Source organism: Harpegnathos saltator, unplaced genomic scaffold (assembly GCF_003227715.2).
Source record: "Harpegnathos saltator strain DR-91 unplaced genomic scaffold, Hsal_v8.6 scaffold25, whole genome shotgun sequence".
NCBI classification, from domain to species: Eukaryota; Metazoa; Arthropoda; class Insecta; order Hymenoptera; family Formicidae; genus Harpegnathos; species Harpegnathos saltator.
The window spans coordinates 2,716,223-2,778,302 of NW_020230039.1; the positions used below are offsets into that span (position 1 = coordinate 2,716,223).

Sequence of the window (62,080 nt, forward strand, 5' to 3'; positions counted from 1 at the left end):
ATATCTTGTTTAACGCTCACTATTATCTCACTATAATCTGACAACCGACAACCTGCCTGTTCGCTACACGCGAAGCCGTTGCCCACGGCTGAGGCTCTCGGCTACCTTCTAAGTTACTCTCCTGCTTATATTGGAGGAACAAGGCTTGCGCGTTCGATCTTTAGTTGTAATACGACGATAAGAATATATCAATAATAATAATAATAATAATAATAATAATAATATTAATAATAGTAATATATTTTCTTCTGAAATACTGATGCCTCTAGTCTCTCTCTCTCACAGGGCGGTTGCCTCCCTCGGATCGCGCGCGTCGCGAATCTCAAAAGCATTGGATATTTTTCGCATGCACTCACTCCTATTTACCTAAACAACTCTTTCCGCCCGCAAGACCTGAGGGAAGTTTGCAGCCCCCGGCTCTTCCTCTAATAGCGATAATTCACTTATATACTATAAATATATACATATACATATATATATACATATATATACATATACATATATATATATTTCTTCTCGTGTGGACGCAAAAACAACAGAAAGAAAGAAAGGAAGAAAGAATATACGTACAAACGAACGAAGACTGGCGCGAAAGTCGAAAGGAGAGAGCGCGACGCCGGCGACGACGCGAAAAGAGAAATGAGAATACGCGGGACAATTAACGCTGGGACGCGTACGCAGGATCGAGGACGAGTACGAGAAAACGAACAAGAAGAAACGAACACGACCGAGGAGGGGCGAGAGCTCCGGAGAGAAGATAAAGTAATAAAGGAGAACGAACAAAAAAAAGGAAATAGAGAGAGAACGAAAGAACAATTTCCTTCTCTGAGATCGAGTTTGTGGGCTGAGAGCTGAACGTGAGCCGCGCACCAGCGAGATCGGGATCGTCGTCCTTGCTACCGATCGTCCGGGAAGTCCGACAAAGACGACGATGACAATTCGCGGGATGATGCGCGAGACGATGCGCGCGTGTCACCCGTGTCCGCCTTGGAGCGATTAGCGCGGCGGTGCAGCGCAGCGCAGCGCAGCGCAGCGAAGCGAGCGGACGCGCGCGCCTTATATATTATCAACGGCCGTGGATCACGCACGGCCCGACAAACGCCTTCCCTTCGCGTTCTCTAAGGTAATTAAGTAAATACGCGGTGGAAGTAAGTAAGTAAGTAATAACGCGGTCACGCACGCCCGACAAGACGTGTTCTTTGTCTCTCTACCTCTTGTGTTGTCGCGCGACCATCTTCTTCTTATTGGCTCTCGCGCGCGCGACGCCGCGAGAGAGATGCGCACACAACGCGCGACGCAATTGCGGCAGCCAAAAACAAATCGCGACGACGCCCGTACGAGATAATACTAATACTAATAATAGTGATAATGATAATGATAATGATACCGGAATACCGCTCTCAATCATCCCTAGCGATAATACACAAGCTGCGCTAAGCGGCTCGAGCGCGCGCGGTCTTCAGTCGATAGTAGTGCGCGACGATGTTAGAGATACGTGTCGAGGATGCGTATGTATGTGTGTGTGTGTGTGTGTGTGTGTGTGTGTGTGTGTGTGTGTGTGTGTGTGTGTGTGTGTGTGTGTGTGTGTGAGATGTGTATTTATACATATATAATAATATTTAATAATATATGTATAATATATTAGATATTCTCAAACGTTCTCACTCATGTCCAATCACTAAATCATCCATCGTCGGCCGATAGCCCGCACAAGACGAAACGATAAAAACAAACAGGAGAAACGATCAAAGAGAAAACAAGACGATCGCGCTAATGGCGAACGGAAGGGCGCGAAGGACGCCGAGGGAAATTCGCGCATGAAACGAAAGGAATCTCATTTTTGAAAGATGGTCGTCCCGCAAAATTGTGTGTATATATTATATATATATATATATGCATATTATATATAAATATATATATATATATTCATATAGACACACACACATACGTATATATCTATAAAGCAATAATAATTATGACAATAAAATAAGAATAATGTTAATAATTGTGTTGATCAGATATACCTATTTAATAGAATATAATCATATAGTAAATAGAGTCAAATTAAGCAACAACGATTTATTCATTTTTCTTTACTCTGTCTCTATCTCTCCCTTTCTCTCCCTGTCTTACCCCCCCCCCTCTCTCTCTCTCTATCTATCTTTCTATGTATATATATATATATATATATATACATATATATCGCATCGATATATCCCTATACAGTTAAATTATCAATCTTTTTGTTTTTTAAATTCTTCGTTACGCTGCCTGTCTACTATGTCCTATAATCTTTTATTACGTAATCTTCCTATTTTTAGTTATTATACTTTAAGATATGTATCGTCGTGTATAAGTGTGTATATAAGTGTGCTCTAACTCTCTCTTCTCCTCCTCGTCCTCCTCCTCCTCCTCTTTCTCTCTCTCTCTCTCTCTCTCTCTCTCTCTCTCTCTCTCTCTCTCTCTCTCTCTCTTTCTCATTCTCTATCTATCTCTTTCTGTTTCATACCTTTAACAACACTCTGTCTCACTTCACTTCCATGTTCGTTCTAACATCGCGAGGGTGAATAAGGGTTGCTGCCGGCGCGGCGGATCGAAGCCGAGAGGAGTCGACGGACGATTTCTCGCGACGCGTTGCCGAGCATCTTCGCCTCCGCGAGATCGCGCGCGACTTCATTGCCCGTTGCTTTCCTCCCTCTTGTCACCTTCGCGGGCGGATCAAGCCAGGAAGTGACCCTTTCGTTTCCGCTCTCTCGTCGGATCGGTGGCCGATTCGCGCGCCGTCGAAATTTTCTCTCTAATCCTCGTGTGTGTTTGCCCGATATATCACTCGTCATCTCTACGTCACGAGGGTCATTTTCACGCGAGGATGCTCCGTGTCATACGCATCCGTTGTGTGTATTCGTCTGTGTATGCTGCGTATGCTGCGAAAGAGTGCTGTGTACGTGGGTATGTGTATGTATATATACGTGTCGTTCTTCATATTACGTACTTGTGTGTGAGTGTGTGTGTACGTGTGTGTGTGTGTGTGTGTGTGTGTATGTGCATATTAGTCGTGTTCGCGGCCCGCGTTTGCGGTGCCTCTTCGCTACTATGCTTTCGCATTTATTACTCTTCTTCCTTTTTTTTTATTTCTCGATTAAGAAAATGGCAGTTATCGGTCACAGCCAATGGCTATATAATATCCATTAAAAGTTTTTACGCTTTAATATTTTACAATTATTAAATCTTAGACACGACACCTTATCAGTTAAATTACTCGTTATAGAACGCCTCTAAAACTAGACGCGCCACGTCCCTTTCGTTTATTATAATACCGGTGTGCCTGTGGTTTCTTGAATAATGTACGTATATGTCGCGTGTATGCGTATGCACGTGTGTATGTGTGTGTGTTCGTGTGTGTGTGTGTGTGTGTGTGTATGTGTGTGATGCGTGTGCTCGCGGATGCATGTCTCGACAACGTCGTCCCACAATGCGCGAGGACGAATGCATCGAATGTACATCTCCGCGCGCAGGACGAGGGGAAGACGCCCGTCGTCGGAGAAGCGAGAGCGAAGTCGTCGGAGCAACTCGCGCGAGCGCGACAAGACACGGCGGCGGCTCTTCCTCTCGCTGTTGTCGTTTGATAGCCGCGTAATCCCCGTGCGATTTCCCCGACACTCTGCGACATCGTCGACGCGACGCTAAAATACGTACTTGGACGTACGCGCGCGCGCGCGCGCGCTCGACTTTGTTTCTCTTTTGATTTACTTATGGCACTATATGTTCGATTGCACGGCGAGGGCGCGCGTTAATCACGCGGACCGTATCCGCAGCATCCTCCATGTCTCTCCCTGCAGCGTCGAGCACGGTGTCGTTTCGCGAGCCGGCGGCGGAGGAAACGCGACGATCAAGATCGGACTAGCCGCCGATGAAAGAGGAAGGATATTAACGGAGGATCAGTTTTTCTCTCTCTCTCTCTCTCTCTCTCTCTCTCTCTCACCCCACCTCCCGCCCCTCTTCTTCCTCCACCTCCTTCAGACTCCCGATCGAAATCCGAGAATTTGTAGGCTCGCGCTCAATGACGTTCAATTTTCGCGCGAGTCCCGAATGCTGGTGGCACGAGGGTATATGGGGGGAGGGGGGGGGGGACGTGTACACACATGCGAGCGGAACGTACGCGGCTTATACGGCGGTGGAAAAAGCGAGGAGAATGACGATGAACCCGCGATGTCGGAACCTCGGCCAAAGTGAAGGCTGCCTCTAAAAGCGCTCGTATATATTCGTGTGATGTTTGTATGTGTGCATCGGCGTGTGTATGTGTGTGTAATGTCGCGCGTTGCCGGTTACGTGTTAGTTAATTCAGCAGAATTGTCCCAAAGTCTAGCGGAGGTTCTCGACGAGCTTCCTTCCCTCCCCCGCCCCCGCGAAAAACCACCCTGCGGGCCGTATCCTTGTTCTCGATAATCCGAGAGACCGACGGCTTCGAGATTGTCCCGAGCGTGTCGAAAAGCATGCGGAAGACTGAGTGAACGTCTCTCGAAGGAGCCGAAAACTCCCGTGCGCGGCGGGCAGCGGCACTCGCGAGGACGAAACGAGGAGCCTCGGCCGGCGATCGAATCGCGTTTGGGAAGCGCGCGCCCCAGGAGTATCCCTTCAGCTCACACGACTTCCCTGATATATCCCGATACTCGCCCTGCTCCACCATACCCTGAAACCATTCGACGTTACGATAACGCGCGATCACGTAGCAGGGTTGAGACAATTTCGCTCGATGCACCACCGCATCCTCGCATCCGCTGACCGAGCGATCATCCGTCGTCGATCATCTCGCGAGAGACTCGCGACGAGAAAACGTCGACAAAAAAAAAAAGGAAAGAGCACGATCCGTCTTCCGTGTCCCTCTCTCACTTCGCAGCTGCTCCCTCTCGCCGCCCACGCTGCGTTTTTCCCGCGTCGCGAGTCCCGAGTTTTGGCAACCACCCTAATACCTTTCTCCCTCCCTCTCTCTTCCCTCCTCTCTCTCTCTCTCTCTCTCTCTCTCTCTCTCTCTCTCTCTCTCTCTGCTGCCGCCCGTTGACTACGACGTTTTTTGCTCTAATTTCGCTCCTTCCGTTCTCAGGAGGGGGTTGTTCTCACGCTTCTTTCTCTCCCTTCTTTCGACGAACGATAAGTATGCGCGTTCGCGGATCGGTCTGTTATGCTATAATGCTCTCTTTGTCTCTCTCTCTCTCTCTCTCTCTCTCGCACGTGCGTGCGCGCAATTTTATATACTATATTATATAATTTAAATATATAATATATTATTGTATATATATGATTTCTCCCTCTCTCTCTTTCCCTCTCTCCCTCCCTCCCTCTCCCCCCCCCCTCTCTCTCTCTCTCTCTCTCGCTTTATCTGTCCTCTGACCCGGTCGAAATATACGAACGCACAACGCGCAAGTGAAAATCGATGAGAGAACTCCCCCCGCTCTCTAAAGACACCTGGCTAAAAAGGGACTACCCTCTTCCTCCTGCTCCGCGCGTCGCCCGTCACTCCCTACTTTGCCCTGTGTATCATCTTTTTTCTCTCATCGCCCTCTCCTCCTCACCCTTCGTCGTCACTCGAATCCCTCGCGCGCGCGCGCGCGCGCGCGAGATCCACGATGGATTCAGACTTATCATAGCGAAGTTAATGAGAGACCTGTGACCTAATCTGACATAATCTACATACATACGCACATGCGCGCCGGCCGCTCGCGCATTCATTTCCGCGCGCGCGGCACGGCGAGGGCGCGTCTTCGTAACTCGGAACGCAGACGCTAAAGAGAATACCTATAAATATATCTCATGTGTGTGTATATATATATATAATATAATATAATATAATATAATATATATCTGTTATATGCTTTACCACCGTACCACTTTTACACATCTTTTTCTTTCTCTTTATACTTAACATAGAAAAAATATAGAATTTACTTTACCTCGAACTTAAATATAATAAACATCTCTCTTTCTTCTTCATCGATATTATAATATATAAATATACACTTTTGTATATATATATATATACACATATACATATATATATATATATATATATACGCGTTCGTGTGTGATTGTGTTGTGCCTCGTGTGCTACGCGTGTATGAAATGAGGGAGAGGGGATGGCGGGGATGTGTGTGTTTACGTGTTACACGTGTGATTCCGTATTTCGGGTGCTGGTATAGATATATATAGTAACAAATAATAATATACAAATATATAATTCGCGCGTGTTTCTTTCGCGCACCCTCCGACGGGCTCGTCGCGTGCGCGAATCTATTTTTAGCATGCGTTCAATCGAGTGAGTGAAAGCGCGAATGCCTTCTCTCGCTCCTCGCTGTCTCACGGCCGCAAGCACGCGCGGAGACAAACTCGTGGAACGAAGGAGCGCGCGGTGTATCGTCACGGGGAAAAAATCACCGGGAGGAACTGGACTCTGGAGAAAATACGAAACGAAGCGTACGGCGAACGGAGACGTTATCCTCGCGACAAAAATCAAGAAAAAGAGTTGACAAATAATAATAATAATAATAATAATAATAATAATATTAATTAATTATAATATAAAAGACGACAAACAAAAAGGAGCGAGTCTTGTGTTCAGAAAGATCGAAAAAATATCCTCTCTCGTCTTCCGACGCCCACCGTCGCACGATGGGCGATTTAGATATAATATATATATTTATATATAATATATGTAATATGTATTATAATATACCTCGACTTGTGTTCGGAGCTGCGACTTGAGCATATCTTCGTTTAAAAAATGGCAACGATTGACAAGAACTCTCGACGATTAAAAAAATAGAAATGCAGACAACGACGAAGTGGGTAATGGAGTGGGTGGGGTGAGATCCGGGACGAAGGACAAGCGGAAGGGAGGAGGGATCGCGGGATTAATACAGACTCGATGTCGACAAGCGAGGGCGGGATGGGGTTGAACGGAAATACACACCAGCTAGGCGCGGAGGCGGCGGCGTCTGCTGTCACCCCCGCGCGTGCCGATTTCTTTTACACATTCGGTTCAATTCGCGTTCCGCTCTTCGGGATGAAGAATTCTGCAAAAGAAGCGGGAGTCGCGGAGGGGGGGGGGGAGAGAATTCGCCCGTTGTCTCTTCCGCTGCTGGTCGCGGCGCAGTAAAAAAAGCAAGGCCCCGCAGAGGCCCCGGTCGGTTTGATTAGCTTATCTTCCCCCTTTCTCGTCCTTCTTCAAAAACGAGATTACACGAAGAAACGGACCGTAAGAAGAAAAACGCGGGGATATATATAATAATATACATGCACGCACGCACATACAGGCGCGCCCCCTCTCCCGCGCGCAAAGGACAAACGCCCGCCGTACTCGCGGCCCTTTCAACCTCGCAGGGTACGCACCCTGCAGTAGAGGGAGGGGGGGGGGCGTTCGTTCGCTCCCGGGGACCCTTACGATCCGAGCGCGACGCTCGTCCGCAGCAACACGGAGGGAGGACGAAACTCTGTGTGTGTGTGTGTGTTTCTGAATATGAGAGAGAGAGAGAGAGAGAGAGAGAGGGGGGGAGATGTACATGTGGAGTGTGTGCGTGTGCACAGAAAGCTCTCGTCGTTCCTCCGGTCGTGCGCGGTCCCGGTCCCGGAGAGGAAGCGGGTACGGTGGCGTGTATGTAGAAGATAGACAGATAAACAGACAGACAGATAGATAGATAGATGGATAGATAAATCGAACGAAACGGATGTGTAACGAAGGCACGCGCAGCGGACACGCGCGGTGACGATCGTCGATACACATCCACGTGCGATTGCGTACACACATATGTATACATACGTATAGCTACATATTTCACGCGAACATGTATATACATATATATACATACACGTAAGAGGATATATAGAGAGAGATATTAAATATTAAATGCAGAGGGTTAATAGCGATAATGCGATTACGCGCCTCTCCAACGAAAGAAAGGACACACTACGTGTGTGTGTGTGTGTGTGTGTGTGTATGAATATGTACGTGTGTGAGAGAGAATGTGTATTTAAAAACGTCGATCCTTACGCGAAACGAGTATCGCTTCTCCTCCGTTGTACCTTTCTTCCCTCCTTTCCCGACGATCGGATTTAGCGATCGCTCGATTATTACTAGTCGAAGAATACACTTGCGAGAGCCGCCGGCGCATCGACCGACCTCGTTTCTAAAACGCCCGTTGTTCCTGCCTTGAGAGAGCGGACGCGTGGCCCCTCGACGCGTTATATGCTCTATTCTTTGTGTCTCTTTTATCCCTATTTGTTTTTCCTTTTTGCACCATGTTCTCTCTGTTTGCAATTTTCTGCATTCTCTAAACCGCGACGGATTCTTAAATATAATTTTCTGTCTCTCTCTCTCTCTCTCTCTCTCTCTCTTTCCTTCCTTCATGTTCCCGCTCGTTCTCTACTTCCTCTGAGAAATGACGTTACGGCCCAGCGGACCACCCGCCGTCCCATCGGCGAAACGCGCGAAAAATACAAAATCTAAATCTCGTTTCGATAAAATATCATTCGCTGCCTGTGTTCCCTCATTCACTCGTGCCTTTCTTTCTCACATTCTATCGTACACTCATGCTTCACAGATACCTCCCGACACACGATATACACATACATATATATAGCTACATATATATGTATACATATGTGTGTGTATGTGTGTGATTTATATATATATATATATATATATATGTATATATATCTATATAATTTTATAGTTATTATTTCAATTACTATATCGCTTATATAAAGATATTGTTTAAGTTAATACTCTCTAAGTGGCGAGGGAAGCCGGGTGGAACAAACGCGCCGTTCGCGCAATATCACTGCGTGATTTCGTGGCGAATCGAGGGGCCCGTGACCCTCTTCTCTTCTCCCTCTCTTTTTCACGTGTAGGATGTCTGGTCACATCTGTCGGTGTGTTCCTCTATATGTGTGTGTGTGTGTGTGTGTGGGTCTGTATGTGTGCATGTATGCACTTATATGCGTACATGCGTCGGAGCAAATGTGTCGCGATTCGTGTACGTGTTGGTAGTTCTCGGTAATCTTCACTGTCGCAGTCGCGACGAGCTCGCAGGTTCGTCGAGTCCGTAATTGTACACTTGACAACGGAAAACCTCCCCCCGCGGATCGATTATAAGAACTTAACACTTTCTACGCGCGCGTTCCAAACGAACGCTGAGATCAAGACGTACGAACGCTTTCGTTATTCCTCCGTGTGAGAAGAGTTTCGAATGAGGAGAAGAGGCCCGCGAGGGGAGGATATTCTTACGGTTGCCCAGTGCGCAATCTTTGTGAAATTATCGAGATGACTCACACTCACTCATTCACTCTCTCTCTCTCTCTCTCTCTCTCTCTCTCTCTCTCTCTCTCTCTCTCTCTCTCTGCCCAGCCCTTTTGGCACAAAATCAAACATTGCATTAAGATAAAAAGCGTCAGCTTCGTATCTTCCCCCGTCATTGGACTAAAGAAGAATCGATCGTGATTATGTACGTGTGTGTGTCTACTCTCGTCATCGGCTGGAAAATACGAGCGTAAGCATGCTTTGATATTCGAATAATAATATATATATGTATGTGTACATATATACGAAGCTTAGAGAAGCAATGAAGAAATCGAAAAGAGATACACATCTTTGGACACGATTTGAACGTGGTTCACTCAGTCGTAATTATCACTAAGAAAGACAGAAAGGAAGAAAGAAAGGAGGAAAGAAGAAGAAATGAGATTAACAAGTGAGAAGAAAAAAACATCTTTCGCGAAAGCTCTAAAAGGCTCATGCTGAACAAGCAGCAGCAGCAGCAGCAGCAGCGGCGGCGGCGGCCTCCGGTTCCCAGCAAACATTCGACCAAGAGAAATCTCAGGAACGAGCGGAGAGTTCTTTGCGTTTTCGTCCTTATTTTTCTCTCTTTATCTCAATGCGAAAGAACAACGCACCGTGTGTTGTCGAGTGTAAAAGTCAGGAAGGCGAGGCCGGTCGGTCCGCGACTCGATCGATATCCATGTGTTTCGGACCATTTAGCCTCCGGGGTTAGCGGAGAAAGAAAAGTAGCGTCTCGGTAATCATCAGTCTCGCTACTAAATACATATTTATATATCAGTCGAATCGTCGCAGCGTCGATCCTTTTGCGGGCGATAGAGAGGCTCTCTTATTTTCTGTGTTGCTTATGTTTTGTTTTTCTTCGCGTCAGTCCGGACGACAGTACGATCGAGTACCATTCGCGAGATGCACGATGGAGTACTCTTCGCGCCGTCTCTCATATATATTTTATATATATATATATATATATAAATATATAAATATATATGTATATATATGTATATACATATATATGTATATATGTGTGCCTCGAGAAAGCTTAGTACTCGACGAGCCGCGAGCCTAATCTACGCAAGCGTCGGGAAGGGGGGAGTGGGGAGGGGGGGGAGAGGGAAGAGGAGGAAGGAGGGTGTAGGATGAGCAGCGGGTGCGGAGGCGAGTGAGAGGGCGGGCCTAGGAGGGATGGGAGCATGGGGAAGGGGGAGGGAAGCGAGATGACGATGACGGTGGGGTGAGACAATGTGTTTTCATCTCTCTCTGTCCCTCTACCTAAATATATATCTCGTAGAACTTAAAAGCTGGCTTCGTTGTATCCGGTCAGCGGGAACGACGGACTCGAGCGACCGCACGGGCGTCGAGGCATTCCCGTCGCGTAAAAGAGATTATATTGGCAGCCGTGGAATTGAGACATTGTGCGCGTCCGATCCCCTGACGACGGCGGCATCGCACACTGTGGATAAACGACGACGACGACGACGACGACGACGACGACGACGACAACGTCGCTAACGCGATGGTGGTGATGATGATAATGATGATGATGACAACGACGACGACGACGATGATAATGAGGATGATGAAGCGCACGACGATTCGCGAGGATCGCGCCGCCTGCATCGCGTCGCCGTGGTTCCCCGACAACAACAACAACAACAACAACAGCGACAAAGTCGTCGCGCGATCGCGATCGCCGCCGTCGCCGTCGCCGTCGTCATCGTCGTCATCGTATCTGCCAGAGTTAGCCGCCGTTCGTATTCGAGGAACGGTAGAAGGTAAGTTGATGCAGCCGCTGCGTATACCGGGTGTCGCGGCGCGGTCAGCTGACGCGGCTCCGCGCGGGCCTTTAGGAGAAGATACGGAGTGCCTGCATCACCGGACTGGAGCATACCGGGCACATGGGATCGGTGCCCTCGCAGAGTCTTTTACCGCAGTCCATGCAGAAGTGATTGTGTCCGCAGGGCACCAACGCAGCTGTAACCTCCTTGTCGCCGCACACGAGGCACTCTCGCCGTCCGCCGCCGAGGAGCGAGTCCGTGGGCGACGCCGGGCTCGCCGATGCCGGTGGTGAGGGCCTCGACGGCAGCGTCACGCTCGGAAACGACCAGATCGAAGACGCCGAGGCCGGCTGCGACTCGAATGACGGCGACTCGCCGAGACCTTCGTCTCTCTCCAATCCCCCAGCGCCCCAGATCGCCACGATGTCGTTCATCCCCGCGGCGCCGGAGCTGCTGGACGAACTGCTGCAACTGCCGCTACTCGAGAACGCACCGCTCGAGCCGTTGGAGGCGTTCGATCCCGGGGGATCGAGGCAAGTCAAAATTGAGCTGAGCCCGCCGCGACAGAGCGCGCCTAGTAGATCCGCCTCGTCGCATACGCTCGCACTAGTGCCCGTGCGCAGGCTGATGTGAGCTTGAATCTCCCGCCTAGCCGCCTCGACGTTGTCCGGGAGGCCGGTCACCTCGAATACCGGCTCCTTGTCGCGACTAGGTGTAACAATGTAGGTGTGCGTCTGATGTTGAATGCGCTTGATGGTAGCGCCCTTAGGTCCCACGACCAGACCCACCACTCTGTAGGGTACGCGTACCTGAATCGTCACGTGGCCGGGGACCGACGCGGGTGGCCCGGGTGGCGCGCCGAGGAGTGCGCCCAGCGAACTCTTGCGCGACGCTCTGATCTGCGAGAAATGCTCCGCAGCCGACAGGATTTCACGCTTCGCGCGGGCGACGTCCTCCTTGCGACCTGTCACCACGAACACCGGCTCCTCGCCGCGCACGGGCGTCTTTATGTAGGTGTTGGTCTTGGCGCGGAGAGCCTTGATCTTGCAGCCTGCAATCAGAACAACAGAGGGACAACGTGAGGTTACGCTTGCTTGCTCGCTTTGCATGAAAATCCGCGTCTGATCGTCGGCGGCGGCTCTCGCGGCGAGCTTCACGACGCGACGTGACGCGACGCGACGCGACGCGACGAGAGTCGAGTGTCGTTCGCGCGCGAGCGCGAGCGCGGCTCTTGCCGTTGACCTTTGACTTTGGCGCAGCGAATAAACGATATAAAAGCGCTCTAAATTTCACAGAGCGAGGTGTCCTTCGCTCGAAAAACGTGAGTGAAAGTCCCACGCGCGTTTCACACGTTTCACACGTTTCAGTTTCCAGCCGAAGTAATGAGAGTGAGAGAAGAACCTGTACGTCCGTCGCGAGACGGGGAACGTCACTGAGGTTCTGCTCTGGAATTCCGATCGAAAAAATTGCGCTCGACCGACGCCGGTTCCGAATGAAAAACATTCACTCTGCGTCGGTGGAGAAATTACTTGAAGCGGCGACTTGGCGGCCACTCGTGTCACTCTGTTTCCCCGAGTGGAACCCCAGGCGAAAACAACCACACGTAGAGAGAGGATCGATCGTTTCTATGAATTAACGCGCATTCTCCTACTACAACATGCATTATCCTTTGTTGGTCGCATTTCGTCCGTGTTGGCCGCAAGGCCGCCCACACGCCTCAACTTTCCAAAATAGCTTTGTTTGCGCACACGCGCGCACGCGCATGATGCAATTGTTTGCATATCGCACCGCGAGAGACGCATCTCGCTCGCAACGCGATGGGGAAGAGGGAGAAAGTGAGAAAGAGAGACTCGCAGGAGTAGGAGACGCTACACGAAGCGAGAGAGCAAAACGGCACGGCGTGGAGAGAGAGCAGGGTGCAGGAAACTGGAAGGAAGGAGGTCCCGACCCGGTCTGGTCCTCGGTCTCGCAGACTCTTTGGCCTTGAGCCAGCGCAATGCTAGCAATGCAGGTGAACCACTCCTCTCTCTTTCCTTCTTTCGCTTCTTGCTCCTCTCCGTCGTTTCCTCCTCGCGTTCGTTCGTTCGTTCGTTCGTTCGTTCGTTCGTTCGTTCGTTCGCTCGCTCTCTCGTCTCCTTCTCGCACGTCCTGAGAACCTCTCGCCTTCTCTCTTTCTCCCTCCACCATCACCGCCTCTCTCTCTCTCTCTCTCTCTCTCTCTCTCTCTCTCTCGCTCTCTTTATCCTCCTCTCTCGCCCCGTCCTCCCTTTCATTCAGTTCACTCTCTCCTTCGTCGCGCTGGAAGAGAGAAGGCGACGCGCACGTTGCATCGCATACCAGCGGCTGCTTCGCGCTGCTTCTCCCTCTCTCGGCCAGCCTGCATTCTCTCTCTCTCTCTCTCTCTCTCTCTCTCTCTCTCTCCCGCTCGCTCGCTCGCTCGCGCGCACGTCGATCTCTCGTAATCAAATTTTGCGTTTTCCAGCGTGAGTCGCGGCGCGGGAGAGGGCGAAACACAGCGGCGACGGTGGCAGGATTCGAGACGAAGCAGCGTGTGAGGACGAGTGCAAGGTCGCGAGTGAATTCCGGAATACTTTGTTTGCGCGCGCAACGGCAAGAACGCTCAAGAACGAGCCTTCGCGGCTAAGCGAAGGATGCCTAGGACCTTCGCGCGCGCAACGGCGGCGACGACGACGGGCACCAATGTCACGGACGTCCCCCGCTTCTTCAGGGACATGCACCGCGCGCGCGGCGCGTACAGTCTTGACATCGATGCGGAACGAAAGGCGCTCGCGGCGTGCACGCGCATGCATGCATGTGCACACACACACACACACACACATACGCAGCGCGCGCGCGCGAACCATCGGCGATACGCGAGCGCGAAAGGAACCTAACCCTCGCCGGGGTACACATGGGAACCGTCGGGAGGTCGTCTCGAGGGCGTGAACGCTCTATCGGAGTCGTAATTTCGCTCGACTGTACGTTACGTCGCGCGTTCTCTCGCGGATCGTCGGAAGTCGAGTATTACGTCGCGTGCGTCATCTGTCTCTGCAAATTGAGCGTTTCGAAGCGTACGAGCGACGAGAGACGCATTTTCCGGCCGCGGGAAACGAGGAGGCCGTTTCTCTCTTTTTCTCTTTCTAATGTCATCCTCGTTGACGCGTCGATCGCTCGGGAACAGGACGAGTCGTCGCATCGGCCACCTCGACGGACCGCGAGAGGATCGCGTTGAATCATCGTGCGTCGGTAGAGACGCGAAGCGGTCCCAATGGCGACCGCTCGGAGCAACTCTGAACGCGCGCCGGGTCCCGCTCGAGTTTCCGTCCGTCCAAACTTCTCCAAAGTTCTTTCTCTCTTCCTCCCTTGTACCGGAAATTCGCCTAGAGCAATCCGGAGCGGCCCGGTTCGGTTCGGCTAAATAACTCGGCGCTGACTCTCCGCACGGCGATGGGTGGCAACGACGAGAGGCAGGTGGACGAGAATCTGAGGAATACGCGCACGAGACGAATTTGCACACAGGTAGGTAGGTAGGTATACGCGTGGCAGGAGAGCGAAGACTCGCCAAGAGGAGAGGAAGGTTGCCGCTCGTAGAGAGCTCAAGGAAGGTGGCGACGGTGGTCTTGTGGTGGTGTTGGTACTGCTGCTGCTGCTGCTGCTGCTGCTGCTGCTGCTGCTGCTGTTGCTGCTGGTGCCGGTATTGATGATGAAGAAGAAGGAGGAGGAGGAGGAGGAAGAGGAGAAGAAGAAGAAGAAGAAGAAGAAGGTGGTGGTGGTGGTGGCACAAACGGAGAAATAGGAGGCGGTGGGGCGTGGGTCGTAGACAGTTGAAGGGCCGCGGCCAAGGTGAGGCGAGATGGAGAGAAGGGAAAGGAGAGAGAAAGAGAGAGGAAAGAAAGAAGGTCCCGGTCCGTCGGAGAACGCCGCTCGGGGGTCCCTTCGCTTTGTTCGCCTGGTCTAAGGGACGGGAGAGAGGACGAAAAGAGAGGATCGAAAGGAACGAGGAGAGTCTCTCGGGGCCTTCTGCCTCTCGTCGGTCCGGCCTGCCGAGCCGTCCAGGTTCCGTTCGCAACGCGAAATCGTAGACCGTAGCCCGGACTCTCGACGATCCTGAAGATCGACGGCGCGACCATCCCCGCGCGACGAAGAGGACCCGCCGCCACGAGGAGGCGACTCCACACGACTTCTCATCTCGTCTCGTCTCACTTTCTCACTACTACCTATCGGGGGAAACGCGTCACTCGTATAAACGACAACTACTGCGTGCTGCTGCCGCACGTGGCACCATCTCCCTGAGTGAGCATAATGATGAGCGAAAGTCTGTCTCTCTCTCTCTCTCTCTCTCTCTGCATCTCTCTCTCTCTCTCTCTGCATCTCTCTCTCTCTCTCTCTCTCTCGGCGGAGTCGCGACTCTCCATTCCCACGATACGTCACGCGCGTCGAATGACGTTGCTAAAATCCGCAGCAGCGGCGGCGGCGACGGCGGCGGCGACGGCAACACGGCAGTCCCCAAAGGCCGCGGGATCAATAGTTACAGGCTTTCACGGTCCGCGGCTGCATTATAGACGCCAGTCGTGTAACTCGAGTGCACCACGGCCACGGGCCGCCGGATATAGGCTACGCGCCGAAACTTTGTCCTGCCTCCGCTGGGCCCTCGAGTTTCTTAAATGATCTTCATTGTCCGCTGATTCCGGGCACCGTTTGCGTGCATCGGAGGATCGATCGCAGAGAAATATATTTCGACGACGGACGGACAGATGCGCGAGAACTCCCTCGGAAAGGTCTCTCTTTCCGAGGAAAGCCCGGTTTCCTTCCCCGAGCGCGCGCGACCAGCGATTCTTATCCGTCGTTTTGTCAGTTTCCCGAAAGGAGAGGATCGAAGCGACGTGTACGAAGGATAAGAGACCCGAGAGAGGGACGCTCGCCGACCACCTGCGCGCGTCTTTTACTTTAATTACGGTCGCCGAACAGCCCGACAGAGACACGCTTCTTCCTCGACCAGAGGAAGACAAAAAAGGTCCATCGTCTGAAGGCATTTTGCATTGCCGGGAGATTCTCGAGAAATGAGAACTTAATCGACGCGAGTCCCGTCCAGTCGAGTCTCGCTGTGAATTTTGCATCAGCGTGCGACAAAAAGACCGCGCGAGAACGCGAGCGCGTCGCGAAACTCGTAAATTTCCGCGCTTGGGAGATTGTTCTTCCCGACGACGGAGGAAAAGCGCGTCGGAAAAGTGGACGCCACGGCGCGGCGCGGCGCGGCGTCGGGCCGTCTGCTGCGTCTCCGGAGGAGATTCGCGCGCATCACGGGAGGAGATTCGGATTTCCTCTGCCACACGAGAGGAGAGACCATATAGTTAAGTCTCGGCCACGCTTAAATTTCCCTCGCTCGATCGCGCCGCGCGCCGGCACGGCCAAGAGGTTTGTTTAGTGGCCGTGAGGCCCTTAAGTAGCGGTACCCTTTGGCGTCCTGGACGTCGTCCGTGGGTCCGCTCCACACGGAGCTGGCATCGCGAGTTTCTCAGGCAGGTCAGTGAAACTGCGCCGTCAAGTTGAAGGCCAACACCCCCACAATGCAACGGCCGAGCACCACCGCGTTCTCCCCACCATCGTATCGTTAGATCGTCTCCCGCCTCTCCCGCCCCGTGCGTGTCCCCTTATCCCCATCGCCCCTTCTTCTTCTCGTCCTCCTCCTTCTCTCCTTCTCCTTCTCCTTCTCCTCCTGCTGCTCCTCGTCGTCGTCGTCGTCGTCGTCCTGCAGCTAACGCTGCCCCTTCTAACGTAATCCCGGCTCGACACGCGCGGCGCGCGATACAAGCGAGGAAAGTCCAATAACGCCCCGATAACTGGCCTCCCCCCCCTCGCGACGCCCGCCTCTGTGCAAATACTCCCTCGCAAAGTAGATTTATCGCGCTCGGGGACGATCAATCGCGCGCTTCTCCAATTGGGTGTGCAACATGGCCGCGAAAATTTGCCGATTTCCCGAGGACCGGCGATCATGGTTCTCGCACATCGCCACGATATCGCCGAAGCTTGAGAGAGAGATCTAATTACCGACGAGATATTCTGGCCGACAGACAGCCCGTTTCGAGCGGAAGCCATGAGAGAAAGCTACCGACACTGCTCGATATCGCCGAACTTTATCGTCCCCGAAAAATCCCGCCCGGCGACGAAGGAGGACGAGAGCACCAGCGCCGAGAGCGGCGCGAGTGAATGGAGTTATGCTCCCTCATCATAGGGTATCGCGAGATAATTCATCTCGACACACCACGGCGGTGGCGCTCGCTCTTTCTCACTCTCCTCCTCGGCAGGTCGGCCGAACAGGACGTAGCAGCGCGCGCGGTCATTCGTGCGTTGACCATCGGCCAGTCCGCATCGGCGAATGCGCGCGCGCAGGTGTGCTAACGACCCGTCCGTCGTCGCGTCTTTTCTTTCTCCTCTCCTCTCCTCTCCTCCTCCCCCCCTCTCTCTCTCTCTCTCACTCTCTCTCTCTTTCGCTGCCCCTTTCTCTTTCTCTCCTTTCTCTCCCCCTACGCGAGAGATTTCTTCCCTCTCGCTCTCTACCTCCTTCTCTCTTCTACTGACCCCTCGCGAAGGCCAGAAATTCCAGCCTCCTCTCGAAATAGATCGATGACACTCTCTCGGCGACTAGCGTACGCGTGCACGCACGCACGCACGCACTCTCTCTCTCTCTCTCTCTCTCTCTCTCTTTCTCTCCCTTTCTCTCTCCGCCTCACTCTCTCGGGGCTGATGTCTCTGAAATAACCGAGGCGAGGCTCACTCATCGGACTGGGGAATAAGGTGCAACGCACGCATCCGTTCACCATACGCACTCTCTTTCTCTCGTTCCCGTTCTCTTTCTCACCATCTTCGGCCGGTCGTCTCCGTTCCACCGCGTCCTACTCCCCCTTGGACCCCCGTGCCGCGCTTCTTTCTCGCGTCCTTCTCCGTTCTTCTTCTTAATCACTCTCGCTCCGTCGCGTCTCTCGGTCGATCCCTGTTTCCCTTTCTCTCGCTCGCTCGCTCGCTCGTTGCAACTGCCGTCGCGTCCGACACTGTCTCGAATGGCAGTGGAGGTCATACTATATTAAGATTGAACTCCACTGACACTGCCGCCCAACGACGTTCATTCTCCTCCTACTCTTTCCCTCTTTCTCTATCTTTCCCTTCCTCCTCTTCCTCCTCCTCCATCGCCATCCCTCCCGTCTCTCTCTCTCTCTCTCTCTCTCTCTCTCTCTCTCTCTTCCCCCTCTTTCTCTTTCTTCTTTCCTCCTTCTGCTCTTTCGTTGCTCCTTCTGACCACACGCTACCGCCACTCTTTTCCATCGGACTCGAGCGGCAATCCTCACGATAATACGTGCGTTCTCGTAGCAGAAGATTCCCGGCTAGGGTCTCCGCCCGAGATCTCACGATGGAAAATGTAGATTATGCCAGACCGTTAATCTTCTATGGAAATGCAGCGAAACGATGGTCCTTGAAGAGAGAGAGAGAGTAAGGGCACCCTTGTGCCTCCGGCAACGAACGTCGGTGTCTCCGGAAGCGCATCGAAAGAGAAAGAGAAAGAGAGAGAGAGAGAGAGAGAGAGAGAGAGAGAGCACGCGCGCGCATGCGAGTCCATGTTGCATAGAGGCGACTTTTATTCCCGCTCACAAATAAGAACGTAGGAGATAAGGAGCGAGGTGCGTGCGCTTCGGGCTCTATGCCGAGTCCCGGTGCCGATACGAAGAGAAATGCAGAAGAAAAAGCAGAAGAAACTTGCGCGTGCAGCATGCGTGCGACGCGTCGACGCACGAGGCGAACGAGCGAGAGAGCGCGTTCACCCGCTCCCGTCGATGGGATGATTCATTGCCGGTCTCCGCGAGAACCCCGGCGTCGTTCGGGACTTATGCGGCCAACGGCACGGTTATAATTACGCGATATTGAATGTCGCGATATTAACAAGCCGCGGTGGAAATAATAGACCGTCGACGACGACGACGACGTTGTCTACACCGCGTGGAAGCACCACTCCGTCCAGAGAGAGAAAGAGAGATCGTTGGTCTCTCCTGTCCCTCTTCTTCGGTCGAGAGTCCGAGGGGGTGAGTCATTCGTCGCGATCGACCTACCTCAAACTCACTCACGGCCGAGGGAGCGTAGACAATGGGCGGTCGGTGGCGGCCCGAGGAAAAGCACCGGCGAGGAAAAGGCGCGGACCTGCCGATCGCGGGAGACGTTTGCCGGTTACGCAATTTTCCGCCAGATGCGGCCGAGCGTTCTCCGGTGAAATAAGGGATGATTTATCACACGACGTCGTGGACTTATCGCCACCTGCTATCGGACCAGGCTCGCGCGCTCGCGCACTCCATTTCAGCCGGATGAAGATAGTATGAAATTGCGCGTCGGAATCGAGAGATTCGACCGTCGAGAGTTTTCCACTGTGCGAGAAAGCTCTCTCCCTCTCTCGCTCGACGACGACGACGGCGACGTCATCATCGTCGTCGTCGAGCGTCTCTTTGTTCGATTCGCGTCGCGTCCCTGTCGCGACCTCCGTTGTCCGCCGCGCTCTTCGCTATTTCGCTATATCTCCCCCTCGTGTTTCTTACATCGTGCCTTTTCGCTCTTTCTCTCTCTCTCTCTCTCTCTTTCTCTCTCCACCTTGCCAACGCGCCGGCAGATTATTACAGTCGCCCATCCGCCTCCGGCGGCGAGTCGGCGCGCGAGTTGCCGACTCTCCGGGCGAGCTCGGTGCTTTTGCGCGCGCCACGATAACCCGCGTGCACGCGGCGGATTTATACCTCGGCATCGAGCGGAAACCGACCCCGGACTGAAGAAAGAAAGAAAGAAAGAAAGAAAGAAAGAACGAACGAACGAAGGCGTAGCTGCGCGCGCAAAATGTAGCGTAGCGAACTATCGCCGCCACGTCGTCGCGAAGAGGGACTACACCTTTCCTCGAGAAGAACCGAAGAGACGTGAGACGTCGTGCGCGCTAAGAAGCGAGTTTCACGCATTTCGCGCGCGCGCGCATGCCGGCTCCATAAATAATCGGCCCAAAAGAATAATTTAAACCCACGGGCGCCTCCGAGCGCGACTTCGACTTTCCACCTCCACGGGCCGACCGACTCTCTGCATCACGCGCGGGCGCGCGCGCGACTCCTAGCACTTCCTGTTTCGACCAGCGCCGATCAGTTGAAGCGAACGCGATTACTCGCCGGCCCCCCGCTAATTTATGTTCCTCTCGGTGCCGTTTTCATAAATCGAGGAGCGCGGCCATCTCGTTTGTGCTTTGCGGCACTTCTCCTCCTCCTCTCTCTCTCTCTCTCTCTCTCTCTCTCTCTCTCTCTCTCTCTCTCTCTCTCTCTCTCTCTCTCTCTCTCTCTCTCTCTCTCTGCCCGTCTGTCTGCCTGCGTCTGTCCGCACAGAGCTTTCAACCCAACAGCAACACGCGATCTCTCTCTCTCTCTCTCTCTCTCTCTCTCTCTCTCTCTCTGTCTCTCTCTCTCTCCTCCGTCTCGCATGACTTCCGCGACTTCGATTTTATTCAATTCCTCACGACACAACGTCCGTCATCGAACGTCTCCGGCAAATAATAATAGAGTACGGTCGACGTCAGAGTCAGCGCGTGTCTGCTTACTATTATAGACGTGACGAGGAGCCGTGACAAAAAGCCGGCGTGGACGCGCGCGTGGTCGCTAAGCGCGCTTACGCTCGCGGTTGCGAGTCGCGAAATCCAAGGCGCGTGAATAATGCGCGCGCGGCGCGAGAGCCGATTGCGAAAGACGCGCACTTCGGGAGCGATGTTATGCGACGAGCGGCGCGGTAGATTCGCCTACTTTACTGTTATCTGGAATAATACGAGTCGCAGCCGAGCGCGATCGGCCGTACGCGCGAGAGAAGATCGATCGAAAATATTCCAAGTGTGCGCGCGCGCGCGCGCGCTCGAAACGACACAGTCGCGCATAAAATGTGTGTTTCATCCTCCGGTCGCGAGGCGCACGGCCGAATGCGAAATTTCCTGCGACAGCCGCGTGCTCACCTCACCCCGAGGCGAGGGAACAGGGTCACGATACGCGAGATTACGCAACGCGCGCGACGGATAAGCGAGACCGCTCCACTTCTCTCCCTCGATTTCTCCGGCTCCTTTTGTTTCGCAGAGCGGCGCACCGCGGCGAGCGAGAGACACGTTCACGAGCGAAGGAGAGATCGATGATGGGCGACGGTGGCCGTCAAGTGACAAGGCCACTGGCGGGGGGAGGGAGGGAGGGAGGGGGGGGGAAGGAGGAGGCATGGACGAATTATTTCAACGTCCGCCCGGTATATGAAGGCGGCGAGGCGTTTCGACGCGACACGATAGCGATTATCGCGAGCCTCGACGACGGGGCGAAGGGAGACACCGACGATAGAAGAGAAGGCACGGGAGCGAGCGAGACGGCCGGCGATGCGCGCGGCGGGAAAGAGACGCGGAGTGAAGCGGCAGGGAGGTGCGGAGGAAAAAGGTGACGGCGAGAGGACGAAAGAAAGGAAGGCGCCCGGGCGAATTTACAATCGTAAAACGTAATGCACGGCCGAGTGCTTGCTGCTCCGGCACGTCGTCGGCCGGCGTTAAAACACCGCCGCCCGAGACGCTGCGCGCACCTCCACGTCGTTCATTCATTTTTATGCCGGCGCCTCGAGAGAAAACGAATCGCTGGTCTGAAAGAGCACACGTGTCGGAAAACACGACACCTCGCGAGGGCCAGAGGAGATCTCTCGACGAGCGGGAGAGCACGAGGCCTCGCGAGCACGCGAGAGCGCACTCAGGCGCCTCGTGAATTCGTCGATCGATCGATCGGAAAAACAAAGTTCAGTTCCTACGGTCTCTCTCTCTCTCTCTCTCTCTCTCTCTCTCGCTCTCTCTATCTCTCTCTCCTGTCGGAGGGAACGCTTCAACGACGAGCGACCCGGTTTATATATAGTCTTCCGCGAACGAAAGCCCTGCGCGCGCCTTGCCGCCGCACGATGCGACGATAAAAAAAATCATGTGTACCCTCAAATCCGTAGAAATGCGTGCATCTCGCCCCGATGCGATGCCTCCTCCGAAGCGACGAGCGATAAGAGTGTAAATCTATCTGGTTTCTTCATCCTTGCAACGCGAGGAGATGGCAAGAAGGACACACGCGCGCGCGGCCTCCAAGTCGGCGAGAGCGCGCTAGTCGCGCGCGATAAGAGTGTCGCGAATTGGGAAACGCGGCTGCGTTAGAAAGTCGCGCGTGGGTGTGAGTCAATTTAATGTCAAAACGCGCGCCGCCGCCGGGCCGCGGCCCACGTACCTCTCTTTATCTCCCTTCCTCCTGGCCGACGCGACGGTGCCACGCGCTCTTTCCGTCTCTCCCACTCGAGTCGCGCGAGCGTTACGCGCGTAAGGCTCGCGCGGATGCCTCCGCGAGCGAATAGTACGTCCATTCATCGAGCACCGGAGCGAGTAATAGCGCGAAAAAGAAGCTCCAAGCTCGACCGAGAGACCCTCTCCTCCCCCCCGCTCGAAACGCGCCGGGCATTCTCGGCAGGCGCTTTGCTGACGACGCGAGATTTGCCTGCATTGAGAAGAAATGGTATTAAAATTAAACAAATATATTTGTTCGGATACGACTGTGAATACGTTTATTTGAATTAAACAATTATTTTCTAAAATGCAAGAAAAGTTCGCATTCAGGGAGAACCTCTGCTTTTTCATTTTAGAAATTAGTCGCTTAATTCGAATCAATGTCGTATTCACAGTCGTCTATCCGAACGAATATTTGTTTAATTTTGATACAATTTTTGCTCGGTGTACTCTCGGCAATCGAGGCAAATGCCAGGATATCCCACTGTACGCCCCACTTTGGCACCTCCCGATGTGCCAAACTATCGACACTGGACTGATTCGCCGCCTCCAACCTTCCTTCCCTCCTCTTCTCGATATACGCCGAGCTAAGCTTTGCGTGTAATTAATACATCATTATTATTCTCATTGTTACTAGATCGAGCGACTGGCCGCGAGTAAACGAGAACAATCGCTACTCGGGCGTGAGCGCGTCTCTGTTTACTCCGCGCCGCGGCGCGGTCGCCCGCGTAAGAAGCGTCTTTTTTTTCATACTCGACCTTCCCGACCGCGAAAGAGATCGATATTGGGCAACGACTGGACTGCATTAATTAGCGTCTTTATATAACGAATCGCGCGGCATATTGTGGTCGGCAAAATATTAATAATGCGCGACCGACTGTCTGAGTTTTTACGTCACCGAGATTCGACCGAGCGGGCGGCGCGCGGCGGCTCGCAGCACGCCGTACGGAATGCGCTCGTCCCGGTGCGGCGCTTTATAGTCGATGGTACATTGGTGTATTCTTCGTGCGTGCGTAACACACGAAACATGTATAGTTTCATAGTGCTCCGCGCGTTCATCTCCTTTTTCCGGACGTTATCGTCGTGACTCACGCAAAAGGCGCAACGTTTTCGGAGTCGAACACGAAAGCCACACGATAATGGAAACACTGTTTCTCCCGCCACTTATCGCTACGCCACTTATCACGTATATGAAAATTTTGACCGCTCGAAACGTTTCTAAAACTAGACAGAGAGATGCGGCGGGTCAAATGTCAGCAGCAGCAGCAGCAGCAGCAGCCGCAAGAGGAGCGCACAGGGAAAGAGAGCGCCGGTCGATTTCTTCAATTTATCCAGAAATATAATTCGGGTCTTCTTGAAAAGAAACGGTAGAAATGGAAAATATAACGGATAAGAAAGGAGGAGAGAGAGACAGAGAGAGAGGAGAAAAGAAAAAAAGAACAGGGCCAAAATATTTTTATGTCGCGCGGAAAACGCGAGCGCGACTAGATAAGCCGTTCTTCGAGTTTGCGGTCTCTTCCTATAAATTATTTATCGTGCTAAGGATGCGATAATTCCGGCCGCGATAACGGTAATGCGCACATACGCAACTTAGCGGGAAAAAGAGTTGCACGTGCGTGATTATTTCCATCGGAGAACCGCGCCACGTTCGACGATCGCCAGAGAGGGGCTCACGTCGCGACGCTTTCGACGACGACGCGCGCACACACACACACACACACACACACACACACACACACACACACACGCGCGCCCTCGCGTAAATTCGATATTTTCCGATGCTTTAGCCGCCGGCTCTTCCTCTCTCTCTCTCTCTTTCTCTCTCTCTCTCCCCCTTTCGTCGTTTTCAACGTCCGAGACAATGCGGCCGAAAACGCATCGCTTTGAACGCCGATACCGCATGAAAATTGAATTAATTATTCGCGTCTACGCAACGGGGTTATCGCGCGTCGCCTAACCCTCGTTGTCGTATACCCTCCTAACCGACCAATGTCTCCCTCGACGATACAACGCACGCATACGCGGCGCATACACACACACACACACACACACACGCGCGCGCGCGGTACGCGCATGTACGCACGCGAGCTCGCTCGCTCCGAGACACGCGTGGCTTATCGATCACTCGCAGAAACAGCCCTCGGTGTAACAGGCCCGACCGGTGTTTCCAGCCTGAGATATTGACCTAACAGTGAATCATCCGCGACTGTACACCGCCATCGTCATTACGCAATACACGCACAACTATATATATATATATATATTTTTTTTTAATGCGTGCGCACACGTAGCCATGTCTATACCAAATTAACGAACACACAGAGACACCACCGGCCGGCGGCGACTCAGCGTGTTTCACGCGATACAATTTTCCGTATCGCACGTCGGCGATGCGATATCGCCGTTTCGAGTGGTCGGCCGTGGGATTGGCCGGCCGGCCGGCCGGCCGGCGAGTGTCGCGCGTCTCGCAGAGACACGGCCGGTCCGTCACCTCGCGCGCGTCGCCAATAATTCATCGACTGTCCACGTCGCGACGCGATTCGAGGATCGCACAGAGCGCGACGTACGCGCGCGAGGCCGCTTTATCTCGCACGTGCGATAAGCGGTGGTGGTGTCGGCAGCGGCGGCGGCGGCGGCGGCGGCGGCGGCAGTGACGCGGTGTTTTCATTGTCCTCCCATTCAATCGCAGCCGTGGCGGCGCAGAAACGTAACGCGCGGTCGACCGACCGGCCGGCATCTAATTGCGCGTTAAACGCGCGCATTTATCAGCGTCGGGAAGACGTTGCGCTTTCATCGGACGTCGTTTCGCGTCGGAGAGCAAGGAGAGACCGAGGAAGGGAGGGAGGGAGGGAGGGAGGGAGGGAGGGAGGGAGGGAGAAAGAAAGGGGAGAGAAGCGGCCGACGCGTCGCGCCGAGAGGACGCGATTCTCGCGATGTATCGCGCGCTGGGGGTCGTCGCGAAAGTCGCGTCGATATAATTTCGCGCACGAGGAGGCGTCCCGTCGTGACTAACCTCGGCGTTTTCCACCGCGAGGGTAGATAGATAGATGGATGGTTAGATAGGTAGGTGGGTAGGTGGATATGTAGGTTGCTTGGTAGGTTGGTAGGTAGGTAGCTAGGTTTTCTGGACGGCACATCGCGGTCTCTCTGTCTCTCTCTCTCTCTCGCGCGCGCGCTCACGCTCGCGCTCCCTCTCACCCCTCGAACATACGATCGATATACACGACGACGACGACGACGACGACGACGACGACGACGACGACGACGACGACGACACGGGTGCATGCTCGCGCCGAAGGCGCCAGAAAAGATTAGCAGCCGCGGCTGCTACGCCAATGGTTTCCATGGAAACTTATTCAGGGACAGAAACGAGCCGAGAGGAGGTCCGCGGACCAATCCGTACCATTTCGGTTCCCGAAAGAGAAAATCGCGGACCGGGCCGCCGCGCGCCAACTTCAGCCTATCCCGGCAAAAGAAAGCGCGCCTTATTACCTCTCCCCTAGTTTGGCGGTCTTTTCGGGGGCGAGTGCCGAAAGTCGTCGTCGGACGCGCTTGTCCTTTTCTTTCTTTCTTTCCTTTCCTTTCCTTTTCGCGAACGCTTATCCGAGGTTGCTCGCCGGTAAACAGCCGTGTTGTATGTTCGTCAAATATTCCCTCCGTAAGCCGGCAGTTGGAAAGGCAAGCAAAACGGGACAAGCACCTGAAGAGAACGAACAGAGAGAGAGAGAGAGAGAGAGAGAGAGAGAGAAGGGAGGAGGGCACGTCGCACGCGGTCAGCCGGATATCTCGGGGGTCGCCCGTTGTCATCTCTCTGGACAAACACAATCGAATTTCGATCGTCGAGCGGAAATGGAGCACACGAATCCGGCGGTACGGCGAAATTCGCGGCCGAACTGTATTCTCTGATAAATCGACCGGGCATTATTCACCGGTGCCACGTGGCCGTCGCCTGTGCGCCACGCCGCGTCGCGGCTGAAGTATGACGCGAGAGAAAACCTGGCGAGGAAAATCGCCAACCATCGGTCCCGCCGCGACTGTCACTCCGCGAGGAATTTCTGAAAGACGATCTAGGTAACGAAAGAAAAGAAACTCGTCGTGCGTTCGTTATTCCTCTTTTCCTACACCCTCCGACGGTTCCGCGAGAGCATCATTATACCCCTCCGCGAAAGATATCCCTTAATATAACAAGTACGATATATACGTGATATATGAAAAAGTACATGTAAAAAAAGATATATGTAAAGATATATGTGTAAAAAGATATATATATATATATATATAAAAAGAAAGACGATGCGGAAAACGTCGTGGCGCATTTTCCCCCGGCTAAATTTTGCCTTCCCCGCTCGCACTCTCGCTCTCTCGGCGAAAATCGGCGGAATTCGCGGTATCGACATAACCGCTCCTTATATCGCGACCGACCGAGCGCGCACGCAGGCGCGGATTCTCGGCCGGCCGTGCACGCCGCGATTTTTCCGGCCGAACCGAGTTTCAACTCGGCAAACTACGCGCCACGCGGTACGGAGACGGAGTGCATACCTCGACGATGACGTCCGGCCCCGGCGACGATGTTTTCTTTATCCTACGCGCGATACCCGCGAGATATGTGGCATCGCAAGGAGAGTGTAGCACGGCCCGAAAAATAATACATTAAGACAGATAGTACGGTGGAGGCGCGAATTTATAAAATTGCAACATTGTCGTATGCACACACATACACACACACACACACACACACACGTAGACGCGCCGGAGAAGACTGGTGAGTCAAGCGGAGGGGAGGGAAGAGGAAGAGGAGATACGCGGCAAATATCGGCGCAAGTTGGAACCTCGACCGCGCCGAGCCGTGCAGCACAAGTATATCGCGCGCGTTCGATACGCTTTCAATAAATGAGTCGCAGCGTTCTCCCGAGACGTTACTCACGCGCGCGCGCGCGCGGTTTATCTCTCCCGCGCTCCTCCGTACAGAGACGCGCGCTGCATTTTACCGTCGTACTAAATACCGAGATAGCGCGCTACCGCGCTAATTATTTATTCGCGCGCTCGGCTAATCGCTCATACGTGTAAATATAGTCGAGCGAATCACGTCGGACACGCTGCGCATTCGGGAGAGAGGAGGTCATACATATTTTCACCGATTATTAACGCGAGAGCGAGAAGGACCCCGGCGGGCATGCAGAAATCGCGAAAGGCGCACGGTGGTGTGTGCGGCAGACGTCGCGCAGACGAAGCCTTGAAGAGAGGCCCGTATCCTTGAATTTATTGCGAAATCCAGCGCGGCGGCGCGCGCTCGGCCGCGAATTGAGCGTAAACACGCGCGCGCGCGCGCGCGAACGCAAGCAAGCAAGCAAGCAAGCAAGCAACCGCGTGCGTGGTTCCTTGCACTTGCGCGTCGCCGCGGAGAAATCGATATTTCAGCATAAAGAGGGATCGCTGATCGGCGACGAGAGGGAGGGAGAGAAAGGGAGAGGGAGAGGAAAGAAGACGACGACGAGCCGCTCTGCACGAGGCGCTTTTACAGCCGCATCTTTACGACGTAAAAATAATTGTTACTACGTGCCCGCCGCCGCCTCGATATTTATATCACGGCTATCGATTCTCTCTCTCTCTCTCTCTCTCTCTCTCTCTCTCTCTCTCTCTCTTCCTCTCCCTGTCGCGTCAGCGTGCGAAGCGAACGGATGGACTATTCGCGCAAAGGAGTTGATCGATAGTTTATCTACGACGAGAGAGAGAGAGAGAGAGAGAGAGAGAGAGAGAGGCGCCCCGTCGCTCGGCGGATGCAACAAAGTCACGCGAATATTATCGCGGAATTGTTATTTGCGCGCTACCGGATGAACTCGGAGGGACTTTCACCGAGACGGCATTACCGACGTGATCCGACGCGATCAGCGCGCGATCACGATGCATCCCGAGTAATTGAAGCCACGACGGCGTCGTTATCAATCTCGCCGGAGATAAGCAGGAAGGAGAGACGACGCGCGGCGGTACGGAACATCATAGTCGAGCGTAACGAGTCGACGCGCATCTCGTAACGCGCAGCGACCGAGTCAACGCGATGCACGCTCGGTTCCACTTCGCTCCGAGAGACTCCACCGATCCCGAAACGGTCAGGTCAGACGACGAGCTTTTACGCGGGCGTACTCGTACTGGCCGACGTTGATGATGACGATCTCCCCGTCGCGGACCTCCGGCGAGAACTCGTGCTGCTGCTGCTGCGCGCGCGCGCGCGCGCGAGAGAGAGAGAGAGAGAGAGAGAAAGATGCCTCCTGGAGCCTCGGCAGCAGGACCAAGTGGAAGGAAATAGATCGCGCGCGTCCAAGAATACCGGGCGAGAGACACGAGCTCGACGAAATGTGGCAACCTCCCGCAAAATACGTCACCCGGCGACACGGTTTACGTGGAATCTCTCTCTCTCTCTCTCTCTCTCTGTCTTTCTCTATCTCTAGTTCTCTCGTTCTCGTTCTTTCTCTTTCCTTCCGTCTTCATCTCTCGGGCGAAGGATCGCGCGAGTGAATCTCTCTCTCTGGTCGCCAGCGGGGCTCTCGAGAAGCATTCGCGTGTTGTGTATCCTTGAATAGACGGATCTCTCTCGAATAGGAGGAAAATTCAAATTTGATTTCGCCCATTCCGCCCGCCCACCCAGCCGCGAGGAGAACGTAAGCCGCCGCCGCCGCCGCCGGTGCGACGCGCGTCGCATGGAACGTGGCCGCAAGGGAGTTGCACAATACTCGAGGAGCTCGGTGATAAAACGTGTTGGCTAACGAAGCGATTTCTAATTGCGTGCCTGCCTAACGTTCGTAATCGCTTTCGGCCTCAGTCAAAACGCTTTCGAGCCGTCGGCGCGTGCGCACGCCGATTATCGTCGAGAGCGCATGACCATAAATCACGACTGCTCGCGCGGGCTGTCGATAGAGCCGGAAAAACCGTGTGAAGCACCATGATCGAAACCGTAGGAAAATCGCGGAGCGCAAGGACGCCCTTGAGAAGAATCTCTCTCTCTCTCTCTCTCTCTATCTTTCGCTGGCGAAAATATGCCTCGACGACTCGGGCCGCAGCATGGCGCGCTGTGCGAGAGGATCGCGAGATCGACCGGACGAAATCCGGCGATGTCCTTATCAGTCTTGAGATGCCTGAGAGAAGTTACGAACCGACCGCCGTTGCCGCACCGTCGTCGTCGTCGTCGTCTTTAGGATTCCACGAATTCCGCCCGTCGAAACTGGTGCAGTCGGAGGCAGGGTGGGCGCAATAATCTCGCAAATTTCGTTCCTAAAATGGGTCCCGGGGCTCGAGCGAACGAGTGAGAGCGAGAACGAGAGAGAGAGAGAGAGAGAGAGAGAGAGAGAGAAAGAAAGAAAGAGAGAGAAAGAGAGAGAGAGAGAGAAGGTAGTAGGAGAACTAAACGGACCGGACTGCCCGACACTCCGACGATGGCACGCAGCACGCTTCGTATCGTTTTCTCGCGGGCGCTGCTCTCTACGTCGGCGTACAAAGAAACACGGCGGCCGCGAGAGCGAAGGAGAGCAAAGCAGAGCGAAGAGAAAGAAGGAAGCGAGAGGAAGGTATACGATACGCGGTATAATTGTCGAACGAGCCGACGACTGGCGGGCGGATCGATGTCGCGCGAAGCGCGCAAATCATGCTCGACTCGCGGCGTCTATTTCAAGTCTAATCGTTCCGACCAAGTTCGCCCGCGACTTGACAACTCCGGGGCTCCGACTATGTGACTCTATAATGACTCTATAATGCATAATAATGCTCTATAATGCATTTCCCGCTCGTCCACATCGGCAATGGAAATGCTGTACGTCGCGTTTAAACGACGTTTAGATGGACCGCGACGTCCGTTAGCCGCACGTCAGTAATTGAAGAGACGCCCCTCTTTTCCCTCCAACAAATTAGACCCGTCGTTTAACCACGTGCAAATGAATCGCGCGACCAATTGATTGGACACTCTCCGAGCAGGCAGCCGGAGAGAGGGAGGGAGGGATTCCGCTGCCGCTCCGAGGAGGATACATCCGCGAGTTTGGTCGCGCGGAGAAAAATACACGTGGAGGGCGAGCGTTTCGCGAGAGTATAGCCGCAGGGCTCTACGCTCCGTTCTCGTGTCGAATTCGAGAAGACGAGGAGCAAACGCCGTGGCATCGACGAGACGACGACGACGACGACGACGACGACGACGACGACGACGACGACGACGACGACGACGACGACGACGACGACGACGACGACGACGAAGCAGCAGCATGCGGCGCATTTTTGTCGCCTACGAGCTAATCCGGGTTCTTCTCGTTCTTCTTCCCTACGCGTCGCCTTCGTCTTATTCTCCTCCTTCTTCCTCCTTCTCAAGACCGCGAAGGCTACGAAGCAGAGGTCGACGGAGGAAGGCTCGCTCTCGCGCTGTACGGGAGAGAGAAACGATTCCAGTCGAAGAAGGGCCGTTCTGCCCCGCACATCCCACCCGTGGTTTCCGCCGGCCTTGGAGCCACTGAACCACTCCGTGGTTCAACGATTCGAGGCCCCAGTGGTGCTCAATGCGAGGGACCGTGCGGCAGGGGGGGGGGGGGGGGCCGCGCGCGTATACAAGTCCGCGACGCGAGTTCGACGCAAGGCGACGAAAAGAGCGAGAAAAGGACAAGAGCGATGACGACGACGACGACGACTTATCCGCGAAACGTGATACGCGCGAACCAGCAGACTTCTGATAGGATTGTTTGAGAGTGAGATAAGGCGACGCGCGGATAAGGCCGGCTAGGTCGGATTTTCGCCTCCTCCCCCTCTCTCTCATTTATTCCTTCCTTCTTTCCTTCCTTCCTTCCTTCGGACAACCGTTCGTTCGTTTCGTACCACCCACGCCGCAGCGGGGCGATAGAGGTAAATAAAAAGCCCTCGGTGTGTGTATTTGTTGCCTCGGGAAACGACTCGAGCCTGGGAGGAACGAGACGCGCGCGCGCGTGCTCTTCGGGCAAGAATGTAACGGAGACGGCATAAAGACATCGCCGAAAATTTTATCGGAGCGAGACCCGCTCTTTATTTCTCATGAAAGAGACCGCCGCGCCGGGCCGGCGTTCCTCCTCTTCGTCGATAAAACGACTTTTCAACCGGCCGCGAGGCGCTCCGGATCCGCACAAAACGATCGGTGTACGTAAGGAGCGATTTTCAAGGGTCGGAAAATTCCCGATCGGGCGTTATTAGATAGCGGGGAGTGGGGGGGAGACGGGCAGGTGGGTGGGTTGTTCGAAACGCGCTCCTTGTAAATCAATCGCCGCTTCTCGGAAACGCTCGAGCGGACGAGGAGAGGCACGAGCCCGGCGAGATTTCGGATTCGAGGCACGATCCGCGTACCTTCCGCTCTTTCCTTCGTCCTTTCTGCCACTGCCTGCTGCTGCTGCTGTCTAGGCGCAACCAATAGCCGACCGCGTGCGTCTAATTTTTCTCTTCCCTCTTACTTTCTAAAGCCTCCTCCTAGGTCATCGGCAGGAAGTAGTACGGTCCGCCGACACGTCGCACCTCTCTTCCTCTCGCCTATCAGAGATCTCAACGCATACCGGCTGCCATATCGGATATTCACCTTATTATCAAACGTTTCGATCGAGAGTCGTCGGGGAAAAACATTTCTCGAAAATTCCTCAACGCGGAGAGAGACGCGGCTGATTAATCGACCTCCCACGGACTCCGCGCTTTCCGCGATGGATCGCTCCAGGTAGCCGACACGTGCAATCCTATCGATACTCCGGGTTGCAAGACCGACGTTCGCCTCCGGAGTCGCCGCTTTTGCGGAATTAAAAGCCGTGCGTCTAATCTGGAAAGTGTCACGCCGAGCCGAGGGCGGCTCGGGAGCGACGCGGAGGACGAGGAACGGAGTCCGTCGGATGAAGTGAGTGGAGTCGACACGCGATGAATCGTCGGACTCGGCGTGGGCGAAGGAGATCACCGGAGAGCCGTTACCGGCTAGAAATTTCCCGCGAAGGAGCAGTTTTTGCGCACTAACGGCTGTTGGAATGGCGTCAAGAGCCATTGTGGCCTCGGCGGTAAGCGTTCCGCGGAGTACCTGAGCCGCAGGTATATAACGCGGTCCCAAGGGAGCGAGAGACCTCGGGACGAGGTCAGGTCCGGAAGGACACGGGATACACGGGATGTACCCTCGGCGCACAATAGCAGCGGAAAATACCGATCTCTCCAGACTCTCCCGGCGGAAGGGACACGCGTCCTCGAACAGCTACCTGGACATATCTGTCTATCTACTTAGCCGCCGATCTGCCTACAAAGCGGTTCCTCGAACGGACGAAAAAGCAAAACTTCCGCGTACTAAGTCGGATCGACAAGCGGCCCTCTCTCTCGCTCTCGTTCTCTCTCTCTCTCTCTCTCGACCGTATACACGTTCTATTCAATATAATGCATACCGTTTTCAGAGAGGCCACGAAAGGACGTCTCTCTTTTCAATCATGTCGCTTCATCCTGTCGCGCATATGGTTCGCTGACATTCGTCTCGTTAAAATTTGCCTGCGCGAGAGAGGGCCAATGATCCTCTTACCCTACGGGGACCGTCTCTGGTTTCTTTCTCCTCCTCCCTTCGGGAGCGGGTAGCGCCATTAGCGAGACCTAATCGAGACTCCAGCGGAACCCCGAAATAAAGAAAGACCCGGCGGTCTTTCTTTGATTTTCGCTACGCGGGAAAACGCAGGTCACCGATGGCCGGCATCGAAAGTTGCACGCACGTGACCGAGGGAGCATCCTGCCGACGTCCGGCGGCTCTGCACGCCGGATTCCCGCTGGGGTCCGCGGGATATTTTTCGACGAAACGGCCAGTCGAGGCGAAACGAAAGCGCTCGGCTGAAGAAACACACCGAGGCGGAATAATATTCTCAGCCGCGCGCGCGTTGCGCGGCGGAGAGACGCGCTCGCGCGCGCGCGCGCGCACCAGGTCGTCGGCTTAATTATATCGGGCACCTGTCTGCTCCGTCCGAAGGAAGCGGCACGCGCGTTCCGTGCACCTTGTCTCTTAACGCGGTCAATTAACCGGGCCTGCGTTTCGGCGCGAATGACGTTGACAAAAGATCGGCACGCGCGAGCAGGTGCGACGCGTGTTATCTGTCTCTGTCTACGCATCTTTCGCTCCTGCTCCCGCTCCCGCTCTTGCTCCTCCCTCTCTTCCTCTTCTCGCTCCCCCTCTTACTCTTCTCCCTCCTCCTCGCGTTCTCCTTCGCAGGAGCAAAGTTCGCGAGGCACGATGCACCTGCGGGTGTGTGTGCGCGGGAGGCACGGCGCGCGAGGCCGACGACTCCGGCGAGGAGACGACGACGACGACGACGACGACGACGACGACGTCGACGGCGAAGAAGAAGAAGAAGAAGAAGAAGAAGGCGGAGAAAGGTAGGCGGGAGGAAAAGGAAAGAATCGAAAATCGGACGCGATGCAGACACAAATAAATCGCAAAAACATAATAATAGAGAGAGAGAAGACAGCGCACGCGGGAGAGGAGAGACGAGGCAGAGGCAGAGAGGACCGAGACAGGACACACGCGGGGCCACGAGACGAAGAGGGTGCTGATACTGACGATGGTGATGGCGACGATGGTGGTGATGGTGGTGGTGGCGATGGTGATGGCAAGGTAGCACACACGCGCTTTTCTGCGTCGGTAGGTGCGCTTTGTCTCAAGGCGAGCTGCTCTCCTTCGGCGGCGGCGACGGCGGCGGCGGCTCTTCAAAAGAGGCCGGACAAAGGAACGGGTATGCGAGAGGCGCGAGGCCCACAGGCGGGACCCACCGTGTCTTCCCCGACCGCGATCAACCGGCGGTTGAGAACCCCCTCGGCGACGCTCTTCCCGACGCGAACTCTTTGTTGTCTACGAGGAGCAGTCGCGAGAAAGAGGGAGAGGGAGAGGGACAGAGAGAGAGAGAGAGAGGAGAGACAGAGAACAGTCGCGAGAAGAGCCGGAATCGCGAACTATTAGTCGGCCCGTTATCGCCCTCTCCCCCACCTGCCGCTCCCGCGAATTGCCGACGAAACGTGGAATCGGTCCGGGTCGATCGTTCCGAGAAGCGCTCGCGAATTTCGACATGATATTTCGCTCGATTCCACCGCGCCATAATCGAGAGTTTGAGGTCACCGACGCCGGGCGCGTCGTCGCGACTCACCCGAGCGAAATATCATTCGGATATTTATAGAGAATGGAAAGATCCGCGGTTATTATATACCGCCGTTTACGCGGATAACTCACCCCCGATTCGGCTGTGCGCGCTTTCACTGTACGAGCGGCGCGGGTGGACGAAGCGATGAGTGAACGAATAGATGGAGAAAGAGACCGCGAGAGCTGAGGGAGGATGGGAGTGAGACAGAACCGGCGCTGGCCGGGCGCCGTTTAATAAAATCGAGAGGCTTTCCCGAGAGGAATGTCCGAGAGCGCGCTGCGCGCGGCGACTCGTTGAAACTCGACACCGTAAATCTTCGCGCGCTACGAAATCGTCAACCTGCCTCTCGTGTCGTTACTCGAAGACGATTTTTTTCTTTCACGTATGAGCGAGCGAGAGCGGACGAGCCAACGAACGGGCGAACGATGTTATCGCTCAACCTGCCCCGGGACTGAAGCGCGACTACACGCGCTGGATAAAACGATTCCCACGTTGCGCGCTATTACGCAGCTTCCGTACCAGTTCCGTGCGCGCGCGCGAGCATTAAAATTCGAATTTCAATAGCTGGCTCTGCCTTCCCCCTGCTGCCCTCTCGGCCTCGCGTGCGTGCGTGCGTGTGTGTGTGTGTGTGTGTGTGTGTGTGCGAGCGGACGATCCAACCGTTGTCGCTTCCTCGCGCGAGAATGACACGCGCTACGAAACACGTGGCGCAACACGGCGAGAGCGACGCGCGCGCGTGCGCTCTAAAGTCGTTAGTGTCTCGCTAACAATTAATGAATGAATCGGGGTTGAGGCCTTTTTCCCGACCTGAGCCGACGCCTCGTTAATGAACGGCGATGCCGGCGAGAGTTAGGTGGCTCGTTAGGGAGCATTTAGCGATCGCGCCGATCAAGAGTGCCCGGCGAACGCGACGATGGCGGCGGCGAGACCTCGTTCTCGAGATATTATGGTATCGTATAATATGCGACGTCTCTCCTGCCTGCCCTCCTCCCTCTTCGTCTCTCGAAATAATTCGCATGTGAGAGAAAAGGAAAAGGGGGACACCGCGAGAAAAAGACACGGGTCACTTTTTCGCGCAAACATGGCGAAACGTCGGCGCTGAAGAACAAAATGTTACGTGGAGCGTGACGGCAACTTAATACCGATCGCGTTACATGTCCCAATAATACCGCGAGAGCGAAAGTTTCTCTCTGAATAATTGGAACACGAGGCTCGGCTTTGCAGTCGGTACGCGCTGCTTATCGTCGTTCGCTCGTAATATACACATGCGGCCGCCGCGTGAACGAATGGAAACAAGATGTCGTCGTCGTCGTCGTCGTCGTCGTCGTCGTCGTCGTCGTCGTCGTCGTCGTCATCGTCGACGGCGGCGAGGCACCGGCGAAAAAACCGGTAGAATTATGCATGACCGCATCCGCGGCGCTTCTCTGCTCCTAGCGGCGTGAAAATGCACACACAGCTTGCGCGCCGACCTCGACGAGGCCGAGAGATAAAACGGATGATCGCGCGACCCGACGACGACCAGGAGGAAGAGGAGCAATAGAGAAGGATACCTTGCGCGTCGCGTCGATGTCCGCCCCCGCCCCCGCCCCCGCCAACGTCAAGCGACGGCGAGCTCTTTTTTTCCCTCCTTCGAATCGCGAGCAAACTTGTCATCGTCATCGGCCGATCGATCTCGCGCGGAAATGAACGCGGAGTGGCGGAGCGACGAGTCACGCTAATGTGTACAAATTATTGCAGCGTGGATTCGCGCGGGCGGCGTTTGCACATTGCGGCGACCGTCCAAAGCTAGCGTAAACACAACGCTGCTCGCGCGAGCGAGTATTTGCTCACGAGAGTACGTAGGCAAATAACGCGCGCTCCTCTGCGTACCCTCTTTGCGCGCCCGGCCCTCCTCCCCGGCCGTTCCTTGCCGCGGGCCTTCATGCGAAGACGCCATTAAGGGCTCGCCTATTTGGAGCGGATAAAAAATGAAGACGTCGCGCGAGCGGCGGAAGTGGGTCAGTGCCGCGATTCGTCACCTCTTGTACGCGCTCTCTCCCACTTCCTTCTCTCTTTCCTCCGAAACACCGCGACCTGTGCTTCTCTCGTTAGAGAGGCCAGAATGCTGCTGCCGCCGCCGCCGTCGCCGCCGCCGCTTTCCCTTTCCGCGGCTTTTGCGATTACGTAACGGTGACAAAAGTCTCAAAGGCGGCTGGTGCTCGGACTACGTAGAACAAGCGGCGTTCTACGTAAGCTGCTGCCGCCGCCATCGCCACTTCGCAGCACGTGCCACGCACGCGAGTCGCGACGTCGCTTTCTCGCGCTATTCGGGAACAAAGAGGTCCGTCGAGAGGCGAGATCCCGTCTCGCGAAAACGCGTGTACCTACGTCACTTGAAAGCAAGTGAGAGGTAAAAGGCTCGGGAAAGCGCGAAATCGCTCCCTCTTCCTCCCTCTGCGCGGCTCTGTGCGGATCGCACAGAGTGTTCGGCCGAAGGTGGACCGAAGGTTGGAGGATACGAGCGACGGCGCGCGGCAGCCACCACTCGGAATTTCGGAAGAGCGAAGTCGTCTGAGCAAGCTTCAGGGGGAACTTCGCGACGGACGGGGACGTTGAAGTCGCGGAACACATGCTCGGCGCGCTTTCGCGCCGGCGACCTTCGCAAGCGGATTCGATTTCGCGTCGCCCGCCCCGTGCCTGTATGTGTGTCTGTGTGTGTGTGAGTGAGTGAGTGAGTGAGTGAGTGAATGCGTGCGCCCGCCGCGTGTGATTTCATTAAAACTAGGACGGCGCGCGTCGGCGAACGAAAAAAGAGTTTGGAGCGGCCGATTGGCCTCCTCTCTCGAGATCGAGAGTGAACGGATGACTGTGCGACAGGGACCATCGTGAGTGGGAAGACGCCCGAGCAACGAGGAGCAGGAGGAGAGAGGCAGAGGAAGAGAGAGAAGGAGGAGGAGGACAGAGGACGACGACGCCGTCGTCGTCGTAAAAGAAGAGAGAGAATCGGCCAAGAGGGAAAGGGAGAGCGAGAGTGTGCGGGAGTCTCGCTCTCGCTGCAACGGGCAGCAGCAGGCGAGCGAGCGAACGAACGAACGAACGAACGAACGAACGAACGAACGAACGCGCACGCACGCACACACGCACGCACGCACACACGCGTCAATGGTGGACGGACGGATGGACGACCGCGCGGAAATGCGCACATGTGAGCCTTGCACACGCGCGCGCGCACACACACACACACACACACACACACACACACATACACACGTGCGCACGCACGCGGCGAAAGGACGGACGGACGGAGGAGGCCCAGCCGCGGCTAGAAAGAAACGGCCAGCAGTAGACAGTCTTGAATCTTGACCTAGGACACGCATCGGCGACTACGTCACAGTTCGACGTACTACGAAGGCTTTTACGTGCCGCTCGGTCGACATTCGTACGTTCGATTCTCACACGGGACGAAAAGCGAGGAAAAAAGAAAAAGAAAGAGAGAGAGAGAGAGAGAGAGGAAGAGGAAAGAAAAGGTCGGACCATTCGGGCCGGGCGAGGTCGAGGTATTTCCTTGGGCCTCTCGAGAAAAATATGCGCTCGCCGGCGCGACGCGGAAATGCTGCAGCGTATTTTTCGATCTTTGTCCCACGCAACGCGGAACGCAGCGGGTCGGCGTTTCGGCCGTCGCCGACGGTCTCGACCCCGAGGTCGTCGACGGCGGTTGATTTAAGGAATACCTATTAACTGACTCAACACAAAAATATATACCTTCCTCCCCTGTGGGTTGTAGATATTCCCGGGGAAAATCCCGAAGGGAAAAGTCCGCTCGCGTCGGCGCTGCGAGAGCAAGAGTAACAAAGTAAATTTACCGAAAGCGATAATTATATTTGATTGCTCACCGAACAATCGTATGTACGGTAAAAGAGGGCCTCTCCTCTCTCCCTCTCTCTCTCTCTTTCCGCGCCTCTGTGGCGACGACGGAGGAACGAAGCGCGCGCTCGCGCAGCGAGAGGGAGAGGGAGAGAGAGAGAGAGAGAGAAGGCTCAACGCTTTCCTCCTCCGGACGGAAGTGCCACGTCGAGCGCATTGTTGCGAGCAGAGTGCACGGGACGCGGATAGGCCAAATGGAGCGAGAGAGACTCGACCGCCCGCGTCCGTGCATATAATACACTCGCGCCTTCGGAGCGCAGTCGTGTGTGCACGTACGAGAGAGTGGGAGAGAAGAGGGAGAGGAAGAAGAGAGAAAAGGGGAGAAAGAGAGAGAGAGAGAGAGAGAGAGTGTAGGTGGTTGCGCGAACCACTTCCTCTTGATACGTGCGGTCTTCGAATAATCGGATACTCGTGCGTGCCGCGTCGCGAGAGGATGTGCACCGTTGTGAAAAAGAGACGAGTCCCCTTAACGCTCCAACGACACTTTTTTCACACGCGAACTGTGTCGGGGAGGCTGCTCGTTCCCGCGGCGAACGCCTCGGCGGCGACTCGGTGTTTTACCGAGTGCTTTTTGCGCTGTTTTACGCGAGCGATAAATTTCGCGAGCGAACCGCCGGGAAATCGTCGTCGTCATCGTCATCGTCGCACGACTCTCGCAAACGCGAGAAGACCGCTCCTCCCCTCCCCCAGAGATCGGACTCGCCATCCGCACACCGCCGAGCCAACGACTTCGGCGGCGAGTCCGCGGGAGACGCAGTATCGATTTTTGTTTTGTTACACTTACGTAACTCGTTTCTGCTCGGACGCGAAAGAAAGTCCTGCTTTTCGATGCGCGAGACGCGGTGTGCGAGATTCGTCCGCACGAAATTGCCACTTTCGACCTTACCTTCCTCCTCCTCTCCCACTCTTCCCACCCTGGCCCCCCCCTCTCTCTCCTGCGGAGCTCTCTCGCGAATCTTTGCAGTGTTCGTGTGCTCGCGAGATATAATATGAATAATACCTCCGCCTAATTGCACGAGCATGATATTCCACGAGTCATCGTCGTTGCTCTCGGAATCGCGCTCGAGAGACTCGTGGCAACGCCACGGCCGCCACGATGCGCAGCGCCGCGGGTGCAGCGGCCGATACCTGGGATGCAGGCTGTGTCCCGCGATAAAGAGAGGAAAAGGAAACGGAGAGACGGGACTCGAGGTCTGACAAAGGAGCAGCCCCGGCCTCCTAGGAGGAGGCGGCGGCGGCGGCGGCGGTAGAGGAAGAGAAGGAGGAGGAGGAGGAGGAGGAAGAGGAGAAGAAGAAGACAGAACAGGGCGGCAAGGAGCAGAAAAGCGGGGAGGTTAGACGAAGTCTCTCTCTCTCCCTCGAACGACCGACCGACCGACCGACCGGTCGTGTGTTCGCCGTTCTCGGATATTCGATATCCCTCGTGTATCCTCGAATACTACCGTTGCCCCCTGGGCCCCGGCGAAGAACGTGCAACGGACAAAGACGTCTTCCACACTTCCGATGAGGCCTGCATGCCACTCTCTCCCTCGCGCGCGTCTCCTGAGCGAAATTCTATCTTATCCCCGTAGTATCCCTCTCTCTCTCTCTCTCTCTCTCTCTCTCTCTCTCTCTCTCTCTCTCTCTCTCTCTCTCTCTTTCTTTCGCGCGCGCGCGGTTTTGCTCCGATGAAGAACGGTCGCCCGCGCCGACATATCGGCGTGCGATTTATCGCGTGAAGTTTGTTATATACGTGTAACTCCCCGCTCGTTAATTAGCGTTAACGACCGCTATTCGTTTAATGAGAGATTACACGGGGAGGGGGAGGGGGAGAGAGAGAGAGAGAGAGAGAGAGAGAGAACGTGAGATCACAGAGAGTGCGTGTGCCTCTCTCTTTCTTTCCCTTCCCGCCCCCTCTCTCTCTCTTTATTGCCACCACGCTTGTCGGGAATGCGAATACATCTTCGCGAGGCGATGACAACTCGCGGAGATTCTGGACCAAGGTCCGACGTGGACGGGGTCGAAAGATACGCGCGTTATTAAAGGCCGAATTCTCCTCCGTCGCCGGCTCCGCCGACCCGGCGCAATCCAAATAGCTAGAGAAAGCGAGAGCGAGAGAGAGAGAGAGAGGGGGGGGGGGAGAGAGAGAGAGAGAGAGAGAGAGAGATAATGAATGCGCGCAGTCGTCGCCTGACCTACGGTGCGCGGTTTAACGGCCATATTAGCGGAGGATGTCGTTTGAATGGAAATGCAATAAAGTCGCGTGCGGCTTATAATTCGATTCAAGGTCGGGGCGCACGCGCTCGCTTTCAAAGCAGATGCGCAAGAACTGCGCGGTGAACTGCTACCGCCGCCGCGGTAAGCGTGAATATTTTACTGTAACGATGCGTACATATTCTATCGGGCCGATACATAATATTCGATCTCACATAACACTGCGCTTGCGCACCGGTCGAACCGCTGACGGCGAACGGCGAGCGGCGGGCGGCTGGATGGACGAATACGCGATATTATGCGGACTGCATAATTAATTAACGATGGTAAAATTTCTCTATCGTATATCGCGCCGGCTGAAACAATCCAGCCGCGAATCAACTCACGTTCATTGAACACCGCGTAAATCTCGCTGCGAAACTGTCCCGTAGATCCACACGGTATCTCGCGCGATCGCAATTGACGGTTTCTCTCTCTATTTGTTCGGAATTATCCTGCGGAATATTCCGAAACTGAAACTCTCGAGTTGAACACGGGGAAACTGACATTAAATATTCTATTAAAAGATTAAACGCGAAGTGCGAATGGGTGGGAAAAGCACGAACTTTTACATATTGTCGTAATCTCTTGTTTCGCGGCGGCGTTGGGAATCTCGATCGAATTTAAAGCTCTTAAAAAACTGATTGGAGAGAAGCTGGCTTTGAAAATGTATACAAGACCGCAGTCGTTGTTCGAGGAGCGTTAAATGTAAGAAGAATCTAGGTTAGGTTAGGTGCTAAAGCCGATACTCATGGTATCAATTGTAATTTAATTGTATCATTGTGAATTATTCAGGATCTTTGGCAACATAATTATAGATTTACATTCGTGGACCGTTGTTCGGTCGTTTGAATCAATGTCCTTTGTACAAGTTAATGTAATAAGTATAAACACACGCGAATAATCGTGTCGGGCAAATTTACGAACAATCGGGCATTCGTCGAGTTACAATCACCGGTTAATTGAACGTCGCTGTGAGTTTTGACTACGAGTTCTTTCCTCCCGACAAATTTGTCCTTGAAAAAAAAAAAAATAAAAACAACACCGACATTTGTCATGATGATTGATTTTTAACATATCTCGAAAGTACACAAAGTATCGCTGTGAATGTTTCGACGTCCTACGTCCCCCGGCTGCCCCGTCGTAACAACACCAACAACACTCGCGCGGATGCGATTCAAACGGAGATGTACGTGCAAAATAACACGTCGTCGACGAGGGTCCGATTAAATATTTCAGAGGTCGGTGGAATATTAGTAACACGCAAGGAGAATGGAAAATGACGTATCGATACGCGTGCCGCGCACCGCCTCGGAACATTGTGCGCGCTCGAAAAAGTCCGTTCGACACACGAAGGTATGTTTGATCGCCCGAAGGTCCGGAATGTTTCGATCGTTATGATCGCTCCGGCGTTGAGTCACGAGCGACAATGCTCGGCGCTTGATGAGAGGGAATAAATTTACATGCTCCTTTCCGTAACCGAGCGTTGCGTTACATTCGACGCAAAACGTGTCTCTCGCCGGCCCGTGAAACATTTCGTCGGGTCCTCGGCGACGCCGTCGTTAATTAACGTAAATTTTTTTTCCGATCAAATCGTCTCCAGACGAGTGTCGGTGCCGCCGCGAGCTAATATCCGGAACATCAACGGCGGGGCAACGGCAGGATAGCAGGATGCCGGACCGGCATCCTGCTATATTTCCAATGAAGGAGAAAAATAACAGAAACGAGAAATTTATTATTTTATACACTTATCCTCTTAAATGCTCTCGCGTGCATCAAGATAATCTAATATTAAAAAGATTCTGAGATCCTTTTCAAGGAACTTCGAAAATGACGTCAGATAACAACAGATTGCACGACGAGATGGAACGACAAACCCCCCGGCGCGCCAGTGTCCTTCGATTTGCACGAGGCGGCTTGCAGAGGAGACTTGCTGACGTGAAGAATCAAAATTTCGACTCGGCTAGTTCCGGCTGTTCTCTCGCGGCAGCGTCGGCGAGAAAACCCATCGAAGTGCCGGAGGGACGAGGCTCGGTAGACAAGAGAGAACCTCCGGTCGGTCCGGAGGGTAAGTCCGCGCACATGGCAGACAAAATAAATAGAAAACGAGAAAAACCGCTCATTTCAGGCAACGCGCTATAAACATCTGCTAGACGGGGGCACGTCGAGGCTCAGCGGCTCTCAATTCACGCCGGTAACAGCCGATGGGCCCTGCCCTCTCTTCTCTGCTCTCTCTCTCTCTCTCTTTCTCCCTTACTCTTTCGTCGCCGCGTGCGACCGGCGCGCTTCCTCTTCTTCACCCTGCCCCTCCCCTCTCTCCCTTCCCTGTCTTTCTTTGATTCCCTCTCTGTCCCTCTTTCGCACTTTCTCTCTCTCTCTCTCTCTCTCTCTCTCTCTCTCCCCCTCTCTCTTCCTCCTTCTCGCTCACTCCCGAGGGTCGAGTGTCGATCGAGTTTCGAGCATGAGAACGGAAAGAGGCCCGGTGTGGGTCGGCAGCTGCTGCTTCGGAGACCAACAAAGGCATCAACAACAACCACCACCACCACCACCAGAGCACCGGCGGCACCGGGGCACCATCACCACCACCACCACCACCATCATCATCATCGTACACCGCCACCCTGGCCGCGCGCTACTACTACCATCGCTTCGCCGCCGTCCGGCAATTTCTCGTTTCTTTCTTTTTTTCCCGTTCTTCCAAGGGACTCCCATTCTCGAAATGTGCCGCGGCGTGCTGCGTTCGACCGATCTTTTTGTGCGAGACGAGCCGGGTCCCGGCGGCGAAGAAGAAAAAAGAATTTCGAACCGAACTCTCGAAATCGGTCGCGCGTGCATCGACACGACGGTCTCGGCCCTCCCCTCTGCCTTCGGTCTTTGCTTTCGAAAACCTGACGCGATTTTCCGTCACGTTGCGGATCCGGATGTCATTTCCGATTAACGAACCAACGTGACTCTCGTTAAAGCTCCGTCTGTCGTGACCGAGCGGACAGTTGGCGCTCGAAAAGGATGCTAAAGTTTAATCGTCCCCGGGGGAGCCGCCGAAGTTTCGTCAGGACCGAATCTCGCTGTCCTGAGGAAAGATGAGGCAGGATGAAAGGGATCTCGGAATCCTCGGATCCGGACTCGGTATACTCTGCGAGAGCGATCCAGCGATTCTTTCGGGAGGACTGCGAGAGACAGAGGGAGAGAGAAAAAAAGAGAGAAAGAGAGAGAGAGAGAGAGAGAGAGAGAGAGAGAGAGATTAATATTGGCGTAGCCACGTCGAGACAAATTGTCGGGACGAAAGAGACTCGGGTCATCCTCGACCCGAGAAGCAGGTCGGCATACGAGCGTTAAGGTTCGGCGGAGAAAGCGCGGGAAGTTTCGACATCTTCGGCCGCAAATTGAACTGGAATGAACGAAGCGACGACGACGACGACGACGAGAGGACAGAGATGAGCGGACGGCGCTGGCGTTCCCGTAAATAAAGTCGCGAGCAGGAGAGAGCGAGACAGACGATCGAGCTGCGCGCGCGCACGTAATAAAGTATCGTCCATTCGTGGCCGAAAGCGGCCGCGTTCGCGGCCGTAATATTCGCGTAATACCCGGGGCTCTTTCTCCGATTTCGAAGTTTCTCTACCTTCGCGGCCGGAAACGCGTCATTTCGGCCCCGTCGCTTCTGCGGCCGACCGAGCAGCCGGCCGGCCGGCCGGCCGGCCGGCCGAACGAGCGCGACTTCGTCGAACAAAGTGGTGGCGCTTTTGAAAATAACCGACGGCGACGTACTCCCGACATGACAATAACGACGACGATGAGGCGCGTTGCGTCGAATGTGGCGAATATCGAAATTGTATCGCGAGAGAGCGCGGCGCGCGGATTAAGCGGCGATTAATTCGAAGATTAACGGCCGCGATTTTCCCAGCGCCGCTTGATGAGCATCGGCATGACCGACACGCGGAACGACCACAGGCTGTTCTCGCTGCGTAAAATTGAAAAGGTGGCAAAATGAGGAAAAAGAAAAGCCGAAGAAATCGCGGTGCGCACGCACCGCAGCGCTTGCTCCTCTCTCATTATTAATGCAAACGAGCCCCGCATTCCCGGCCATTAGTCGCGCGATTATTTAGAAAATGCAAGAAAGTCCCCTTTTCACTCGGTAATATCAGCGTCCTCATAATACAGATAGAAAAGCGAGGACGGAGTCGGGAGATGTTGGCGTGAGAGGAACGCCGGCCGGCCGGTCGACTGTACATCTTCCGACCAAATGCCAGGTAGTGCGCGAGCGAGCGAGCGAGCGAGCGAGCGAGCGAGCGAGCGAGCGAGCGAGAGAGAGAGAGAGAGAGACTTCTGACACTCTCTCTCTCTCTCTCTCTCTCTCTCGCGCACACCAAATATTATTATTAAATCTCGTCTCGCGCTCTATTCGGGCGACTGTAAGTGCTACCACGTGCGGCGAAAGGCACGTATGCGCGACCATGTCTGGCGACGACGCGACGCACCGCCACGCGTCTCACAGGCACGCTGCTGGCTGCAGCATAGTACGGAAAAATACTACGACGACTAAGTCCATCCATTCACAAGCGCGGTGCAATGGTCTCGACGAGCAGCGCGCGTGCACGCATGAGCGCACGTCGTCTCTCTCTCTCTCTTCCCGATAAGATTGAGATATTTCGGAGCGGCGAGGTAAATCCCACGGCGACGCGCGCGGTCACCTCCGATGGCGCTCAACTCCGCGCGGCCACGCGATAAAATCCCATCATCATCCTGCACAGTCACGCTCGAATTCTAGCGCGCGCACGTCGTCCACGAATCCACGCGAGTTGTAAAAACCGTACGAAGGATTCTCTCTCTCTCTCTCTCTCTCTCTCTCTCTCTCTCTCTCTGTCCACCTACTACTGCTACTGCTACCACCACTACCCCCGTCGTCTCTCCTCTTCCAGCCGGCTGCTTTTCACGAGGACGCGTAAACGGCGAGACGCGAATCCCTATCAACACGATTTCATCGATGACACAAATCTTCCATTTCTACGTAGAAATCTCCGACGGTGGTGATGCGTCGCGCGCGAGGTCCGCGGTCGGCGTGGCAGCGCGTGCTCAGCTCGTGCACAATCGCGGCGCGTGAAAAGCTGCGTTTCTCGCTCGTTCCTTGCTTCCCTTACCGTGTACCACCTTATCTTCTCGTATATTTGAATTTCTATGACTGAGGAAGGCTCTGTGTGTGTGTGTGTGTGTGCGCGCGCGCAGACATTTTTCGGCAACTCCATCGGCCGAGACAGCGAGTTTTACGATCTACAAACGTCTCTTTGTAACGAGTAACTCAAGACTCGGCCCGAGACACCGGCTGAGCGAGCTTACGCTACATTATTACAAGACACACACATCACAGGTGTAGAAATCTCGTAGACCGACGCGACAAGTACAACGGGTAAAATTGGAGAGTGAAAATTCACGAGCGAGAATTACCAAGTACGAGAAGTTCCGAGGGTCGGGATAAAGAGATATTTCGCAAGAGAGAGAAAATGGTCATAATGCCGGGTCGCAGTGCTAAAAAAGAGAGAAAGAGAGAGAGAGAGAGAGAGAGAGAGAGAGAGATAAAAGATGATTTGCGTAAATAACGAAAATCACGAAACTCGTTGTAAGCGGGCAAAGAGAGCAGAGAGAATCGCGAGAGAGTCTCGATGAACAAGACGGGTTAGCAGCAATCGGGATTAAAGAGGAAGAAATAATCATAGGCGGGAATAACGCACGGTCACTCCTTGCGCTCCTCACTCAATTCCTAGAAGCTGCAATTACATATTCTCGTTTCTTCTTTTTGTTTCATTCCCCTCGCGAGCGTTCTCCCTCTCAAAGTCACGCGGTGCACAAGCTAACGACCTGGATAACCGGCCGTGATATTTCCAAAGTAATGTCATCGTTGGCCACGATGCGACGCGAGGCGACGGCTCTGACGACAGAGGCACTCATTACAACTTCCGGTTCGGGAGAGTGCGCGCGAGCGAGGAAGAGAGGCATATAGAGTAATCGACGGTCGAGGGAGGAGAGAGGGCGAGGTCGACAGCGAAAGAGAGAAAGAGAGAAACGGTCGACGACACGGCACAAACCGTGTGCGGGGGAGAGAGAGAGAGAGAGAGAGAGAGAAAGGGAGGCGGGAGATAATGCGAGAGAGAGAGAGGAGAAAGAGGAGGATGAAAAGAGAGAAAGAGAGAGAGAGAGAGAGAGAGGCACGGCGGGCGAAAACGCTCAACAAATAGCCACATCCTCATAATGGAACGGCGTATTAAACTCATTAGACGTCATCATTGAATCGACACGATTACGTTCCGCGGAAAATCACGAGCTATCGGGCGACGACGAAACGCCGTCGGGACTGGACAAGTCTCGGCGTCGGCGACGCCGACAATGACGGCAACGGGCCAAGCGGCCACACGCGGCCGACGAAAGAACTCGCGCACGCGGCGCGCGTTGCAGCAGTGATTCATGCCAGGTATGTCAAACTGGTTCCGAGGCGGGCCGAGAGACGGAGTCGAAAAATCATGCCCTATCTAGCTAGACACAATGCAATGTAATAGAGAAACCGGGCCCCGGATATGCACCGCGTTCTCCCTGCTGTCTCTCGCGGCGTCCCGCTACGCGACGCGGACCGATTACGATTTTCGCGGCGGAAGCTCGCGCGCCACCGAGAATCGCTCCTTTCTCACGTCGAAACAAGTGAAGGAAAAGAGCGCATCACAATGGCAGTACCCTCCCCTCCCCCCCCCGGCCCGCGCCGATGAACCCCTCTCTCTCTCTCCCTCCCTCGCTAATTCACGAGAGTGGCGATCAATGCTTGGCGGCGAACACGCCGGCCGACGTTTCTGCGCGCGGCAACTCGGGGATCCTCTCCTGGCGACGCTGGGAGAGCGGACGCGGGCGAACGAACGCGTTTGAATTAATGTGACATTCCGGAAACTCGAAGAGTTTTCAAGGTGAGCTCCACCCGCTCGCCCTCCCCCTCCTTCGCGGCACCCCCCCCCTCACCCGGTTACGACTTCGTCCGGCTTCGAAGGCGGTTCTCACGATGATCGCGGGCTCTCTCGCGCGATTCCCTCCGTTGAAAAAGGACACGCGAGAGAGCCGAGCGGAAGGAGGAGAATGAGCACGTACACACGCGCCGCCACTCCGAGGCGAGGCTCGGAATTTCAAACGCGAGCGCGGTAACCGCGGCTTGTGACATCGTTCTAACTGTTGAGAGTCTAATGTCGTATCGAGCGGTCAGTGTTAGCTGCGGGCGTGTCGACCGCAGAGAGCCCGGGTACGGCTTCCTTCCTCCCTCTCTCCTTCTCTCCTTCTCTTTCTCTCTCCCCCCTCTCTCTCCCCCCCTCTCTCTCTCTCTCTCTGTTGCGAACGGATACGTTACATACGACATGTATGATGTTCCACGACAACTGCGGCTCGCGAATTCGACGATCGATAATCTCGGACGATCTCGCGCAAATCGATTCGCCAGTTCACGCGGAGAAGTTCGCACGCGCGCGCAGATATGCGGTGTAACGCGCGTACATGTGTGTGTGTGTGTGTGTGTTGTGTGTACATGTACGAACTCGGGGACGCCGGCCCCGAGAACGGTATTGATCGTCGCGATTGGAGCCGAACGATCATTCAGCAGCGGCGCACAATCGCCGGCAGACGTTAAGATTTAAATGGCAAGGCCATAGCGCGAGCGCGAACGCACGTTTCGTTTTAATTTCTAAACATTTTGCAGGACGAGTCGGCGCGCAAGACCACCGACGCGACAACAGCGGCCACGCCGCCCGTCGTCGTCGTCGTCCGACATCGAGCTTGCTGCCTGCTCTCTGCTGCTGCTCGCCTCGCCCAATTGACTCCGAGAGAGAGAGAGAGAGAGAGAGAGAGAGAGAGAGAGAGAGAGAGAGAGAGAGAGAGACCGAGAGAATAGAGAGAGCGTACACGACCGACGGCAAGATTTTTATCATTCGCACACGCGCGCCGATAAAACGATGCCGAGTAAACACACGCTCGGCCATATGTACGAAATACCTGACTTTTTCTCGATAGATATACTACATACTTTCATGTTCTGACCTCGCTACTCACATTGTAAACACGGGCGATAAACATGACGAGGCTAATGATGCTACGAAATCGTTCAGCTCGAGACGATAAGACGTCTGGGCACGCGTGAGATGCTCCCTCGCGATACAGACCAAAACGCCGCGTTACGAAAATTTTAGACGAGCGCGAGCGCGAGCTGACGGCTCTCAAGTCAGCCGCTTTATCGCACGGAAACGATTACGTATACGTCCTTTGTAGCACGTTTAAAAGTCATCGACGAATTTCAAATCGTCGTCGTCCTCGTCGTGGTCTTCGTCGTCGCAATCGGCGGCAGTGACGACGACGACGACGACGACGACGACGACGACGACGACACTATGAATACCCCAGGCAACGAGATGCAACTATTTCGGACACTATTTGGAACGCAACAACGTGGCGGAGAAAGCAAAAAAGAAAAACGACGGGATCGAGCCGTTCGTTGTCGCCGTCGTCGGCGCGACATGAAAGAAAACGGCAAATCGTAGAAATTAGCCGTTTCGCAGAACGGTGACCGGCTCTCCCTCCCCCCTCCCTTATCCCCCCCCTCTCTCTCTCTCTCGCTCTTCAAGGTTGCCCCGAGAGAGTCATCGGTCCCGAAACGATGCAACGTGCGCGACGTAATACGCGTCTTTATTTATGAACCGCGTCGCTTCGCATACAACGTTGCAGCAATCGAATTGTAAATACTTTTCCAACGACACGATGACGACAATATCGAACGACAGCGGGGGGAGAAAGGGAGGCGCAGTGAGAAAGACGTTGAAAACAAGGAAAAGAGAGAGAAAAAAAACGAGGAACCGTAACGACCGCGACCTACGACAGGACGGGTTCGGAGCGGTTTACCTCCCCCCTCCCCTCCTCTCGATCTCTTCTTTATCGTCGTTGTCGCGCGCGCGAAACAGAATTCGAACGCAAATTGGTTTAATTGCTCTATCGCGCGCCGGTATCGAGTTTCGCGCGGTGGCGTTCGCGTTTACAGCCGTGCCAATGAACTGTCAGTGACGCGCGCGCGCGCTTTGCACGCGCCGCGTGCGACTCCGTCTGATCGGCGTCGCCGTGTAAAAGAGCGCGGAGAGACCGGCGGAGAAAGACGAAAACAGGAAGGGAAAAGTCGAAACAAAAGGAAAAAAAAAAAAAAAGGCAAGTGCGCTCTGGGAGCGTCGTAGAGGATTCGTCCGTGGCCGCCGGATGCGGATGCGACAAAGCACCCGCTCTCTCGCCCGTCTCTCCTTCCTTCCTTCTTCCTCCCTCTCTCCCTCCCTCCCTCCCTCCCTCCCTCCCTCCTCTCTCTCTCTCTCTCTCCCTCGCCGCGCGCTTATCGCGGCGAGATTCGTATTCGTCGATTACGCCAGGAGGCAGACAAGGAGAACGTGAAGAGCGACGCTCATCCTGCGGAAGTAACCGCGGTTTTCGCGCGTACGACGCTCGACGTCGTACGCGCGTCGAAGTGTGACCAAAGTATCCCGAGAGATCCGCGATGTATATCACGAGATAATCAATGTCGAGCCAAAATTAACTCGGGACGCGGATAAGATTACGAACCCTTGGCCGATAAGTGGAGCCGGCGAGAGCGTACGAAGATATACGACGACGACGACGACGGCGACAACTACGGGTATCGAAGGGAAGCATGCGAGGGGACAAATCTGTCGTGATACAAGCATATTTCGCACTCACCCTGTCGGCCGACGATTTCCGCCACGTGTTCGCTGCTGGGTACCGGCACGCACTCCGTCATGTTCTGGCTCTTCTTGGAGCGCGCCTCCTCGAAGACGTTGGTCGGCGCGGTCTGCAGCGGATCGGGATCGTTGGCGACTCCGTTGGCGGTGCCGGTGCCGGTGCCGGCGCAGTCCGGGCTGCCCTCGAGGCCGAGCATCGACAGCTCGAAGGCGAGCTGAAACGCGCGCCGGTCCTCGAGCGAGCCGGTGCCGCCGGAATTGCTGCGGTCCATCTCGCTGAACAGACTCGTCGGCATTTTACGGCTCTCAAGTGGAATATATGTCGTGTCGCGGGCGACACCGATTTCTCGAGACTCGTTGGACGCCGCCGACAGACGTTGGCTCGAGAGATCAGCCTGCTGCGGCCGCCGCTGGATGTTGTTCACCGCGTGTATACAACGCTGTCGTTGAACCCTCCCCCTCTCTCTCTCTTGCGCTCTCTTCCGTCGTCTCTTTATCGAACAAACGAGCGGAACGGTCCGCGCCGCCTCGCCGACGACGACGACGACGACGACGACGATGTTCGAGGGACGATTGTGGCACGCGGCGGCACGCAGCAGCAGCAGCGCCGGCGGCGACGGTAAGAAAAATGCGACGATCTCTCCACCAGTACGACGAAAAACGTGGCGTCGCGACGCAGCACGAACGTGATCACGATCGTCGGCGATTACGTGCGCGTAGAAAAGACCGGAGACTCGTGTGCAACGCCGACGCACCTCTTACGCTGTCGGTGATCGCTGCTGTGCGGCGGCTCTCGTCCTCGTCCTCGTCTTCTTCTTCTTCTTCTTCTTCTTCTTCTCCCGCTCTCGTCGCGTATTATAGCCCCGTGGTCCCCTCTCGTGGACGTCCGGCTACCGACAACGAGCAGTAGTCAGTCGCCCGTTCCTTTTAGCGCTGAAAACAGGCACCGCGCCGCCGACTCGTATACTCGTACGTGTTCGTGCGCGCACCGGCTACGAAAATGGCCTTCTCGATATCCCCACTGCTCTCTTCTTTCTTCCTCTCTCTCTCTCTCTCTGTCTGTCCGTCTCTATCTATCACTCACTCTCTTTCTCTTCCCCTCTCTCTCTCTCTCTCTCTCTCTCCGTCCGTCCGACGCGTGCGGTTTGTGCGGTTCGTATGTTCGCGGAGAGCCTCCCGTGTTCGTAGCAACTCCGCTCCTCTCTCGGCGCGTTTTTCTCGCGTAGTTGCGTTTTCGACCGTTTGGCTTTCGTTCGTTCGTTCCGCCTCTGTCTCGCTCTCGCTTCCTCCTCTCTCTCTCTCTCTCTCTCTGCCTCGCTCGTTCGCTCGCTCGCTCCCTCCCTCTCCTTCCTCGCGCTCCGACCGGACGACGACGTAACGACACGTTCGTGTGTTATACCACGTTCTCGACTGCCTCGTCACCGGCCGACTGATTCCCTGAAGAGCGACGTCGCGCGCGAGAAGAGACTTGTACACTGAAAACGGAGGCGAAAAGGGGCGCGCGCTCGCTTTCTTCTTTTCCCTTTCTCGCTCGTGCTCGTTCGCTTTCCTTACTACTCCTCTCCTTTTCTCTCTCTCTCTCTCTCTCTCTCTCTCTCTCTCTCTCTTCCTCTGTCTCTCTCTCTCTCTCCCTCTCTCACTCTTCGCTCTCTCCCACTCTCTTTCTCTATCCTCACTCCCTTCCGTTCGTATCGCTCGCTCTCTCCCCGATCGCTTCTCTTCTCTCACCGCGGTCTTTCCTTTCGAAGGCAGGCGCGTGCAACTACCCTCTCGCTCGTGTTACCACTGCGACTGACTGCAACGTACTGCGGCTATCGAAGCCGGCGCACCGCCATGTGCCGGGCGCCGGCTATGTGCGCGGCCGATTGGCTGCCGGTGTCACGTGGTACACACCACCCTTCCCCACCAGAGCGGCGCCAAACGGCGCATAGGCGTAGCGCATCTACCGGCGAAGCGGCACCGCAACGCAACGTAAAGCAACGCGACTCTGCTCCGCTCGATTCTCGGCTCGATTCGAGCGAACGAACGAACGAACGAACGAACGAACGAACGAACGGACGGACGAACGGACGAACGGACGAACGAACGAACGAATGAGCGAACGAGCTCGTCGCGCTCGATTCCTTCAGCTACGGACGCGTGCACTCCCGTGCTCGATCCGTATCACGCAACCCCCTCTGTGTATCCGTTCGCGACCCGAGTCTTCGCCGAGTATCCCTGTGGAAACGCTACGCCGCGCCACCACCGTCCGTCCGAACACGCGCCGCGCTACTGCCACGGCTTCTACTCTCTACCGATTTTCCAGAGCGACGAACCCGAGACGGCGGCCCGGGACTCGCGTTGGCCGGGACGAAGCGGCCGGCGACGGTCCCGTTTGTGTCTTCGGCTTCGATCTTGCCGCGCGCGCGCTGCTGCTGCTGCTGCTGCTGCTGCTGCTGCTGCTTCCGATGCGGGTGTGAATCTCCCCCTGGTCCCGCCCGGCGATAGTAACTAGCTCGATGTAACACACCGGGCCGCGCCTGGAATGTTGTACATATATATACGTACGTGTATGTGTGTGTGTGTGTGTGTGTGTGTGTGTGTGTGCACACATACGGGCGTATACTCGTATCAAGTTGGATCGCAAATCGATTCACATCCGCTGCCCCTTGTTCCCCTCCTCCCTTCCTCCACCCATGCGTTCAAAGAGCCGATAGGTGCAGATTAGTTTCGAGTGTCGTAGCCGTGAGAGAGTGAGAGAGAAAGAGAGAGCGAGCACGACCCGCGATGTCGCGCGTCTCTTGACGCACCGAGTTCGAATGTAAACTCGCCCGGCGAAATAAACGTCGCCCCCGCGACGACGTATGATTTTCCCGGCGAATGTCGAACGGGTCAAAGTGCACCGACCTAGGTGGATCGTATAACGCTCTTTCTTCTCTCCTCTCTTCTCCGTGGCCGTCCGTCAGCGAGCCTCGCGTGTGTACGCGCGCGAGGCGCACCGACGCCTCTCTCTTTCTCCCCCTATCTCCCTCCCTCCCCCCCCTCTCTCTCTCTCTCTCTCTCTCTCTGTCTGTCTCTGTCTCTGTCTCCTTCTCTCATTTTCCCCTCCCTCTCTGCACATGGTTATCTCTCCATTTTAGCGGGCGAATAAATAATGTACGTTCCGCGGACGTTTATAAGTCCGGAGAAATAATAGCGACGCGTCGTCCAAATCGTAAATCGCGGCACTCGCGCGAGTCAAGAAGCGTCACGGCGACGCGTCCGCGTCGTGCCGCGAAAATTAAACGTGTCCCCCGGGCAGAAAGCCGCCGCCGGTCATCCCGCTCTTCCTCTCCGTGTCCGTTTCCCCCTTCCCCCTCGCGCACCTCTTGCGATTTACCTAATTGAGTTTTTCAAGAACGGCCGAGGCGCGAGAGGATCCTCTCGCGCGCGCGCACACACACACACACACACACACACACACACACACACACACACACGCACACACAGCAATCGCGCCGAGTTATCGCCCTCGATTATCGTCCTTGAACCTCGGCAGCGGATGGCTCTCCGCGGCGTGACCAGCGGCTGTACACGCGGGATGCGAGCCGTCGAGCGTTCCCGAGCAATGTTACGATTTAGTTTCTACTTAGCCAAGTGCGGCTTTCGGATATTATCTACTCCGCGAGCTTGCGGTTGACCCTAAACTTGGCAATGCAGCCCGCCGCGCTTCTGCGATACGTATAACGCTCGGGCGGCCTTCCTTACCTACATTTTTGTCGCTCGCGCGGATGTGCCCGCGATTAAAGCGCATCGCTCTGTCTTCTTCGATGCGACGTCCAGCGAGAGCGGGCCTCTGAATTTTCTCCCCCCCCCCTCCTACCTCTCGCTCTTTCGATACCCCCGATGCGACATACCCGCACGCACCAAGCGTCACGTGCGCCATACGCGAATAAAAAGAGTAATCGCGCGCTCCTCTCATTATCGTAATCGTAAACTTCCCCGCAGCCTCTCTTTCTCTCGCTTCTCCTCTCGGGGGGCTCGTGGAAGCCGCGGTCGAGAGCGCGGCGCGGCGCGGGACTCAACCGGCGACTAATCGGAATTTATCGGGTGACCAGCTCGCGCCGCGACACACTCGACATGCCTAATCCGTGCGGGCGCGCAAGGTCGCTCGTCGTCCTGCCGATACCTGGTGGTCCCCCTCCCCCCCCCCTCGCCGCTCAATTCGCGAATCACGACCGGGCCCCTGGCCACCTGCCCGACTAGCGGTTTCGTTAAGTAAGAGTGAAAAGAGGATTCCGTCTCTCCGAAAGGCGATCTCTAGTCGCGCGCCCGCGCGGACCTTGAACCGAGGCGCAAACGTGATCCATTGTTCTCTGCCGACGACCCTTCGTCCTCTCTCCGAGCGCGCGCGCGCGCGCGCGCGCGCGCGAGGGAGGGAGAGGGAGAGCGCGAGCACGGCTCGATTGCTCGATTTTTAGCCGGGGCCCACACGATCGCGGACCCGTGTCCTCCACTTTCGAGGACAGACGTGAAACGGGACAGGGCGGGGCGGGGCGAAGTGGACGGACGGACGGACGAACGGCCGCCAGCGATCCGCGAATAACGCGAATCATTGTTTTCCACGTATCGAGGCGCGGGCGGCTCGCATTTGAAGCGTGCGCCGAGCGTTCGTCGATGCAATCGTGTAATCCGATAACGAACCAATAGAGGGAGGGAGATAGCGCGAGCCGGCTCTCGCCCTGTCCGCGGAGCGAGACGAGGGGACTATCGGCGAGATCTGAATTCGCTCGAGAAGGTGCGACTAATTTTGTTTCTCATCGCATGCATCGAAAGCAACGACCCGTGCGCGTATGCACTCTCCGTGGCGCGCGGTCTCTCCGTCTTTCTCTCCCTCAAGGCTGTCTCGAGACACCACCTTTTGCCCGGCGAGCACCTGCCGACCGCTCGTGCTCTCCGTCGGCTCGCTCGTAAATACCTCGGTGTTATCGTGCGTATAGTTTTCAAACGTCCGCGTGCATACACATATTCGACCCTCTTTCGCGAGGCGCGAAACGCCCCGGCGGGACACGAGCGAGCCAGCACGACGTCGTCGTCGTCGGCCAAGAGGTACGTTGTGTCAGCGCGGAACACGTCACGCTCGATTACTAATCGCAGCGTCGATTACTTCAGGGGAGCGCGGACGATCGATAATGCCGGCCGACCGACCGACCAATAACGATCTCAGAAAATGTGTGTCCGTTTTTTCACGCACGCGTACCTTAAACAAGCAAACTCCTATTACAAGCTATTTATAGATACGTGTGTATACACGTGTGATAATCATTATAATTATTAAAAGTCTTCAGTTTGTGCTCCGAGCCGAGGCTGTTCGAGCGAACCGCCATCGCCATCGCGAGATTCTTCCACATCTTCCACTTTATCCCCTTCGAATTGAATCGAAGACAGAGAGAGAGAGAGAGAGAGAGAGAGAGAGAGAAAGAGAGAGATTCGCGCGGTCCCTTCGCGGTAATAGCAGGATTCACGACCTTTCCACGGCGGGACGAGGTTGTCCCGGCGCCAGACAGAGCGCCGAAGGATGCGACCGGTCGCGGTCGACCCGACGCCGAAAGGACACGTCACACCGCGTCGCGCCGCGTCGATTTTCTGGCCGGCGCGTTAACCAACTCTTCCCATCTCGCTTTCTCTCTCTTTCTTTCTCTGCCTACCCTCCCCTCTCTCTCTCTCTCTCTCTCTCTCTCTCTCTCTCTCTCTCTCTCTCTCTCTCTGCCTCTCCCTCTCTCTCTCTCTCTCTCTCTCTCTCTCTCTCTCTCTCTCTCTCTCTTTCTCATCGGTGTTCCGCGTCGCTCGTCGTATTTTTACGACGTGCAACCGGTTGCCTTCCACGTCGCGATCATTGTCGTTGCTTTGCGAAACCGGCGACTCCCGTGGCGCAGCGCAGCGCAGCGCAGCGCAGCGCGGAGCGGCGCGGCGCGGCGCGACGCGTCCTCGCGCAAACCGCGTATACACGCGCGCGGGTAGACGACGACGACGACGACGACGACAACGACGACGCACCGGCCCTCCGTGTATACGCGAGATAGGTGCGCGGTGCAGCGGCGGAGAGAGCGCGGGGAGGGAAGGATATTTCTTTCGATTTCGATCGCCGGGGCGCAATGACGCCGGAGAGAGAACCGCATTGCTGGCCTCTGAGTCGGCGGCACGATGGCGACGACGTAGCGCGCGCGCGCGCCTCTCTCGACATCGCTCGCCAAGTCGCGCGCGTGCGCGAGTCCAAACCGCCTTAAACCCGCCGTCTAAATCCGCCTTTCATCCCCGATAACGAGACACAGCTGCTGTTATCACGAGCACCGAGCGCTCGAGCGCAAGGGATTAATAATGCGCGCGCGCGCGCTCAAGCGTGCGCGCTCTCGAGGACCTCGATATTGCCGTAGTGTGCATTAACGAATAATTGCGAGCCGGACTCCTTGCGCGAATTAGGCTAACTGAAACGTCATTCCGCTCTCTCTCTCTCTCTCTCTCTCTCTCTCTCTCTCTCTCTCTCTCTCGCATGTCGCGAGCTAATCCGGCCGAACTATGGTACTTCGGCGGCGAATTATCCCTCGCAATGCGCCCCGCTATCGATTGGCCGCCTAATGTCCGGTTATCCGCAAAATCGCGCAGCCGACCGCACTCGCGCGCGCGCGTGGATCTCCGTCGCCGCCGAGACCGCAGCGCGGCGCAACGGCGAAAACGCGCTGATTAGCGCGGCCGCACGCCCCGCGCCGCGCGCTCCTCCTAACTAAATACGAGCGCAGCCCTCGCTGCTCGTTCGCTGCTCACCGATCATCGCGACGACGCTCGTCGCCGTCGCACCTCGGGATCTCGCTGCGTCACGCAAAAGTGCGCTTAACCTTGCCTCGCGTCTCGCCTCCGACGATTGCGATACGCTCGTGCGTGAACGCGCGTAAACCGTCTCTCGCGCCGCGTTTTTCCCGTTTCTTTCCTCATCCGGCCGAGACAGCCTCCTCCTTCTCCTCTTCTCTTCTTCTTCCTCCCCCTCCTCCTCCTCCTCCTCCTCCTCCTCCTCCTCCTCCTCCTCTTCGTCGGCGTTGTTCCCTCGGTATGAATGAGTACTCGCGCGATGTACCCCCCGACACTCCGATCATCCCGACGTCTCCTCTCGCGAGGACCGTGACGCCGATTAAAGCTGCATTCCCGAGCTGCTCCGAGCTGCGCCGCGATACTCCGGGGCTCGATGCAAGATTTATGCACGCCCGAGAACGCATCCACAGAAACGGAAAATGTTCGTTCGGCCGGCCGTTTCTAGGCTACGTTTTGTACATACAAAGGACTCGTGAGAGCCGGGCCAGTGGTGTAGGCACGACGATCTTTCCCGAGCGAGGGGGATCGCGTCGATACGTCCGAGTGTTGTTATTGCCTCACGATTACGCTTTTTCGCTGTTTCTGATGATGTTTCACATGACCGTTCGTATAAATTGTTTTACGTATCGCTCACGTTACGTAAACTCCGCATTATTCTATTCCGACACGTCTCCCTCCCCCCCCCCTCTCTCTCTCTCCCTCTCTCTCTCTCTCTCTCTCTCTTTCGCTCTCGCGATAAGCCTCAGGGGATTTTGGCAAACTCGTTCTTGTCTCGAGTCTTCGAGCCTCCCGATTGGTACCGCGAACTCGCCAAAGAGGGTGTCCCAACGACGCTCCGAAGGGTCCGCAATTAATTATATAACGATCCAAAATCAAGGACTCGTTCTCTTTTAGACGACCACGCTTCCGATCGCGTGTCCGACAGCCCCGGCGACCTCGACAGCGGATCCTTCGATCCGTCGAGAATCGTGCGTACGACATGTGGAGAAAACATGGATGGAACGTGGAGAGTCTCCTGCGTCTCCTGCGAATTGTACCACCACATCGGGCGATTTTCGTCCTTGCGACTCCACTGACGCGTCTGGGAGTCCGCGAAACGAGGGGGAATACGACCGTGTAAGGGCAGGAGGAAAAGAAACGTCGCGACAGGGGGAGAGAAACGCTGCGTCGTCGTCGTCGTCGTCGTCGTCGTCGTCGTCGTCGTCGTCGTCGTCGTCGTCGTCGTCGTCGTCGTCGTCGTCGTCGTCGTCGTCGTCGTCGTCGTCGTCGTCGTCGTCGTCGTTGTTGTCGTCGTCGTCGTCGTCGACGTCGTCGTCGTCGTCGTCGTCGTCGTCGTCGACGTTGATGTCGTCGTCGTCGACGTTGATGTCGTCGTCGTCGACGTTGATGTCGTCGTAGTCGAGCAGACGAGAGCAGAGGAGAGAGCGAGCAGCGCTTTTCAGACGGTTCAATAGATTTCGTACCGGGTGGCCTTTTTCTGCGTTCGAAACCGAACGAACAATGAAGCGGACGGAAACCGTGACGAGACGGTAGGGTTTTCGAAGGTGCCCGCATCTCTAAAACGCACGTACCTACCGCCGCTGGATCTCTCGACGACGAGAGATCTCCACGTCGCCGAGGAACGCAACTTGTGGAATCGAGAATTAATTGTTAATATCGATTACCGAGAGCGATTGCTCGACGCCAACGCGCGGGCGGGGAATAGCTCTGATGAACCACGGGCCCTGAAATTTCGGTTACACATTGACCCTGCAAATTACGTCAAATTCGAAGGATCAGCGGGATATGACGCTGCACGCGAGCTGTGCTCCCACCTTGATGTGCTGCAAATGTTTATTCGCCGCTGTTTATTCCCCCACGTTCGGGCTGAAAGAACTTATTCGAAGATTACTTGAGTATTCGATTACCTCGACATTCTATCTGCGTTTAATTCTTAACTTTCGACGACGAATCGAGCGTGTGGACTAGGCCGCAGGTCTGCGCGACGGTCATGATTAATATTAAATGTTAAATAATCTGATGAAAGTTAGCGGAATTGAGCGAGTAGACACAACAACAACAAGCTTAATTTCTTCATTTTATTAAATCCTTTTATTCCTATTTCTCTTTTATTCGCGTTTGCAATTCTCGATAAAATACGAAGCTCTCAAACAACAGCTGATAAGGATAGAGCTGTAAAGACGAAGATAACGTTAAGGCGCATTAAATACATGATAGTGCTGCGACCCGACGAAGGTTTGGGTTTGAATTCAGCGCGATAACAAGGATCAACGCGTTCGAGAAGATTTTGGCAGATTTGCAACGAAGCTCACGGAGCTCAACGAGCGTAGCATCGCCGCCATCGGATCCCGGCACTCGCGAGGCTTATAGGGGGAACGGGGGGAGGGGGGTTAGAGTTAAGAACTCTACATAACGTATATGTCTGTTAAATTATACATTTAGTATTTCTGTTTCACAAAACCTGCGCGCACGCGCAGGTGATTCTCGAAGTTCCTGAAGGATTGCTGTTACATCTTTTACATTTTTTCTATTCTTCTTTAGATTTTATTAGATTCTAAATCCCGAGACTCGAGTATTTCTCTCCTTTCTCGCGTGAAGATCGGCGGCGTCGCGTACAATAAGCGACTCGACACACCTGGAGACGCGGGATGCGTCGCCGGGACCACGTGTCTCCTGCGTCCCACTCCGTGCCGGCTTTCCGGTCCGGCATCTCGGCCGCTCCGGACACACCAACACGCGGCACCGCCACTCGCGCCGGCTGTGACGATGCGATCTTAAATAAAGTTAATTAACGCGAGCGCCCGATTGAATATCTCAAGAGCCAAACGACAGGAATGACAATTCGCGCGCGTGCTCCGCCGCGCCGCGCCGGCTCGAGGCGCAAAGTAGCGCTCGCTTGCGGAAAAATACGCGACACACGAGAAAGAGAGGAAGAGAGAGTGTCAGGACAATTGGCACGGCGACGGTGATGACTCTCGAGACGTATGGCGACATACGTCAACGATCACGATCAAAATATCCCCGGCCGGCCGGCAAAGTTTCAAACTCACCATAAATCCGGCGAATGCTAATCGATAAGTCCTGTCGCGGGCCACGCGGAGCCGCGGAGTCTCATCTTGAATGTGCCACGTGTGTTGTCTTCTTGCTCTTGTTTCTGTTTTTACTAAAACGCCGAATTTCATCGACGTTATTGTCGGATACATGCAAGACTAGTACGTCTTTCTCTTCACAACTCTGTTCTCTCCACCCTCTCTGAATATCTCCGAGGTCCATTGAGATTCCCGAGGCCGACACAAAGAACAACAAAAATAGATTACAAATAAATCTCACCGCCTGACTCGCCTATTAATCCTATTATTTGTTTCTATCAAATATCTCATATATTTGCTTATCTCACGTATTCCATTTCCAGCTGAATAAGTTGTATAATTAATGCAACGCTGACTAGAATTAAAAATAAACATCAAGTGCAGATGCAGCGTCGAGATAAATAAATAAATCCGAATTGAAATTTAAGTAATTCCGGACTGAAAGAGAGAACGGAGCCTTTTCTTTTTTTTCTCTCTCCTCAAGACTCGCCATGTGGAGAAGTATCTCTGAAAATATATTCTCTAAGAACACTCACGTGGAGTCTAGATTCTCGTAGAAATCTTCCTTTACGCATTTTTCACAAGTCCCGGCCATAAGAAGCGCAGCGGTAATAAACAAAGCCGAGTGACAGTAACCTCCGGAACGTCATGGCCCCACATTTTCCACGCTTGCAAAGCGTCGAGTCTGCAGGGTCAACCTTAATGCAGGTAGAACCTTCATTTCAACTCGGCTTTGTTTACCTGCCGTGATGGAATTTCGGAAGCTGTTTCGCCATTACACAGGATAATACCGGGATATCGCAGAGAGACGATTGCTTGCCGCTGTTATAGCTACGATCGTTTGACGCCGGCGGCGTGGTGGGCGTGCGTACGCGAGGAAAATCTCGCGGGGTCACGTCGGGAAACCGAGCATAATTCGCGCGACGAGGAAGGCTCGATCGAGGAAGGCGTTTACGCAACCGATGAAAGTTTAGATCGGGCAAGGTTAAAAGTCCGCTCTTTTTTCCCCACGAACGATTCCTCCGCGTGTCACGTGACGTGTCGATCGACGGCGGAGCCGTCCTCGACGGGGAGCCTCGCGGTCGGAGCGAAGAGAAGAAATCGGCGGAAAAGCCGAGGACGCGCGCGCGCGCGCGTTTTTCGAGCGCTTCGAGGAGGCGCACCGGTGAAAACGGAAAGAGAGGCTGAACGAGCGCGCTTGTAGGCGCGTCCGACCTCCTCTCCCCTCGTCGCCGCTGCCCTGCGGATCCACGGGAGAGAAAGTCTGTCGACATCGATTACGTACAGCACAGTTGTTGGGAGTCGAAGGTCCCCCAGCTGTTCTTCCGCGCGCGCCGCGCTGGACCAACGCCTCTCGGCTTTCGGCCGGCAGTTCAGCGCCGGCGTTTCCTGCCGTTGGCGCGACGAGGAGCCATCTCGGCAATTCGTCGACCTCGAGTTACCATCGCGCGAGCGGCGGACAGCGACAGCGGGAACGAATCAACGGGACGGACGGACGGACGGACGGACGGACGGACGGACGGGCGCGAAATCGCGTCGCTTCGTGACCGCGGATAAATCCGCGGATACTCGGCGGCCAGTAACCCCGATACAAATAGTATAGTCAAGTCGGTCAACTTCCGATGGTCGAATACCGCCTGCGAAGATCGATAGCGCGCCGTGTAGCGCCGCCGAGTATCTATTTATACGCGCCGACTCGCGCCGCCCGAGACAGCGCAGGATGTAATC

General features: G+C 55.0%; 1 protein-coding gene across 1 annotated transcript; it reads right to left on the reverse strand.

The window, feature by feature from the left end:
• Positions 1-10,328: 10,328 nt before the first annotated feature.
• Positions 10,329-52,802, reverse strand: LOC105181303 (RNA-binding protein MEX3B). Its single transcript, XM_011137993.2, has 2 exons — positions 50,440-52,802; positions 10,329-12,151 (listed from the first exon to the last, which is right to left on the reverse strand). The coding sequence occupies exons 1-2, from the start codon at positions 50,735-50,737 to the stop codon at positions 11,169-11,171; spliced, it is 1,281 nt and encodes a 426-aa protein (XP_011136295.1). The 5' UTR covers positions 50,738-52,802; the 3' UTR covers positions 10,329-11,168.
• Between the last annotated feature and the right edge of the window lie 9,278 nt (positions 52,803-62,080).

What these genes read in the sequence shown, in the direction of transcription:
- LOC105181303 (XM_011137993.2), bottom strand. Translation starts at nt 50,737, where the DNA reads ATGCCGACGAGTCTGTTCAGCGAGATGGACCGCAGCAATTCCGGCGGC. An exon ending in GGAAATCGTCGGCCGACAGG is followed by an intron (nt 12,152 to 50,439) that starts GTGAGTGCGAAA and finishes TTCTGATTGCAG; the next exon opens with GCTGCAAGATCAAGGCTCTC.